The sequence below is a fragment of the Haematobia irritans genome, chromosome 4, assembly GCF_050003625.1.
Source record: "Haematobia irritans isolate KBUSLIRL chromosome 4, ASM5000362v1, whole genome shotgun sequence".
Taxonomy (NCBI): Eukaryota; Metazoa; Arthropoda; class Insecta; order Diptera; family Muscidae; genus Haematobia; species Haematobia irritans.
In genome coordinates this window covers 221,600,318-221,672,406 of record NC_134400.1, presented here as the reverse complement: position 1 = coordinate 221,672,406, position 72,089 = coordinate 221,600,318, and the positions used below count along the sequence as shown (strand labels likewise).

Genomic DNA, 72,089 nt, shown 5'->3' with positions numbered 1-72,089 from the left:
TTAAGAGAATCAAGGGTTCTTAATTTTCAAGAGTAAACCTTAACACAATCAGAAATGGTTAAAATCTTAAATCCAATATTTCGAGACAGCTTCAACATATAGAGCATTTCTGATAAATATATATAATTGAATGTAACTTTAATATATTTGGAACTAAGGCAGACGGTCGCTTGCCATTACACATACATTTTTCTTGTTTACTAAGATACTTTTGTAATGTCAAATTAATTAGATTTTATGAAATATCTTGTAAATAAAGAAGTTCATGCAGGCTCACTTACAGTATTCAGTCCATTGTGAAAGTACGTTATTCTTTTTGCGAGCAACTTCGAAAGAGCCTTGAAAACAAGGCTTATGATTTAAATTGTAAGACCTATTAAGTTCAAAACTTTCATTATGTCAATATACAATGGAATTTCACTTTCATTGAAGATCATTAACTAGCAAAATAGGTCAGGGAGTATTCCAACATTTGTTAATGATTCAAGCTCTTTTGTATCATTAGTCTTTTACTGCATCTGTAGATGTCCTGGAAATATTCTTCACAATTGTAATTATGCAATTTAATGCTTTTATAATTATCAACGCTCCGGTTAGGTGATGGTAATTTCATACAGTCAAGTGTAAAATGTAAAATTGCACTGGAGTCAGTTCGTTCGCTTGCTTGGTTAAGTAACCAAGAAAGAGAAGAATTTCATATAAAGTCTTGGTGGCCTTTCTTCGCATCTGGCATATTCATGCCTAAAGTAGTTGTCATCAAAGTCAGCCATCATTATGTGCAAAAGGTTTGTGTGTGAGTTGTATTCTTTGTGTCAGATTTCAGAGTCATCTTTCTGACCATACTGAAAGAAATGAGTAAAGAGCATTTACGGAGGGCCTCTGATGTAGAATTTATATGCATGAAATATTTGCTAGAAAAGTGATGTTAAATAGAGAATTTCCCAACAAAAACCTGATTACTAAATAACCTCTTCGTAAATTCGTAACCAATTACTATTAAACGGAAGTCTAGCTTACTTTCGTAAGGATAGGTCCTATGGGAAAGGTACTTCTTTGCAGTATTATCATGAGCTTAATTTGTGAGAAATAAACAACAAATCTATCTCCTACGTGGTAATTAATAATCATGATAATATGGTAAACGAAACCAACCGGTAATGGCAAGTGATTATTCCCAAGTATACGGTATTGCTTCGGGCATAGCGCAAATACTCTTGGTAACCAGCTTTTCACCTCAACTAGGTAACATTTTTTGCTAGTCTATCCCAGTAAAAACTGGGTAATAGTTGGTGAAAAAATTGAGCCAGCAATTCTGGAAGCTTCAGAGTATTGAATTGCCATCACCGGACGGTTACCATAAATCAGATTTTTATGATTATTACGAAGTATAACTTCTTTGTTTTGTCATAGTCCCTCCACGCCTAGAATATAGCTATTGGTAATGCTCTAGAGAAGCAATTTCCTTTTAGGACATTGGCTTGCGATAGTAAGGAAGATTTAATTTAAATTTTGAACCAAGTTACCTCCAAGATTTATTGGTAATGAGAGTTTTTACTGAGAGGATATCATCGACCGCGCAAAAAATGGCAAGAGGTGAAAACGTGTTTAGCAATAAAATTGATGCCATACCCATACTTAAAATTTAGCTCTGGGTAATGGGACATAGAAGTACTTTCCTCATAAGAAATGCCTTTGTGAAATTTAAAATTTTTACTAATTAAGATATATTAAGGAACTTCCGAAATATTTGGTACTGAGATTTTTGATGGGGAATTACTCAACAGCGTCTATTCATGTGCAACTCAAATGCTGTCTCATGTACATCTTCGATTCATATTAGCGAAAAAATCATCATGAGAGTTGACGATTTATGGCACATATGGATATTTATATGTGCCATAAATCGTCAACTCTCATGATATTCGATAGTGCTTCTTTTTAGTCTTAGAACAAATGAAAATTGTGGCTAGTTCATTAAACCTAATCTGGGAAAGGCTAAATATAGTGGCAGCCAGTTATTTCAAACTCATTTATAGTATTTAGTCTATTGTGATACGACATGAAAAGTGAAATGCATTTATGGATGCATACGCAACATGCATATGGTGTTAAACGGAGAACTAAAGGTGCCAATGCCAAAATAACAACCAGCGTTCATGATCTGAAAACGGAATGTTTGCGAATTTATAATCATTCGATTTAACTTCTAATGCGAAACAAGAAAAATGTTATTGTTTGTTTTGGATCATTAAATATCCAGAAAAATTTGCTAAAGTATTTTTTTACCAACCGATTCAGTTTTTAATAACGTCTAGCGATTATTTTAGGACTTTTTAAGGCCAAAGACAAACCGTGCATTTACTGATGATCGGCTTATATGGGGGCTCTATTTTCAATACCATCCGACCTATATTAATAAAAACTACTTGTTACAAGTTTAAAGACGATGGCTTATTTCGTTCGGAACGGATGAACGGATATCGCTCAAGAGTGTCAGAATTTCAACACACCCAGAGAAGGAATATGATCACCTCAAATATGTTTCAAGAGCACTATGTAGCATTGTTGTCGCAAAAATATTCTTTTCTCGTCAAATATAACATGCTTTCCGAAATCATATACATAACTTCCGAGAAAAGAACATTGTTTCGACAAACATGCTACATGTTTTCCGTGAAAATGTTGCTCTTGAAACATGGTTAGGGTGATCATATTCCTTCTCTGTGTGCACACTCAAAAAAAAAAGTTTACTTGGATCCAAAGAATTTGACCTTCCTTAAGGATTTTGGTATTGATTCCAAGCCAAAGATGCGGCTTCTTTAAAATAAAGACATTTTTACGGACCTCCCTGGCTTTAAATCTAGGATCAATAAAATTAAAATTGGATACAGATCTCATTCATCGAATTTTTATTCTCTGTTTGCCATGTTTTAATAAAGGTATTCATGCACAAATAAATTCCAGTTTCAAAATCCAAATTATGCCAAGTACTTCAAAGTAAAAACTATTTTCTTAATGCTAAAAAAACTTTAAACCAAAGAATCAAATCCTTAAAATAAATCTTAGCCTATAGTTGCAGCGTTTTTATCTTAAATTTAAAAATTCAATATGTCAGTTGAGTTAAAGACGATTTCTTTAAATTACAAATGTTTTTCTTTATTTTAAGGAACATTTGCCTTACTTCAAAGATCTACAACTTCAACAGAAGGACACAAAATATCAAGATTTGTGTCCTAAATTAATGAAAAAAAATTAAGCAAGGATTATAAACTTTCTTTTAATTAAAATGTCATTATTTTAAAGAATTTTGTCCTTAGCATTGCGTAAATTTCGAGTCCTAAAATTTAAGTTGCATAATCTTCCATATTAAGTCAATATTTTTTTCAGTGCATGATAATACTGATACCTTGAGTCTGAGACCAATATCTCATTGAGTTGCAAACGGAATGACTAAGTTAGTACGAGTATACCATCTCATATGGTTCATTGATGTTATTTTAGTGCTCATACCGGATGACCAGATTATTACATTGTTAACTAGTCATTAAGATTAATCTTATAACTTTGGAATACAAAAAGTGCCTTGTGTGTAAGGCCTAAACCTTTGTCCTTTACTGTATTTTTATCAACACCGCCTTGAATTTCAGTTATTCTTACTCCGAGTGTCCAGTCTCTTTCAATGAATTTCCAACTGCCTTTAATGTAGATGGCAAAGAAAAGAAAAGTTTCTTTTCTTTTTCCACGGTGCACAGTTGCAAATTGAGTGCAACAATAAGTTATCCGCTTGAAGGAGACTCCAAAGACATTTGCATGAGACAACAATTGTGTTAAATAGACACAAATTAATTTAAGGCAGCCTGGGTTGGTGTGAAATTTCTTCGGCACAAAAAAAGGTAAAGAAATGCGACTTGTAATGCAAACCAAAAAGAATGGGTTTCCTTTTATCCATCATGGTATAGGTACAGGTAGGGAAGGGGAATAAATGAAATAATTGAAATAAAGACTTCTGGTCTTACTGTCCTATACCCTGTTGCACAAAGAGAAGAACATTTAGTTTTCTCAACTATCGATTTTATTTTGTATCCATTTCATGTGAATTTACTTTTCTTTATCCGCTTCAGGCTTTTCCCATATTTGCCTATGCATTTTTCCAGTGTAGCTAAAAAATCAACGATCGAAAATATATAGCCAAAATAGAAGGTTACAGGAATGTTTATTATTATCAGATGAATACCCCTGAAGCCCATAGTCTTAGCGGTTAGTACTATTGATATTTTATTTTATACTAATTTGTGATTATAATAAAAAACTTTATTCAAATAAAATAAAATAACAAGTATATACGGCCGTAAGTTCGGCCAGGCCGAATCTTATGTACCCTCCACCATGGATTGCGCAGAAACTTCTACGAAAGACTGTCATCCACAAATTTCAACTCACATGGTTGTTAAATATCATATACTACCACGACGTACCAAATTTCAACCAGATCGGATTAATTTTGCTTCTCCAAAAATCACCGAAGGTCATATCTGGGGATCGGTTTATATGGGAGCTATATATTATTATGGACTGATAGGAACCAATTCCTGAATGGTTGTTGGATACCCTATACTAACATCACGTACCAAATTTCAACCGAATGGGAAGAATTTTGCCCTTCCAAGGTGCTCCGGAGGTCAAATCTGGGTATCGGTTTATATGGGGCCTCTATATAATTATGGACCGATGTCGACCAATTTTTGCATGGGTGTTTGAGGCCATATATTAACATCACGTACCAAATTTCATCTGAATCAGATGAATTTTGGTCTTCCAAGACGCTCCGGAGGTCGAATCTGGTGATCGGTTTATATGGGGGCTATATATAATTATGGACCGATATGGACCAATTTTTGCATGGTTGTTAGATACTATATACTAACACCATGTACCAAATTTCAGCCGGATCGGATGAAATTTGCTTCTCTTAGAGGCTCCGGAAGCCGGATCGAATGAAATTTGCTTCTCTTAGAGGCCTAGCAAGCCAAATTTGGGGGTCCATTTATATGGGGGCTATACGTAAAAGTGGACCGATATGGTCCATTTGCAATACCATCCGACCTACATCAATAAGAACTACTTGTGCCAAGTTTTTTTTTTATTATTAATATTATTTGTTATTTTATTAAACACTTTACAATAATGTTAAGGCCTTAGCGCCTTAAGGTATTTTTGAGGCAAGTTGGCAAATTTGTGACAAAGATAAATGTTTTTAATATATTATAATTTTAAAAATATAAGTACGAAATTAAAAAATCAAAAAGAAAGAGAAAAAAAATAATAAAAAGAAATTACAAAAATAAATCCATACCATAAACCATAAATTTTGAATGTAATTTAAGCTAGAAGTATCTCAACATTTTCAAGCAAATATTTCTTAAGTTTGTCTTAAACAGCGATATATTAGATGCATGCTTCACATCATGGGGTAAGGCATTAAGTTTCAAGTCGATAGTTTGTTTCGTTCCGAAGTTAGCGTGATTTCAACAGACGGACGGACGGACATGCTCAGATCGACTCAGAATTTCACCACGACCCAGAATATATATACTTTATGGGGTCTTAGAGCAATATTTCGATGTGTTACAAACGGAATGGCAAAGTTAATATACCCCCCATTCTATGGTGGAGGGTATAAAAATATATGTCACTTAATGGGGCTAAATTAGGCTTCAAAAATACGCTTGAGTGATAACCTTTTTCTAACGGAATTCAAGAAATGATAACCGTTCACCATTTCTGTTAAATGGTACTCACCTTAATGGGTGCACCATGTTACTTTTTCACGTGGAACATGCAATTTTTGACTTGGGAAATCATAATTTCTTCTTGTAGTCGAGTCCTAATTTGGAAATATAAGTTGTCATTAAGATGGTTTTGGAAGACTTTGATGAAAAGAGAACTTTGTCTTAAATTTGTCCTTACTTCAATTCTCCGCTTCTTTGGGCATGATGTTTTCAGTGCGCCGGCGAGTGTGGTACGATCAAGGTGAAGACTCTCTAATTATTTTCCATCATGAAGAAGCACTGCCCCACACCTACCAAAACGACTGATCTGTATACTCCTGATTTGGCTACCCCACATAATTCATGAGATTGTCTACACGTTCGATACACATAAAAGCTCATTTTAATACCGATTAATTTTATTATACGCTGACTAAGGTATACATGTTCATTGTTAAAGCAATTTTGGTCTAGCCAACATAAAATTTGTTCTATGGGTTTCAATTTAAAAGTATACAAATATTGTTTTTAATTTTCCATGTGAAAATACAGTAGACATTTTATTTTTATTATCGTATAATAGCTTTAATTGAAATCTTATAATGGCATCCCTACTCACTACCTGCTGCGGAAATTTAGTTTTTTGTTATTTTTTTCGGGAAAAATATTTAGAATCCATTCTGGGCATGATTTGAACTTTGCACATAAAAATACAATGGACCATTTGGAATCGGCAAGGGCATTTAAGTAAACCTAGCCATCCGAATGAAGATAAAACCTCTTAGACATTAAATGGAGGGTGTGTGTAATGTGTGGCCTCAAGCAAGGATTCCATATTGTGGATAAGAGTCCATAGTGAAGGGTAAGGGATTGCTAAAGTGCTAAAAGTGTCCATGTTTGAATTGTCCAAAAAACAAAATGGAAAGTGAGGTGGCCAAAGTGTGAGTAAGAGTAAGGCTTCAGACCTCATACCTTGAAAATTTGAAAATTTCCACACTTTCGGCTCGTTTAACTGTCTGGCTTAAGTGTGAAAAATGACAGCCAGACACATGAAAACATACAAATGCACACACCTAACACTCCGAGAGATAGACGAGATGGTTTTGGTCATTGTAAATGGAGTCTGTCGACAAGGCAACGAATACAATTTAAGCTGTCATTACCATATAGTACCAAAAAAAGGTGGAATTTCTCATGAATTTTGCTTTGAACCATAACCACACCAACAGATGTGAGAATTTCAATGGGGACAGAGAAAAGCACAATGGCTAGATGATTAGCTATCATAGATGTATTAGCTTTTATGCTGTGACAATAAAAGTGTTGCTTCTCAAGTCTTTAGTATTTTAATGGTATTTTCGTTAACCTGAACTTAAATTAATATATTGACTCATTTCGAAATGATATAAAATTCAAAAGTGTTAACCATAAGTTTTAACCATTTAAATGGGCTCATATTCCCTAGGTATTTACACAACATTTGCCTTCTTAAACAGAATAATCAAGCCGTTACCTAGCAGCATTTCAACAGATTCTGGTTCCCATGGAAAATTAAATGTAGTTATTAGCATTGCCAACATCTCCGCTTTGTAGTTCCCTTATGTGTCACCATGGCCATACACACATATAAGGTGCATACTGATCAGCAATATCGTTGAGAGATTTTCGACGAACAATTTCGTCCAAACATTTTGTTTCTGTATGACTAATGTAATATTTATGACGAAACCTCTTGGAACAATTCATCTTATGTTGTTTTCTTTTTCAGCAACCTAAAAAATGCTATCAGCGGGCGGAAAAAAATCAAATGAGCAAACAGGGCAATTGCGGTACTCTCGTTTGTCGACAGTGCTGACAATGCCTTCGTACTTTTTATGAAAAAGTTTCATACTTTTTATGAAATTGTTTCGTACTTTTAACGAAACAATTTCGTACTTTTTATCAATAACTTTCGTACTTTTTGTGAAAAATGTTCGAACTTTAGAAAAAAAAATTGTAGTCCAAAGTGCATTTGGTTGTAGTATGAAGTTTGAAATGTGTCATCACTACTTTACATCTTGAGTTTTTGAATAACCCCTACGGGAAATTTGTGCAAATTTCCACTAATGGACCCATTACAGGACTGGTACTAGTGCTCCAGTTTATCAACATTTTTAATTGTCATATAATTTATTGATTTTTATACTCACTTGATATTAAAATCTTTTTGAATCCACACTTTTACTACAATACAACGATCAGAAGTATTTATTGTTCAATCTCTCTGGTGCGATACGGATGGAAACATGGTCCTACAAGTTTGTCCCAGACTGTTTCATGAGCAGTTGTCTATGGGGTAGCCCTACGTGTCCTTTGGGATGAGTCCAAGTTGTGTCCTAAAGCGTAAATGTTCCCAGCCAATGACAAACCCATGTTAAAGTGACCGGTACATTCCATACGCTTGGACCTGAACTGTGACTGGACCATACCTACCAGGGACTAACCCTGTACTTGTCCTGGGGTTGATCCATTTCCCGTACGGACTTTTAGTTTGGTTACTTCACTTTTATTCATAGCATGCTCTCACCCAAATGAGAAGTAGCATAGATATGAATTGAAAAATTTAATAAATGAATACACTCAAGCAAATTATCAAAGACGCTTTTATGTCGCGAACGGACATAATTCTAACAATTCTTCAAAATTAATGTTGATATTTTGTGTCTTGAGTACAAAGTAAAGAAACCGTTCAAGAATAGGTGATGCTATTCAATACATTATTCTAAAGACGTTTTTACTTACATAGCATAATTTCTAACTGAGCTCGAGTCTGAATTTTGATATTTAACAGGTTGGCTGATAAGTCCCTGGTCTAACAAAGAAAAACAATTTTTTTTGTCAAAATTCGTTTTTATTATTCAGCATAGTTCCCTTCAAGAGCGATACAACGATTATAACGACCTTCCAATTTTTGATACCATTTTGGTAGTACTCCTTCGGTTCTGCCTCAAAATAGGTCTCAGTTTCGGCGATCACCTCTTCATTGCAGACAAATTTTTTCCCTGCGAGCATCCTTTTGAGGTCTGGGAACAAGAAAAAGTCGCTGGGGGCCAGATCTGGAGAATACGGTGGGTGGGGAAGCAATTCAAAGCCCATTTCATGAATTTTTGCCATCGTTCTCAATGACTTGTGGCACGGTGCGTTGTCTTGGTGGAACAACACTTTTTTCTTCTTCATATGGGGCCGTTTTGCCGCGATTTCGACCTTCAAACGCTCCAATAACGCCATATAATAGTCACTGTTGATGGTTTTTCCCTTCTCAAGATAATCGATAAAAATTATTCCATGCACATCCCAGAAAACAGAGGCCATTACTTTGCCAGCGGACTTTTGAGTCTTTCCATGCTTCGGAGACGGTTCACCGGTCGCTGTCCACACATGTTTCATCCATTGTCACTTAGCGACGGAAAAACTCGGGTGTATTACGTGTGAGCAGCTGCAAACACCGCTCAGAATCATCAACACGTTGTTGTTTTTGGTCAAATGTGAGCTCGCGCGGCACCCATTTTGCACAGAGCTTCCGCATATCCAAATATTGATGAATGATATGACCAACACGTTCCTTTGATATCTTTAAGGTCTCTGCTATCTCGATCAACTTCATTTTACGGTCATTCAAAATTATTTTGTGGATTTTTTGATGTTTCCGTCGGTAACCACCTCTTTCGGGCGTCCACTGCGTTCACCGTCCTCCGTGCTCATTTCACTACGCTTGAGTTTTGCATACCAATCAATTATTGTTGATTTCCCTGGAGCAGAGTCCGGAAACTCATTATCAAGCCAAGTTTTTGCTTCCACCGTATTTTTTCCCTTCAGAAAACAGTATTTCATCAAAACACGAAATTCCTTTTTTTCCATTTTTCCACAATAACAAAAGTTGCTTCACAAAAGACGCTCTATCTCACAAACTAAGTGACTTACAGACGTCAAATTTTGACACGAATCATTTGAAGGTTGATACTATATAAAAATAATATGCATTTAATACTAGCGACGCCAGCTATATGTCAGACCGGAGACTTTTCAGCCAACCTATTAAATTTTCGATTACACGTTTTTAAAGGTATTTAGCACATGCAGAAAAAACGAATAAATTCAAATTTGTCTTCTAGTATCAAGTACGCAAAATTAAAATTTAAAAGATAAGTGCACTCAAAAAAAGTTTACTTGGATTTTTAGATTTTGACCTTCTCTTAAGGATTTGGTATTGACTCCGAGCCAAAGATGTGGCTTCTTTCAAATAAAGAAATTTTTTAGCGACCTATCTGGCTTTAAATCTAGGATCTATACGAGTAAAATTCAAATTATGATACAGATCTCATTTATCAAATTTTCATTCTCTTTTCGCGGTTTATTAATAAAGGTACTCACATACAAAGAAATGCCAGTTTAAAAGTCCAAATTATAACGGATACTTCAAAGTAAAAAATGTTTTCTTAATTCCAAAAAACACTTTAAACCAAAGACGCTAAATGCTCAAAATAAGTCTTAGCCTATATTTGAAATGTTTTTATCTTAAATCTAAAGTTTCAATATTTCGGTTAATTTAGGGACAACTTCTTTAAATCAAACATGTGTTTCTTTACTTTAAGGAAAATTAGCCTTAGTTCAAAAGCGGGTGCCTTTAACGGAGGCGTATGCCTTGCGTCCCTCCGTGACTGACTTTAACGGAGGGACGCAAATTTACAAAATTTGTGTCCTAAATGTAATGGAAAAAATTTTTGAAACAAATATTATAAACTTTATTTTAATTAAAATTTCATTATTTTAAAGTAATTTGTCCTTAATATGTTGTATCCTAACATTTGGGTTGTGTAATCTTTAATATCACTTAAATATTTTTTTCAGTGCGTGTCTTTAATGTATTCTTTCTTCACTTCTCCTCTTCTTTGGCTCGGAATCAATACCAAACTCATTAGTGTAAAGTTTTTTTTTTTCAGTGTGGACACAATATTTGGAGAGGTACGATACGGTGGCTTTGATCGGAAATGGGCTAATTAAGCTTGACACTCACACTTGGAAAAATTTGTGAGAGACTTGTAACAGACTCATTTTTGATTTCATACCCACATTTAGTTCATAAAAAATTTCTCAAAAAATTATAAAAATAAAGTAAAACAAAATAATTATTTTGTACTAAAAATAAGTTAATTTTATCATCAGTTTAACGATGCACCTTTTTCTGTGGTAGTTTTGAGTGTTCAAAATTTGTTGTAGGACTCAAAGAGTATCAAAAAAAAAAAGTACAAAAGTCTCTACTTTATGAACCCTGCGATTAGGGTAACATGATTTTGCTTTTTCGCCATGTTAATTCATCATTACACAAGCACGAAATCTGAAGTAGATGAATCCTTATAAAACAAATGAAATCTCCACTATGTCTACTTAATGGTAAAGTTTTTATTAATTTTAATCTTCCCTGGCTTTTGTCATAGTACTTTACTTTTAAAAATTAAAGTTTGAAAATATCTCACTTGTCATTCTCTTTTGTTTTCTTCATCAAAACAGGCTACGTATGAATTACACGCACGCACGCTCCCATACCCAGAAGTCAATGTTCGAGTGTGGAAAATTTGAACCTCGCATGCTGTTGGCAACACATATGCACCACTAGAGTGGCAATAACATCAACACCATATTCTCGTATGCCATATGAACGCTCACGTTGTAGTGGTGGTAGTTGGAAAAGCAATACAAAATTCTGGAGTGTGTCATAAATGAAAAATCATACAGTGAAAAACTTTAGTTGGAGTTTTTCACATTTCCATTTTTTACGCTACAACAACTCTGTCAGGGATGCAGGTGATTGCATGAAAGCAAGCATCCAATTTTTCCCAGAAATATGGATGTTGCCATACATTCTGTGAGGCACTCTGTTCATGGCAACAACGATGCATGTAAATAATGGAAGCCCAAACAAAAAGGTCAGAAAAGTGCAGCAGGAAGTTGTGTCGCATTCGCATTCATAAATCATTTGGAAAATTGATGCAGTAGCAACCATAAAGACCAGGAGTTCCACACTCACACATTCAACTTTCACAATATTTACTTCCGACATTATAGCTGGGCCAGTGTAAGCTTGAGTATGTTTGGTGGCAGCAAACCCTTTTCTTTTTTGATACATCTATGATGAACAACATCAACAAAACCAAAAAGGACGTAAGACAACAAAAGTAACGGAAAAAAGGGACATTTAAATAAAATATTTAAATTCATCATCTCCGACCAAAAAACGAGGAAGAGCTTCACGTGAACCATTGCAAATGCTGACAAGCTATCAGCCTTATCCACGGGGTGTGGTTTGGTATGTGAAAAACGAAAGGATAACAAAGACAGCAACTTCAACCACATTGAGTGGTAGGAATGAATGTGCTATGAACTTTGCCTATACTTGCAGTGGAAGGATCTCAAAACCCTCGTACACATCCTCATATAAACGGATGACAGTTGCAAGGAGTTTCAATCAATCCACATCAACGACGAATAATTTTGGAAAAATCCTCCAAAAATATCCTTGTTATCCCTTTAGGTTGTTGTGAGACAGCCAGCAAATGAGAAGAGGCAGTAGCACTACTGCTCATCCCCCATAACCAATTTCCAACGTCGTAATCCACAAGCAAAGACAAAGTATAAAAGGCAATAAGAGATCTTCTGGGTACAAAAGACCGACCTACAGAAAAAAATCCACCAATTACCAGTGTTGTACAAGGACTTTTGAACTTTTTGGCCGGAGACAAAATCTCTTCTTAATCCCACCGCCATCCACCAACCACCACAATTGACAGTGAATCCAGTGAGTTCGCGACTTAAGTCCACGTAAAAATATCTTCATAAGTACTTGGAACAGCAAGTGAAACACCAGCAAAATGATATTCCTAATGACTGTTATTAAGGTGCTTCTGATAGCACTCAACATCTTCCCCAGTCGTTTCACAAATCGCAAGGTGATGTTTCTTATCTACCTGACCAATCTCGTCACACATGGTGAGTAGTGTTTTACCAAATTTGTGTAGTATTTGCTTTGTTTTATAAATAAAAGCCAAATGTAAGAAAGAGCTATAATGGGGTTGTTTCGACTTATGGCACCCTACTGAAGGCTTTATTTAAATATCTGCCGAAGTGGGATAACAAATATAGGGTATGTGCAGCAATCATAAAAATTTGGGCACGTAAAAAGGGATATACCATATTCGCTGCACTTGTGGTACACCATATTTATGAAAATTCAGTGGGGGTATATGTGATACTTCAAAATGTATCATACATTCAAAAAAAGTTTACTTGGATCCAAAGATTTTGACCTTCCTTTAAGGATTTGGGTATTGATTCCGAGCCAAAGATGTGGGTACCTTAAAATCTAGCTTTAAATCTAGGATCTATAAAATTAAAATTAGGATATAGATCTCATTTATCGATTTTTTTTCTATTTTCCGGTATATTAATAAAGCTATTCACGTACAAACAAATATCAGTTTAAAAATCCAAATTATGACGGATTCTTCGAAGTAAAAAATATTTTCTTAATTCCAAAAAAAAAAAAAAAACTTTCAACCAAAGATGTTAAATTCTCAAAATAAGTCTTAACCTATATTTGAAGCGTTTTTATCTTAAATCTAAAGATTCAATACTTCAGTTAATTTAAAGAAGATTTCTTTAAATCAAAAATATGTTTCTTTACTTGAAGGAAAATTTGCCTTAGTTTAAAGACATGCAACTTTAACGAAGGGACGCAAATTTTCAAAATATGTGTCCTAAATATAATGAAAAAAAAATTTGAAGCAAAGATTATAAACTTTCTTTTAATTAAAATTCCAATATTTTGAAGAAATTTGTTCTTAATACTGTGTACATTGCGCATCCTAAAATTGAGGCTGCATAATCTTTAATATCACGTAAATATATTTGTCAGTGTAAAAGATAAATTTATACCAAAAAAGGTGTCAATACAAGAGACCTTAATCTAAATTTGACCCGATATCATTAGCGTAGCTAGACAATTTTCCTAGGGGGGGGGGGCTATAGCCCCCCTAGCTAAAAATTTATAGACTTAACTTAAAGGTTCAATTATTGTTGTATTTCATAAAAAAGAATACAAAAATAGACATCAAAATAATATATAATAATGCAACTAAAAGTAGTTCCACACTTTTCCCAGCAAAAAAATTGGGATTTGTTTTAAAGGCACAACTTTAAAAGCACTTCCAAAAATATCTTCGCAAAGAAGTTAATTATATTAACTACACAGGAAGTTTTTTAACTTCAGTTTTTTTTCATATTTTAATGCGTAATTTTTGTTTTCTTTTTTCAAATAGTTAAAAAAAAGAGTAAAAATAAATAAAATGGAAAAAATTATTCAAATTTTGCCACAAAAATGCTAAATCCATTATAGAAAAATCGATAATTTTTGAAAATATTCAAACAAGCGTTAGAATGCATTAAAAATCATGAAAAATATAAAAATTATTATAAATTAATGTTTCTTGAAGCTCGAGGTCTTTATAAATATTTATAGAATTCTAACAAAAGGTCGACCAAAAATCAAATAAAAAACGAATAAATAAAAATTATTTATTTGGGAAAATATCACACAATTTTTTAATTCACATTCAAAACTCTGAATTCGGATCACACCGTAAGAAGTGATGCAAATTTATTGCAAGGGCTGTTGAAACGGTGGACATTCGTTCTATGACGAGTTCCTATTACATTCATCGCTTCTCCGCCAATTTTTCACCACTTCCGGACCCAAAAAGAACATTTTCAATTCTTTTTTGGCGAAGCTTTTTTGCAGCATTATTAAGATATTAATTTATGAAAGAATAGTTTTAATACCAATTACTATTTTTTAATTAGGATGACTAAACCAGACTAAACAATATAATAAAGGAGCTTTACAGCCTGTTTCTGTATGTCGAATGAGCTCTGTGGATCGACTAAAATGGAAACAAACAGCTGAATTTATAACCAAAAAACAGCTGTTTCTATGCATTTCAGTCGATCGATTGAACCCGTTCGACATACAGAAACAGGCTGTTAGTTATTCAACTAAATAATAAGTTCAATCACATCTCTATTTCATAAATATCAGACTTCAAACATTGCCATCGGCAACTGCTACCACAACCCAAGTAAGTCGATTGTGCATGAAAGTCTTTAGCGGAACTTTGTGCGGTTGTATATACTTGTTTAATTTTTATAAAAATGTAAAATCGTAAATAGGTTTTCAAATTCTGGGGGGGGGGCTAAATTTTTTCTTGGGGGGTCTAAGCCCCCTCCCCAGAGGCCTTCCTACGCTTATGCCCGATATATGCTACATTCGATTGCGGTGGTCGTTGTACCCAAAAAAACCTTAAGAGAGCCGTGGCAAGGAAGAGTTTTATCACCTTTACTTTGGAATAGAGCTATAAGTAGCTTTGGGTTTCATACAAAAGGAAAGGATCAAAACTGTTTCCCTTGGAAATGGTGTATTGCTGCAGCCTTGGGAATATAAAGTAATCTACTTGAACAAATGCGATGCGAGTGAGTTTTACATAACTTCAATAATGTGTAGGACTTGGCATATGTGAGTTAACGTTATGAGTGGTAACAAAAAACTGAACCATTGCACTCAAAACACAATATCCAGACTATATACAGCTTACTGTGATATAGTATTCCAAGTAACTAACGTCGCATTAATATATATTCACAAAGGTAAACTGCATCGAAATCCTGATATTCCTAATCCATCAACTGGCGGAAAATTTTAACTACAAATCTCTTAACGAGATACCGAAGCAGTTCAATATTTACCTCATATGGGATCTGGCCACTGGAAACTGCATAATATAAATTTTGACAATATAAACCGAGTTTATTCCCATTTTTATACCCATCACCATAGAATGGTGACGGGGGTATAATAAGTTTGTCATTCCGTTTGTAACACATCGAAATATCGATTTCCGACTATATAAAGTATATATATTCTTGATCAGGGAGAAATTCTAAGACGATATAACGTCTGTCCGTCTGTCTGTCTGTCTGTTGTAATCACGCTACAGTCTTCAATAATGAAGCAATCGTGCTGAAATTTTGCACAAGCTCGTCTTTTGTCTGCAGGCAGGTCAAGTTCGAAGATGGGCTATATCGGTCCAGGTTTTGATATAGTCCCCATATAAACCGACCTCCCGATTTGGGGTCTTGGGCTTATAGAAATCGTAGTTTTTATCCAATTTGCCTGAAATTTCAAATCTATTTTATGGCCATACAGAGGTGTGCCAAAAATGGTGAGTATCGGTCCATGTTTTGGTATAGCCCCCATATAGACCGATCTCCCGATTTTACTTCTTGGGCTTATAGAAACCGCAGTTTTTATTCAATTTACCTGAAATTGGAAATATAGAGGTATTGTAGGACCACAAATACGTGTGCCAGAAATTGTGAGTATCGGTCCATATTTTGGTATAGCCCCCATATAGACCGATCTCCCGATTTTACTTCTTGGGCTTATAGAAACCGCAGTTTTTATTAAATTTACCTGAAATTGGAAATATAGAGGTATTGTAGGACCACAAATACGTGTGCCAGAGATTGTGAGTATCGGTCCATATTTTGGTATAGCCCCCATATAGACCGATTTCACGATTTTACTTCTTGGGCTTCTAGAATACGAAGTTTTTATCCTATTTGCCTGAAATTGGAAATCTAGAGTTATTTTCGGGTCATAAAGAGGTGTGCCCAAAACGGTGAGTATCGGTCCATATTTTAGTATAGCCCCCATAAGAACGATCTCCCGATTTAACTCCTTGTGTTTCTATAAACCATAATTTTTATCTGATTTGCCTGAAATTGTAAATATTCTGGTATTTTAGGCTCACAAAAACGTGTATCGGTTTAAGTTTTTATCGGTCCATTTGGTAATGCCTCCATATAGACCGACTTCACTTCTTGAGGGTATAGAAGGCGCACTGATCATGAAAATTGAAACTCAATGTAAAATTTCCAGATTTTACTTCTACAGATTTAAGATTTCAAATCAAGACGTTATTTTATAATTTTCTTGCACACTTACAAGATATGTTAATGGTTCCTCTAAAACTCAAACAAAAATGGTTCTTATAAATCCAGAATCTTATAATTTTTTTTTTAATTTATCTCCGGGAAGTGTCCTCAAGTCCTCAGCCCTTCTGAAATTTCAAAGGAAACCCTAATATTTGGTTCATGGTGGTGGGTATTTAAGATTCGGCCCGGCCGAACTTAGTGTTGTATATACTTGTTATTTGTCAATTAGCCAAACTAATATTCTTTGCAGAATATGAGAGTAAAATACGATATTTACTTTATACACAAAAATACATGACTCAGAATTTATTATGCTCAGCATTATATAAAATTGGTATATGCTCTTCACCACAGAAGTTGTGAAAACCATAAAAAATTCCACCTAATCCTAATCCATTTATCATCGTTGAAATTATGAAATTGTGTAAATTATCGAACATTTCAAAAGTTTTGTTAAAATATTTTTAAATGCTTCTTTCAATGTTCACTTTTGGTTGGTCGTCATTTCGATTTGCTATGAATTTCCTCTCTCTTCAACTTGGGACCCGTAAAAGTTTATAATCGTTCTACATTTTTTTTTCGACCATACAAAAAAAAAAAGAAAGAATCCAAAATCCCCAATGAATGAGAAAAGTAGCTGGAGTTTAGCACAAGAATGGAAATTTACTGGTGTATATGTTCTCTGGAATTTGCTACAAATTTATGTACAAATATTTTCCACTAACTTTAGACTTAAGATATAATCTCCCTAGAGACTAAGTTTAGATGGTAATACGGAAACTGATGAATGCAAATGACTTCAAAGTGTATTCTGTCTGCTATGCTTTACAGTAAGATTGTAAATGGTCAGATATACTAAAGATAGGTTTAGGAAAACCTGCAAGAAGTGTATTCATACATAGGCGAAGATTGAGAATTTATAAAATTTAAATATGATCAACACCCAGAGCAAGAAGAACCCAAACATGTTTCAAGAGCATGTTATTATGCCCTCCACCATACACTCAAAAAAAAGTGAACCCTATATTTCACTAAAGCTGATTTTATTCTCTTTTAGTTCATGGAATTATTACGTTTTAAGAAAGTTTCCATGCCATTAACAATTTTTTGCGTATGTAAGTTAACTTAACTAAAGCAGAAGAAAAAATTATACACAATTGAAGTATAAAGATGAACTAAATTCGTGTCTCCCACCAAATAGTTCAGAATTCCTTAATATTTGTAAATTTTACCAATAATGCGTCCATCATGAACTTCGTATGGCACTAAAGAAATTTTTGCAATTTTGAACTCCAATTTTTTCCTTCAAACTACGAAATTTTCTTTAATAAGTGAAAAATAATAATTTTGTCTGATAAATCTTCTCAAATTTGTCGAAAATTTTTTACTTGTTTTTGCGAAATCGGAGCGACATCTGCGTTTATAATACTGTTTAGTTAAAATTTTTTACAATTAATCAAATTTTTCAACAATTAACTAAAATTTTCTTTCCTGGTGGGTTCACTGTTTTTTCAGTGTAGGATGGGGGTATATTAACATTGTCATTCCGTTTGTAACACATCGAAATATTGCTCTAAGACCCCATAAAATATATATATTCTGGGTCGTGGTGAAATTCTGAGTCGATCTGAGCATGTCCGTCCGTCCGTCCGTCTGTTGAAATCACGCTAACTTTCGAACGAAACAAGCTATCGACTTGAAACTTGGCACAAGTAGTTGTTATTGATGTAGGTCGGATGGTATTGCAAATGGGCCTTATCGGTCCACTTTTACGTATAGCCCCCATATAAACGGACCCCCAAATTTGGCTTGCGATTGCTCTAAGAGAAGCAAATTTCATCCGATCCGGCTAAAATTTAGTACATGGTGTTAGTATATGGTCTCTAACAACCATGCAAAAATTGGTCCATATCGGTCCACTTTTACGTATAGCCCGCATATAAACGGACCCCCAAATTTGGCTTGTGATCGCTCTAAGAGAAGCAAATTTCATCCGATCCGGCTGAAATTTGGTACATGGTGTTAGTATATGGTCTCTAACAACCATGCAAAAATTGGTCCATATCGGTTCATAATTATATATAGCCCCCATATATATCGATTCACAAATTTGTCCTCTGGAGCCTCTTGGAGGAGCAAAATTCATCCAATCCGGTTGAAATTTGGAACATGGTGTTAGAATGTCGTCTCTAACAAACACGCAAGAATTGGTCCATATCGGTCCATAATTATATATAGCCCCCATATAAACCGTTACCCAGATTTGATCTCCAGAGCCTCTTGGAGGAGCAAAATTCATCCGATCCGGTTAAAATTTGCAACGTGGTGTTAGTATAGGGCCGCTAATATCCCCAATCACACAAAAATTGGTCCATATCGGTTCATATTCATGGTTGCCACTCGAGCCAAAAATAATCTACCAAAATTTTATTTTTATGGAAAACATTGTCAAAATGTTAGTTCTAAAGAAAATTTTTTCCAAATTTTATTTCTATAGAAAATTTTGTAAAAATTTTATTTCTATAGAAAATTTTGTAAAAATTTTATTTTATAGAAAATTTTGTCAAAATTTTATTTCTATAGAAAATTTTGTCAAAATTTTATTTCTAGAGAAAAATTTTTCCAAATTTTATTTCTATAGAAAATTTTTTCCAAATTTTAATTTTATAGAAAATGTTGTCAAAATTTTATTTCTATAGAAACTTTAAACTTAATTATATACGTATTTAATCGGCCTTTTTTAGTTTAATATATACTACGTATGGACTACCTTGTAATTTAGAAGACGTTGTTAGGAAGTTTTAAGATACCTAGCCTTCGGCAAGTGTTACCGCAGCCCTTGTAATTCGATTGTGGATGACAGTCTTCAGTAGAAGTTTCTACGCAATCCATGGTGGAGGGTACATAAGCTTCGGCCTGGCCGAACTTACGGCCGTATATACTTGTTTATGGACTGGGACCATGTTGGTCGCAACGAAGTTGTTTTCCTGGAAATTTTGTAACTATTTTCGGTAAGCATGTAGGGTGAGTGCAGCAAATGTGGTATACCCATTTGTTTTTCGATAGCCAATTTTTTTGTTTTTCTCCAACGAGGCTAAGATTTTACCACATTCATTTTATTAGTGTTAGCGTGAATGCACACTGAAAAAAATATTGTCGTGAGTTCAAAGATTTCATGTCTTTGAAATACGAATGCCAATTTTGCTTAGCATAGAAGACGCATCTCTGTAATATAAAGTTTTTTCCTTGTCCAAAAGTCGATAAACTTTCCAATGAAGTCGCATTGTCCTTATAATTAAGTGATTTCCCTTAAAAATGGGTATCTTAACCCGAAAGAAAAAATGTTTGGGCTAATGTCAACTTGACTTTAATAACTCAGAAAAAATCTTTACGTTTAATGAAATTGTCTTTAAATTTGTTGTCCTTGACTACAAAGCAAAAAATCGTTCAAATAAAGGACATGAAACATAGCATAATTTCTATTGGAAGTCGAGTCTTAATTTTGAAAATAAAGTTGTTGTTAACTCATTTTTAAAGGACTTTGATAGCATATGAAGAAAAAAATTTGAAAAGGCGAAAAATTAAAATTTGCTTCCTAGAAGCAAGTATACAAAACCAAAATTTAAAAGAGAATTGTGTCTCAAAAGTGTCCTTATTTGTATTCTCCGCTTCTTTGGCTCGGAACCAATACCAATATTGTTAAAGTAAAAACAAAATCTTTGGAAGTGGGCATGGTTTTTTTTGAGTGTAACTATGAGCGAAAAATAAGAAACCCATAATTTCGGATATATTTGCGAATTTGTTAAAAAACGCGTTAAGCACGAATTCAAAAAATGCGCTGGTAATGTGGTACACCATAATGTAGGTTTTTTTTTTGTAAAAAAATAAATACAATATATGTATCGCAAGTGCATACATATATGCGTATTTAGTTCTCGTCAGTTATTTACATCCGAAAATTAATAAATTGAAAATATAGCTTCACACAAATCGAAATGATTAAGAACCACAAGAAAAAAACACTCGAGCACACACAGACGAAAAAGGCTGTTTTTCATATGTTTGGGTGTAAAAATTATATGTTTGGAACTCACATTTTTTAACACAATATTTTTCATCCGATGGTCCAAATTTTCGATGACGCTGAGGCATAATGGAGGTTCTATGCCGTTAATGTGCCGAATTACCTCATCCTTTAGCTCTTGAATTGTTGCTGGCTTATCGACGTACATCTTTTCTATCAAATAACCCCAAAGAAAAAGTCCAACGGTGTCAAATCACATGATCTTGATGGCCAATTGACATCGCCATTACGTGAGATAACACGGTCATTGAATTTGTTGCGCAAAAGGGCCATTGTTTAGTTAGCTGTGCGGCAAGTGGCACTGTCCTGCTGAAACCACATATCGTCCACATCCATATCTTCCAATTCGGGCCATAAAAAGTTCGTTATCAATTCACGTTAGCGAACACCATTCACAGTAACTGCCTGACCGGCCTCATTTTGGAAAAAATACGGCCCAATGATGCCGCCAGCCCGTAAACTGCACCAAACAGTCACTCTTTGTGGGTGCATTGGTTTTTCGACAATCACTTTTGGATTCTCATTCGCCCAAATGTGGCAATTCTGTTTATTGACGAATCCACTGAGGTGAAAATGTGCTTCATCACTGAAGATGATTTTCTTCGAAAATTGATCATCCACTGTTGCCATTTCTTGGAACCATTTTGTCCATTCACGACGTCCATGGTTCAAATTGAGTAAGTCTGAAATAGAGAAATGTCAAATAAAATTCGGAAAAAACTTGGCGTTTAGGTGTGGTTCACATTCAACATCGGCCCTTACAATTTAACCACCCTTTACTTTATATTGAACTGTTTTAATAAAGTAACCGCGACAATTTCAACGCGAATAGCGAACATAGTACTGACCTTTAGTCGAGAATCCAATAATAGTTGTTAATAATAATCGAAATATTTCCGCCAAATTACTTTTGTTTTGATTTTATATCAGTTTTGCACCTCTTTTGTTCGTTTTCGCATGCAAACGGTGTTGTAATTGCAAGGGGTTTCGGCAACACTGTGGTAACACCATAAAATGTTGCACCATTTGTATGCAACACTTTTTTCCCATAAGAGATTTCATGACCTGTTAATTGAAAGATATTACTCTATTTTATTTTTTCTTTGTATGTATATGTAAGATGATGGCTGACAACAATTATAAAAACATTCTATAAATCCATTAGCTGAGATAGGGCCCATATAAGTTGGTCTTTAGATTAAATTTCCCCGGAATCTGGTATTTGAAATCTTCATCCAATTCCTTTGAGCTTAAAATGATTAATTATCTTAAATAGGTCCCATGGAATCAAAGAATTTTATATTTTTCTATCAGCATAATACATCCCATTTCCCTTAACAGACGAAGCAGCAACGCAACTAAACAACTGTAGATATCCCATCACTGCATCCCTATTTGAACAATATGGGAATTTGAAGAGGACACATGTTTTAAGCCTGATCGTTGTAACTTGTGATTACTTTATAGCTACACGTTAGGTTTACAAACAAAAACGAAACCAAAATACCCCTCAATCGAAACGAAATGTATTGGGGTGTCATGCCATATATGCATGTATGTGTGGGTGTACAAGTGTTTGTATATTTGTGTGAGTTTTATTACAAATCCCTTAACATTCTCCATATTCGTTCGTTGAGAGTAGATTGAAGTATAAATATTTAATTGGTGATTTGTGGTTTTTGCCACAGACAAATTTTATCCACACACTGTGGGATTTGAGAGCTTCAGCAGAATGTTGTGGGACACATGAAAGCACTTGGCTTGAGTATTTCAAGAGTGAGACATAGCTCTCTTGAAACTTTAGGTGTCAGAACTTAGTGGATATTTTTAGTTGCTCAGTTTTGGGCTACATTTTTGGGGGCATTTTGAGAATTTTACATGAACTTTTGCGGTCTGTAAATTGATAAGCACTTTATTCAGACATTCGGGTAAAACTGCTGGGCTAAACCTTTAACACAGGAAATAAATTGTCGTCCTGTCTAAGAGGTAAAATCGATTTTAGCATTTGCCTTGACACCTTAAACACAAAGAAGTCAAGGATTTTCGATTATAACTCAACCACTAATCGGCCAAATGGAATTTTAAGAATACAGCAAACTAGATTTGTTGTTGAATATTCCGTTTGGACAAAAGGACATTTCAGTCCTTATCCTATAGACAAATTCTGTATCCAATTTCATTAACACAATTAGTTTATGCCTCATGGCAATCACGTTCATAGTACAAATGTTATGGCACTGATACCAAGAATACTCACTTACCGTCAACATGCATTGGAAACGGTTGTCGTATTTTACTTTAGGCTTTGCGACAATATCGAATTGTGATAAACGTCTTGGGAAACAAACATTCAATTAGGATGTATTTTATGAAATTGCTCATATAACATTATGGGACAGTTTGTATTTGATTCCCAAAAAAGAATTGGAGTAAAATATTTTTTTCTTATTTTTGTATGATTTATTTGTTGAACAAAACCAATGTAAACTAAAAAATAATATATCAACCAAAACAAAATGGAAATAGACTTTATGGGTTCAAATAAAACTTCCATATATATGCATCGGGCAACTTTCATCCTCTAATAGAATGTCCGGTATTTGATTCAGAATTGGAAATGATATGAAAGAAACAAAATAGACCCCCAGTGTTTAGGGTAAATATTCTTATTGCATTGGAAAAACAGTGAATCTACCAGGAAAAAATGGTTAATTTTAGAAAATTTAGATAATTTTTAGAAAATTTTAACTTCACAGTATTACAAACGCTGACATCACGCCGATATCACAAAAATAAGTAAATATTTTTCGACAAATTCAAGAAAATTTATTAGACATAATTAATTTTTTTCCATTTGTTAAAGAAAATTTTGTATTTTGAAGGAAAAAAAAATTAAGTTCAAAATTGCAAGAATGTTTTTAGTGCCATACGTAGTGTCAAGATGGGCGCATTTGTAGTAAAACTTACAAATTTAAAGAAATAATGCACTATTTTGTGAGAAGTACGAATTTAGTAAATCTTTATGCTTGATTTGCGTATAATTTTCCCCGTTTTTTAGTTCATTTAATTAACGTACGCTAAAAAATATTAGACTAAAGGAGACTTTCTCCAAATATAATAACTAAAATATAGTTAAATTGGGTTTTGTGAAATAGAGGGATCACTTGTTTTTTGAGTGTATTTTTTCAGATTACCTTAACCCTTTCACTACCGATGTCAACTTCGAAGGACATTCGAAAAAGACACCAAATTCTATTTTCCCACCTAGTTTCGATTTATTTCTCGATGGTGTTTTAAAGTAGAGGCTTTAATCTAAATAAGCTATAAATATTGTCCATATTGGTAAACATTTTTATAAACTTCTTTAACAATAGACGAGAAATACGAAAATTGGAGACAATATTTGTACTGTATGTTTCTAGCAAATTGACATTTATACAAAAACTATAGCCGATACTTGTACGGGTTCTTTTTTGTATTTTTTCTTACACCTTGAAAAATATTATAGGCCAAATGGCGCTAATATTCGTAAGGCCATTTGGTCACAATTCAAGAATAAAATTTTCAGAAGAAAAATAAAAGTTTTTATCATTAGGTTTATTTCGGTAGTGAAAGGGTTAATGCATTAATAGAGAATAGAGAAATATGTTTTTTAATAACTAAACAAGTATAGACGGCCGTAAGTTCGGCCAGGCCGAATCTTATGTACCCTCTACCATGGATTGCGTAGAAACTTCTACGAAAGGTATCTTAAAACTTCTCAACATCGTTCTCTAAATTGTGAGTTAGTTCATACGTGGTATATATTCGACAAAAAAGTTATGTATAGTTAAGTCTATAAATAATAACGAATCGATATGGACTTTTTGCACGGTACATAGAGAGCCAGAATTGAAATATGGGAGTCGCTTATATGGGGGCTATATACAATTATGAACTTGATATGGACCAATTTTTGTGTGATTGGGGATCGATTTATCTGAGGGCTATATATAACTATAGACCGATATGGACCTAGTAAGGCATGGTTGTTAACGGCCATATACTAGCACAATGTACCAAATTTCAACTGACTCGGATGAAATTTGCTCCTCCAAGTGGCTCCAAAACCAAATTTCGGGATCGGTTTATTTGGGGGCTATATATGATTATGGACTGATAGGAACCAATTCCTGCATGGTTGTTGGATACCATATACTTACATCACGTACCAAATTTCAACTAAATGGGAAGAATTTGCTCTTCCAAAGGGCTCCAGAGGTCAAATCTGGGGATCGGCCATTTTTGCATGGGTGTTTGAGGCCATATATTAACACTACGTACCAAATTTCAACTGAATCAGATGAATTTTGGTCTTTCATGAGGCTCCGGAGGTCAAATCTGCTGATCGGTTTATATGGGGGCTATATATAATTATGGACCGATGTGAAACAATTTTTGCATGGTCATTAGAGACCCTATATTAAAATCATGAACTAAATTTCAGCCGGATCGGATGAAATTTGCTTCTCTTAGAGGCTCCGCAAGCCAAATCGGGGGATCGGTTTATATGGGGGCTATATATAATTATGGACCGATGTTAACCAATTTTTGCATGGTTGTTAGAGACCATATATTAACACTATGTACCAAATTTCAGCCGGATCGGATGAAATTTGCTTCTCTTAGAGGGTCTGCAAGCCAAATTTGGGGGTCCGTTTATATGGGGGCTATACGTAAAAGTCAACCGATATGACCCATTTGCAATACCATCCGACCTACAACAATAACAACTACTTGTGCCAAGTTTCAAGTCGATAGCTTGTTTCGTTCGGAAGTTAGCGTGATTTCAACAGGCGGACGGACGGACGGACGTGCTCAGATCGACTCAGAATTTCACCACGACCCAGAATATATATACTTTATGGGGTCTTAGAGCAATATTTCGATGTGTTACAAACGGAATGACAAAGTTAGTATACCCCCCATCCTATGGATTCATTTAGTCCAGTATATGGTATGTAGTCCTGGGAATCATATTGGTTTGAAGTACTTTGAACGCCTCATATGTTTCCTTCGCCCCCCAAAAGAGACATGTACAAGCAACCTGTTTCAGAATTAATTATGTCTATTTTGGAAATATTTTCATTACATCCTATGTCCAGTTCAGCAACATCCTTAATACTTTTTTGTACATTTTTTCTCTCATCCTCTTTTTTGCAGTTATGATGAATGAACCTCGTTTTGCACAACCAATACCAAATGTTACAGTAGCTGTGGGACGTGATGCCAATTTACCGTGCGTGGTAGAACATTTGGGTAGCTACAAGGTAAGTTTCATCCTTCATTTTAAACGTTGTGAAGTATTCAGTACCATACCCAATGGGGTATTACATGGGGTGGCCAGTGTAATGACCTCTGCAATATGCTAGTCATCAAAATGAAATATCTTCTCATTTATTTTAGGAAAATACAAGCATTCCATACGCATAGCTTCAATCATTTAGGACTCAAGGATTGAAGACAAACGTAGGTTTACGACTATCACTATCTTGGGGCATAAGAGGTGAATACCTCATTAGGTGAATTTCTACGAAATAAATACAATAAACAGATGATTCGAAAGGATTGCAAAGTGCTTGAGGGGAGATGGACAGCCATTTGGTTAGGAAAATTAAATTTTGTTAATAGATTTGATAGCCAAGGAAAATCATAATACTCTATGTGATTTGATTCATTACTCCAAGTATTTTTCATATGATTCAATTGTGTATACAATGATGGACTCGAAATTAAAATACTTTTTGACCTCCTTTAAGAAGTCAGTTTTAAATTTTCTACCATATGAAAATGGTATTTTTCCATAGGGGGAAACTTGGTACGTATCTCTTTTTTTTTTTTTTTTGATATACAAGCACCTTGTAACTAAAACTATTCAATTTTGTACATTCAGTAAACCCTTGGGAGGAAGGAACACATGCAACATAAAACACCTGCATTACGTTGTGATCCTTGCCCAATACAAAAAGTAAAAGACAAAGGAAGTGTACAAAGGATAAAATGAGGATAGTTAACCTTACACAACTACTCCTCCTATCATGAGAAGAGGATTGATCTCCACTTTCCACAAGACACGAATCCCTTTGTGACTTATGACAGTTTATGATGAGAAGAATTGTAAAATACAATCGTATGTGGCTACTACCAAACACATGCTAAGTCGAAAATTTCAAATTGTCAGAAGAAGCAACTCGAAAAGGCTATATGATTTTGTGTTGGAGAAAAAAATGCGAATTGTCATATTAGAAGTGCAGGTCGTAAGACGATGGAAAGTTTGCTATTTAATTTTTTTTTTAATTGTATCGCTTAAGTTAGCAATATGCTAAAATTAAAAAAAAAAAAAACTTCAGGCTTGAATCTGGAAGTAACAATTTAATCAAAAAGGGAGATATTATTGCAATAGATTTGCATGGTATTTAACTGCATAAAATATCAATCACAATGACCTAATCCAACCTAAACCGAAATTAAAGATTTTTGTAGATATTGGCCTCTAGCGCTTTCGATTCTTATAAAAAGTGCAACATTTTTGAAATTGTATGCACAAAATAACCCTATTTGTCAAAGCTTTTGGATTTGGAATGCTTGACCATTTTAAGAATTAGTCACAACTTTAAAATAACTCTTTCTTCCTTCTCAATTAGGTAAGAAGTAGAGTAACACTGGGTTATTATTTCGATACTTCTGATTAATGATTTTAAGGTGGTCTTTTTGTTTTAAAGTTTTTCACAAGAAAAAGAGTAGAAATTCAAGATCGTTTGCTTCAATTTTAAAAAAGAAAAAGGATTCCACCAAACAATAACTATTTTAAAACTGTTGATAGAATTCTACCAAATGAGACAACCGTGACTGAATATCAACATTATTCTCTTCAAACATATTTGGGATAATGGTATACCTTCCTTGGGTATGCTTTTATTGATATAACATTTTTTATTACACTTCCCCTTTCTTATTATATAAATTTTAAATTTTCGCTACAAAAACAAAATCCAATTACAAAAATTGCTTGAAACAATTAAAATAGTAATAAAATTTTTTTTAATTAAAATGAAATTTCCATTAGATATTAATTGAATCAATGAATTTCGTAAATGAAATCAAATTGATCAACATTTTGTAAACTCTCCTGTAGATGAACCGTCGAACCGACGGACCACCGGACTGAGTCTGTCAGAGTATATTTCGGAGGATCTTGTGGAATATAGTAATTATTCCTATATTTCGATTTTGATCGGCTCTACCTCAAGCAGTTGTAATGTCCCTCTTATCACTAGGCAACGTTAAGGTATCACTAGAATATTTTGTTATATGTCCTGCCTTAGTTAACTTTTCTTGTGAAGCTTTGAGCTGTTTGCCCTACAGCTAAATGGAAGTGATGAGCAATTTAACCGATTTATGTTTGTCCATTCTAAACGTTTACTTGTTTGCCTTTCTTCTTTGGCTTTTGGTTTTATTGGTCTTTTTTCTTTGACACAGGTTGCCTGGATACATATTGACAGACAAATGATTTTGACAATACATCGACATGTAATCTCAAGGATACCACGCTACAGCATCACCTATGACAATGCCAACACATGGCTGCTGCATGTGAATCAGGCCCATCAGGATGATCGAGGCTACTACATGTGTCAGGTGAACACGAATCCTATGATAAGCCAAGTAGGCTATCTGCAGGTTGTGGGTAAGTACAGCGACACACACGCTGTATGGCCATGGCCTGGAATGAATTGATTTTATCCATGTCTCTGGTATTTTCTAGTTCCTCCCAATATATTGGACATAGAGAGTACACCTTCTTCGGTGGCGGTAAGGGAAAATCAAAATATCAATATGACTTGCCGAGCAGATGGTTTCCCAGCACCAAAAATAATATGGCGACGAGAAGATGGTGAGGAAATTGCTGTCGAAAAGAAGAAGAAAGGTAAGAAGATCCCACTTAAGCCCTTAAACAACCAGGAAAGTACTGGGACAAATATTGCTGGCATGGAAAACAAAAAAAAGCAAAAACACAAACTGAAACACAGGACTTGTTTCAATGAAATCCTTTCATGTTTTCTCTTTTCTTATGTCTTTTTTCTCATATTGCCATGTACTCAACAACTACCCGTGCCGACTTTTAAATTGTCTCTTTAATCTCTGTTGGAATTGATGACCTCACATCCGAAAATCCTTTCGACCCAACAAACAACACCACCCACCCTTCTAAAATTGCAAACTAAAAAAATCACGGTTATCTACTGGAATATGGAATTGGTGTGCTTCGAAAATACCTGGGACCGGGCAAAACAATACATGCATATTCCAAACCAATGCCATCATCAACAAATAACCTCCCTCACCATGGATGATGATGGCCCTGCCGTCTATCGGATACCAACAAAACAATATGCGGACAATTTTTATGTTGCTGTTCCTTGTTGGTGGATGCTCCGTTTCTTTTGTTGTTACTGGTGTTTCTTCCTCTGTTATCGTTTGGTAAAAAATACTGCTGCAACATCACAAAAATCCTGGGCAATGGAATGGAAATTCTATCCTGGCAAACTATCATCAATGAATGTCCGGAATATTGTTGGTGTTTTGTTGGGGGCCACTGCTGTTGCTGCTGCTGCTGCTGGTGGATCCATATCCTTGATGTTTTATTCCCATTCCCTTGCCATTCCTGTTGACATTGTCATTGCATGCAAATGGATTTTCATACACCGTCTGATACTGCACTGGCCACACTTTCGCCCAAAAACAGTTTTGGTCTATGATGGTGAAGTTCTGCCACTGACCAAAGTTAGTCGCAATGAAATGGGCGCCTATCTGTGCATTGCCACCAATGGAGTACCACCTTCGGTATCAAAGCGTATAATACTGGATGTCGAGTGTAAGTAATAGATGAATGACTTTTAACTTGTGGTCGGTTGGTTGGTTCCTTTGCTTTCTCTGCCCCCCCTTAGTCCGACCCTTCGTCCGATTTATCCATCCATCAGTGCATCCATTTATTCATTCTTCCACCCACCCATCCATTATGGGTGAGGCAATGCATCTAAAAGCTGATGTCGCTTTTGGCCATTCCGAAGACGAATTGTCTGCCAGATATTTTCAAACATTCAACACAATTTTGCTCTTCAGCGTCCCGGCCCCGTTTGCGTTTCATATAAATTACCATCAATGGCCAACGAATGGGCTTTGTAGCCGACAATATTTTATGTGACATCTCTGAAATGTTCTCTTAGAGATCATTTGTTTGCTTTATTATTTTTTTTTTATTTAATGCCGGCAAAAAAGTGTTGGTCAGGTTCGCTTGAGCTCTCTATGGTATTTTGTTGCTGTTAGCTGATGAATTTATCCATTTGCTTAAGCTTTAATCTGGTGATGGTTTCGTACAGTGGGAGAAAAGTGAATTAAAAAAAATCCTTAATGTGTTTAAATCGAGCAGAACTGAAAAAGGTAGGACAATATTATCAAATGGCGATGTTAGATTGTGGTATATGTACTTAGGAATAGTTTTTCCATTTATGTGTCCGTTAAAGAAACCTTTGGAGTATCATTATGTAAATTAAATAATCCCCCATGCTTTGGTTGACATATTCACAAAAAAAATATATTAGCAAATATTCGTAGTCCTTTGAACGATTTTAAAAGTCTAGTCCAGTTTTTTTTCAATTTGAATTTCTTTTCCATTAGAATATCCACCTAAAATTTAGCATTTTTCTTTGTTAATGGACGAATATTTTGCGTTTTGGGAATGTTTAAACCAGACCACTGGGGGGAACATTCTCACTTTGACCATTCTTTTCATGGGCATATTGCTTGGTTATGCCTTAATGTATGCACTTAAAATTCTAAGTTAGTTAAGAAAGTAATTGAAAGCCGATAGTCTTTGTAGCTAGTGCTTCAATGTTTATTATAGGTTTTAGAATTTTAATAAATAATAAATAAAATAAGTAAGTAATTGAAAATAGTTACGTTTTTAATTAAAAAATTAATTGAGTTTGTAATCAATAGCAATTAAATTTTTAATTAAATCAACTAAAAAATTAATTGAAATTTACTATTGAAATCAATTAATATTTTAATCAAGGATTTTTATGCCCAATTAAATATTAAAAAGTTGATTGAATTTCAAAATAAATTAATTGATACAATTAAATTTTTAATCAATCTTGGAAGACTAAGTCAATTGACAAAACAAAAACATTGGAAATTTTTTAATTTTTACTTAATACTTTGATGATATTTTTTTTGTTTACCTTAATGGAATTTGTGAGCTAAAAGCAACACTAAAGATCGAATTTGAGACCAATCATAAAAGATGCGGTTTCTATGTTTGTTGTTGTTTCCACTTCATAACAAATTACAGTGACATGGGCAGATGAGGCTGTCGAATGTGACCCCGAGAATCGTGGTTAGTTTGTTGTCGGAATTCTTACGCATAGACTCCAACATTCAACTATCTCATAGAGGTGTGCACGTGACACGAAATTGTCGTGACTTACAAAAATTTTCGTGACTCACTCATGAGTCGTGTGTCATGCTGATGGCATCGGCGTGAATGTGGCGTGAGCGTGATTAACAAATCAAATGCCGTGCGTGAGCGTAAGTCACGAAAATGATTTCTTCGTGAGTGTGCATGAGTAACGAATTTCGGATATACGCTTATGACGGATATAAAACGATTACGAGTTGAATTCATTTTCAATTTTATTGACAGCTGGGATATTAAGACTTTAATAATGCTCTCGATTTTAATCATGCTCAGGTTTACAGACTCGTTCCTAAGGTAAATTAATCATAAAATTATTCGTGAGTCACGACATTGCGTGAGTACAAATTTTCTTTTCGTGAAACAATATCGTGCATGAGTAAGATTTTTCCGTCGTGAGTGTGCGTGAGTAAAATATTACTCCCGTGCACACCTCTACTCTCTACATACTTCAGCTGTCCATGTAGTGAATAGTGCGGCTGAGTGAAACAAGTGAATGAGGGGTATGATCAGCAAAGTATCGCGGATGTCCAATGGGTCTGCCATGTTTCCTGTGATGTCATCATTGTACAGTTGTACGGATATGATATATGATAGAGATTGAACAGTGACAGAGATCTCACGCCTCGTTGGGGAACTCCATGTTTCACTCTATGAGTCCATGACTTGTAATACCCACCATAAATTTGTCATTCCATTTGTAAAAGATCGAAATGTTGGTTTCAGATTCCATAAAATATAAATATTCAGGGTCGTAGTGAAGTTCTGAATCGATCGAACAAAGTCCGTATGTCTATTCTATGTCTATGGAAAGCACACTAACTTGCGAAGGAAACACGCTATCGACTTGAAACTTGACAAAAGTACTTGTTACTGATGTAAGTTGGGTGGTATTGAACTACTGCCATATTGGACTACTGTTAGGTATGGTCCTCATATAAACCGATCCAAAGATTTATCTTGTGGATTCTCTTAGATGAACAAATTGAAAATATTATTTGTTTCCTGGCGGGTTCACTTGGTTTTTTGTGTGTATGGTGGTGGCTATACAAATGTAGGTCAAACATTTTCTTCCACTGTGTATCATATCTTTCCAAGAACCAAAAGCAAGCTTCTCAATTACAAAAAGTCTCCATGAAAGAAACTCTCCAATTGCCAAAGGCATGCATTAGAACAAGAGTCACGTACAAAGTGTCATTTGAGAAATTACACTTCACTCTCATCAAGGTGCTGGACATTCAGTCACTCCACTCGGATTCACGTCCAGCCAAAGTTAAACAAATCACCTAGGAGGGGGGGCAGCAACAAAACGAAAACATTACATTGATGTTTACTCTCGTTTTGGAAAGTATTAAAGTCTTTGTGTTGATCCGGCCCCAAGAGATGCAACATGTCGAGTTAATTTTTTTAAATTTATGAAGAAAAAAATCTAATTCACAATTCACTACACGTTGTCGTCTTCGTCATGATGTTCTTCTTGATGTTGTCATCCTACGTTTTTTTTTTTAAGTTCAGTTCTGTTTTTGAGTCCTTTTGTTTGAGTTTAGAGAAGGATTTTTTTTTTCTTTTTAGGTTCTCAGACAAAGCCGTTTTAAGCTTAGCACGTAAATGTTGGGGGTTTGTGGTTTCGCATTTTTTCTTCATAAAACCTTCAAGGTATCCGATGGGATTTTTTTTTCTATTTTCCAAACGAACCAACCAACTGCATTGGATGTAGAGAAGAAAATACGGACTGTATGGAAAGATGTTAATAATGGTTTTCTTGTTCTTGTTGTTGTGGTGGGTTTATTACTTTTTCCCAATTCTCCTTACTCCTTCCCCGTTTTTTATATACACCCTAAAAAAATAGTTTCGCCGATGATATGGGTTCCCAATCAACTTGTTGGAGCACCAGCTGGCACTGATGTCACCATTGACTGTCATACGGAAGCTCATCCCAAGTAAGTTGACATTCATATTGAGTCTATATTTAAAAGCGTTCTGTTGCTTTTTTTCTATTTTCCAGCAAAGGAAAACTTTTTAATTATTTAAATAAAATTTATGTGTTTTTATTTAATTTCTTCTCCACCTCTCTCTCTCTCTTTCACATTGAAAAACACTGAAAATCCATCTAGAGCCATAATCTATTGGGTTTACAATTCAGTTATGGTATTGCCTAGCAAGAAGTACAAAACCGACTATACGGAAAATTCCTATAGGTAAGTTAGTTGACAATAATAATGATGATGATGAATAACTTTTGACACTGAAAACCAAACTATATTTTACATATTCATGCATTTTGTTGTGCCTTTATGGCACACATTGTTCTATGAAGGATACGTTATTGTTGTTATTCATGTGTGACACTCAGGCATTATTATTTAAAGATAAATATAAAGTTAGACTAAAGTCAACTACATCAAGCACACACTAATATTCTCCAATGTATTTTAAACTAATAAACAAAAGTCATTTTATCAAAAGTTAACTAAACTTGTCCCAAGAGTACTGACATTCTATAAGAGATGCTTCTCTACGTTACATATACAGCATTGGGCCGCTGAATAATGGCTGAAATATGGAATAAATTATTGCGAAAAAATAAGGAAAGTCTAAAGTCAGACACACAGACAAAAATTGACTCAGAATTTGGTTCTGATCTTATATTGGTGATCCAGTGAGTAGTTTGCTTGTTCATTTGAGAGCCTACAAAACATTCTCGTTAATCTGTCCATATTATCGACTGTTCCTTAATTAAAATAGGTTAGGGTAGGTACAGTTCCAACCCGATATTTCAGACTCACTATAGACTAATCAGTCCATTGTAATACCACAGTGGTGAACTTTCTTATCACTGAGTGCTGTCCAGTTTTATGTTTAGCTGAATGACAAGGAACCTTCATTTTAAGCCGAGTCCGTATGGCGTTCCACATTGCGGTGAAACCACCTAGAGAAGCTTTGAACCACTCAGAAATGTTACCAGCATTACTGAGGGGGGATAATCCATCACTGAAAAACTTTGGTCGACTCTGACGGGTATCCTTTCGACCCTGTGGGCAACTTTTGGCTACTTTTTGTATTTTGAGACTGTAGCAGTATCGAAAGCTACAAGTGTTTTCTTCAAGTTGAATAAAAAATAGTTCATTTGGTTGTCATTTAGCAATTTTTTTTATACCCACCACCATAGAATGGTGATGGGGGTATAATAAGTTTGTCATTCCGTTTGTAACACATCGAAATATCGATTTCCGACTATATAAAGTATATATATTCTTGATCAGGGAGAAATTCTAACACGATATAACGATGTCCGTCTGTCTGTCTGTCTGTCTGCTGTAATCACGCTACAGTCTTCAATAATGAAGCAATCGTACTGACTCGTACAAATTCGTCTTTTGTCTGCAGGCAGGTCAAGTTCGAAGATGGGCTATATCGGTCCAGGTTTTGATATAGTCCCCATATAAACCGACCTCCCGATTTTGGGTCTTGGGCTTATAGAAATCGTCGTTTTTATCCAATTTGCCTGAAATTTGAAGTCTAAAGGTATTTTGTGACCATAAAGAGGTGTGCCAAAAATGGTTAGTATCGGTCCATGTTTTGGTATAGCCCCCATATAGACCGATCTCCCGATTTTACTTCTTTGGCTTATAGAAACCGCAGTTTTTATTCAATTTACCTGAAATTGGAAATCTAGAGGTATTTTCGGGTCATAAAGAGGTGTGCCGAAAACGGTGAGTATCGGTCCATATTTTAGTATAGCCCCCATAAGAACGATCTCCCGATTTATCTCCTTGGGTTTCTAGAAACCGTAGTTTTTATCTGATTTGCCTGAATTTGTAAATATTCTTATATTTTAGGCTCACAAAAACGTGTATCGGATTAAGTTTTTATCGGTCCATTTGATAATGCCTCCATATAGACCGACTTCACTTCTTGACGGTGTAGAAGGCGCACTGATCATGAAAATTGCTTGAAACTCAATGTAAAATTTTCAGATTTTACTTCCACAGATTTAAGATTTCAAATTAAGATGTTATTTTATAATTTTCTTGCACACTTACAAGAGATGTTAATGATTCCTCTAAAACTCAAACAAAAATGGTTCTTATAAATCCAGAATCTGATATAGTCCTCATAGGTAAAATCTTTAAATTTATCTTCGGGAAGTGTCCTCAAGTCCTCAAGCCCTCCTGAAATTTCAAAGGAAACCCTAATATTTGGTTCATGGTGGTGGGTATTTAAAATTCGGCCCGGCCGAACTTAGTGCTGTATATACTTGTTTTTAGTACGCATGTGACTTTTTTAAAAAATTACAACAAAAATGTTAAAAGTTTTTATTAAATCGGTCGTTGTACATAGCAAATAAAATATTTGTGGAAGTCAAATCTTAGAATTGCGATAAACCAACATGTGAGAAATTTTTAAAGTTGTAAAGTTGCCTGTGGGCAACTTTGGGCCATTGTGGTAGTAAAATTACATATTTTTGGACATAAGACCTAGAGAAAAAAGGTTTGAAAACCAATGATTTTGGTTTTGGTTCATCCGGATCGGATGAATTTTGCTCCTCTAAGAGGCTCCGTAGGTCAAATCTGGGGATCGGCTTATATGGGGACTACATATAATTATGGACCTATATGAACCAATTTTTGCATGGTTGTTAGAGACCATATACTAACACCACGTATCAAATTTCAACCGGATCGGATGAATTTTGCTCCTCTAAGAGGCTCCGGAGGTCAAATCTGGGGATCGGTTTATATGGGGGCTATATATAATTATGGACCTATATAGACCAATTTTTACTTGGTATTTAGAGACCATATACTGACACCACGTACCAAATTTCAACCAGATCGGATAAATTTTGCTCCTCTAAGAGGCTCCGTAGGTCAAATCTGGGGATGGGTTTATATGGGGACTACATATAATTATGGACCTATATGAACCAATTTTTGCATGGTTGTTAGAGACCATATACTGACACCACATACAAAATTTCAACCGGATCGGATGAATTTTGCTCCTCTACGAGGCTCCGTAGGTCAAATCTGGGGATCGGTTTATATGGGGCTATATATAATTATGGACCTATATGGACCAATTTTTACTTGGTATTTAGAGACCTTATACTGACACCACGTACCAAATTTCAACTGAATCGGATGAATTTTGCTCCTCTAAGATGCTCCGGAGGTCAAATCTGGGGATCGGTTTTTATGGGAGCTATACGTAAAAGTGGTCCGATACGGCCCATTATCAATACCATCCGACCTATATCAATAACAACTACTTGTGCCAAGTTTCAAGTCGATAGCTTGTTTCGTTCGTTCGAAGTTAGCGTGATTTCAACAGACGGACGGACGGACATGTTAAATCGACTCCGACTTTCACCACGACCCAGAATATATATACTTTATGGGATCTTAGAGCAATATTTCGATGTGTTACAAACGGTGGAGGGTATAACAAGCTTTAAAAAATACAATAAAACGTAATACGTCTATCATTACAAAACAAACTATTTTATAGTCATAATTGCCCAAAGTTGCCCACAGGCAACATTCTATACTGCCCAAACGAATGGGTGTGGCGACCCGAAATTTTGCATAGACGCTTCTTAAATGACTTCAACATGATTACCGATAAAAATTTGGGGTCGAAAAGGTAAACCATTTGGTTTCCGCTATCAACTATACATAAGCCGAACATTGACTTTTTGTCTTCTGGAAAAAAAAACGAAAATCTACTTTTCGCCTAATCGAAAAATTTCGAGTATACGAAATGGAGGCTATAAACTCCAACTTTTCAATGGACTTTTAAATTTTTTTGATTGTCAGTTCAATTTACCAATCGACTTTTGACGTTGGTCACAATCAACTTATCGTATTTTGTAGACGGATCAATATCGAAAAATCTAACTTTGACAAAATAGTTCAATTTTAATTGACGGCGAAATGTTATATATTTATTTTTTTTTGTGTTAAAAATTCCCAAAAAAGTCCACAGTGGAAAATTCAAAATCTGACTTGAATTTGTCATATGTTTTTAATTCAAATTGAATTATTTCGGTACAGTTCGATTAGTCGTTTTGGTCACTATAAAACTTCGATTAATCGATTGTACACTCAAATCAAAGTGAACCCTCCATTTTACTAAAGCCAATTTAACTTTATTTAAGTTCATGGAATTATTATGTTTCATTTACTCTAATAATATTTTGCGTACGAATTAAAAAAAGACACAAATGAAGCATAAAGATTTGCTAAATTCGTACTTCTCACAAAATAGTTCATTATATCTTTAAATTTGTAAATTTTACTAAAACTAAAGACATTTTTGCAATTTTGAACTCTAATTCTTTCCTTCAAACGACAAAAATGTTCTTTAAAAATTTAATTATGTCTAAAAATTAATTATGTCTAATAAACTTTCTTGAATTTGTCGAAAACTAACTAACTTATTTTTGTGATATCGGCGTGAAGTCAGCTTTTGTAATACTGTTTAGTTAAAATTTTCTAAAAATATTCAAATTTTCTAAAATTAACCTAAATTATTCTTGCTGGTGCGTTCACTGTTTTTTTTTAGTGTAACCAAGAAAAATCGGTTAACTAATTTAATTGATGAACAAAAAATACTAGAGTCGATTTCTAACAAACCCTAACAAAGGTAACATTTCAAAATATCTAATATATTTTTCGACTAGGTATCTTTCACAGCTTTACTACATTACAGATGGATTTAGTGGTTATACCAGGTACGGTTCGTGAAAATATACGAACCACTGTTATCATTCACCAGCCAATAGTTGAGAATTAAATTTTATTCAATGTGAGAATGTGAAAATTTTTAAAACACAACGAAACTAACAAACATCCTCTTTGGTTATATGAATTGAAAACTTTGCTTTCATATGTTAAAGTAGACTTAGACTATGCATCCTTGTATTTGAGTGTGTGTGTGTTTGTTTTTATGTGTATAGGACTTCAGGCCATTCAGGTCTGTCTACATTCAAACTAATCATATTCTTGGAAACTTTTGATATACTCCTAGTCGATTCCATAGACACACATGCAACAAATTCCATGTGCCTTTATTGTATGCTAAAAACATCCCTAAGATGTCTTAAGAGACTTTTAAAAGTTTTATTTCCTTCCTCGAATGAATATAAAAAGCCTCCGACGCAAGAAATGAAGAATGCATAAAATATTTCAAACGAGGGACATGAAAACTGACATAACTTACACTTTCCATCGTTTTTGAGAAATACTTGGAAAAATTAAAACGAAAAATATATGCAGAAGAAATATTTTACATTAATTTTTTTAAAAACAAAACTGATATTTCTTAGAAAACTACAAACAGTGAGCATCAAAAGAAAGTTTACAACACTGGAAGAAAGTCCGTAATTAAAATAATAATAAATTTAACTTATTTTTGTAGGAAATTTTCCACAGCCCAATGAAATTTTCCTTTTTAGTAAATAACGGTTGGCTGATAAGTCCCCGGTCTAGCAAAGAAAAACACATTTTGTTTTGTCGAAATTCGTTTTTATTATTCAATATAGTTCCCTTCAAGAGCGATACAACGATTATAACGACCTTCCAATTTTTTGATACCATTTTGGTATCGGTTTTGCCTCAAAATAGGCCTCAGATTCGGCGATCACCTCTTCATTGCAGCCAAATTTTTTCCCTGCGAGCATCCTTTTGAGATCTGAGAACACGAAAAAGTCGTTGGGGGCCAGATCTGGAGAATACGGTGGGTGGGGAAGCAATTTGAAGCCCAATTCATGAATTTTTGCCATCGCCGTTTTGCCGCGATTTCGACCTTCAAACGATCCAATAACGCCATATAATAGTCACTGTTGATGGTTTTTCCCTTCTCAAGATAATCGATACAAATTATTCCATGCGCATCCCAAAAAACAGAGGCCATTACTTTGCCAGCGGACTTTTGAGTCTTTCCACGCTTCGCTGTCCGCTCAGCCGACTGTCGATTGGACTCAGGAGTGCAGTGATGGAGCCATGTTTCATCCATTGTCACATATCGACGGAAAAACTCGGGTGTATTACGAATTAACAGCTGCAAACACCGCTCAGAATCATCAACACGTTGTTGTTTTTGGTCAAATGTGAGCTCGCGCGGCACCCATTTTGCACAGAGCTTCCGAATATCCAAATATTGATGAATGATATGACCAACACGTTCCTTTGATATCTTTAAGGCCTCTGCTATCTCGATCAACTTCATTTTACGGTCATACAAAAATATTTTGTGCATTTTTTTGATGTTTTCGTCGGTAACCACCTCTTTCGGGCGTCCACTGCGTTCACCGTCCTCCGTGCTCATTTCAGTGCTACTCAAATTAAAGAAAATTTAGCCGTCTACAACTCATTCTCAGAAAATTTTCAAATCGGGTAAATAGTTTGGATGTTGGCGGCTTCAAAAGGTTAAAAAGCGGAGTTTTTTAGTAAAAATGTGGCAGAAAAAATCATATAAAAATTCATATAAAATATTAAACACGATGCCAACAGCAATTTTGGTTTTTTTACGTATAGCTGAAATTTTTACAAAGAGGCCTTACTTAACAAAATCTTACAACAAATAGCGGACTTATATTTTTTTTTTTTGGCAAAAGACCGAAAAGACCAAATCAAATTTCAGCTATACGTAAAATTGCTGTTAGCATCGTGTTTTATATTTTATATGAATTTTTATATGGTTTTTTTTCTGCCACATTTTTACTAAAAAAACGCCGTTTTTTAACCGTTTTAAGCCGCCAACATCCAAACTACTTACCCGATTTGAGAATGAGCTGTGAATGAGCTGTAGACGGCTCAATTTTCTTTAATTGGAGTAGCACTAGGATCAAATAGGTCAAAGAAGACGAAAGATATGCTCAAAATTGTAAGTGTACCTCCAAAAATTAAAAAAAAAATTTCAAAGATTTGTATCTCGAAAACCAATCGACAGAAAATTTTTTAAAACTCATTTTCGTGTTTAGTAGGTCAAAATCAATGAGAAAAATTATGCTAGAACCAATTCACAAAACGACTGTTGGCACATAAGTTCAGTATGAACTAAAATAAAACAAAATTTCATATGATTCCTGCACTCACAGAAAAAATCATGAACGGCGTGATCATTTCAAAACGATCTGTTCATGTAAGTGAATCAACAGACATGTGGTGTCAAACAATCTGAAAACCATTAAATGACACCATCCGTTGCCAAAACAACAACAACCAGCGTTCATGATCTGAAAACGTAATGGTTACGAATTTATAAACAAAATAAAAAAAGATTTCTTCTACCGTGACTCGAACCTGTGTTGTCTGCACCACACGCAATAACAGTCGCCTTAGCCCATTGTACCACCGACGGAGATGCCATAACAACGTCTAACGATTATTTTAAGACGTTTCATGCCCAAAGAAAAACAAATGCCGTTCATGAAATCGTGAACGCCCGTGGACGAAATCGTGGACATTCCGTTTTGATTTTTTGTGAACGTTTCTGTTTCATTTTGTATACGTCCTTTCACGATTGTGGAACGTATTTTTTCTATTAGTGCAAAAATAGTAGGAACTACTGTGTGGTTAAAATGGTTACGATTTGCCGCCAATGATTTTTATTTCATTTTTCGATCATCCTTTCTTTCTATGAGAGAGTGTAATTTCGTGAAGTGCAGTTAAAATAAACAAAAATTCTTGGTTTAATGAAAATCTCTAAAGGTGGAGAACAATTTAGTTCAATTTTCGCACTAGGTAGTTCATGCAAACAATTTACTATTTTTCTGTGAATAAAAAGTTTTGCAGTAGAGACTTACTTATATAGTAAACCAAATAATGTTTAACAAAGTCGTAGATATAAAGGCTGTAATAAAAGTTAGTGTGAAACAAATTCGTAAGTACACTTTATTATGAAGTTCACTGTATACCCAGAAAAAAGGGGCTCTAATGCCAACTGAACTTTATTCTAGTTCATGAAGATTAGTTGATTTCAGTTAAATTTTGCACAATATGAGTAAATGTTCCTTATTTGAATAATTTTTTGCTATCTTTAACCCTCCGTCATACACATGTTTCGATAGTCACATTCGTAACACATGAGGCCTGGCCAGACCCACTGTGTATTTTAATGTATTTATATGGAATATATGCTATTTTGTTGATATTATTACATTATTACTGTAGTATTTTCCGTCCTGTTTTTTTCACACATCGATAGGTAATAACATTTTAGGAGGGTACCTGAAGTTTCTCTAGCTATATTATGAATGTATTTTAATTACAATTAGAATCGAAAAAGGTCTGGCCAGACTCATGTGTCCGTCCGAGGGTTAATGACGTAAACAAAAAATAAGAAAAAAAGTTGTATATAAATACAGTGCACAATTTTACTAAAAATAAAATAGTTCTTATTTTCCAAAAATGGCAGAAGTTTGCTTAAATTGAGTTCATAAGTCTCTCAAATGAGTAAATTTTACTAAAATTGAACCTGTCTCGAACTTCGTACAGCGCTAAAGACATTTTAACAATTTTTAAATCCAATTTTTTCTTCCAACATATGCAATTTTCTTAAACAACAGAAAAATTAATTATTTTTATAAAATTTTCTTCAATTTGACCAAAAGTATTAACTTATTTGTAACATGTTGCAATTAGAAAACTATTTTAGTTTAAAATTCTTTCTAAAATAAACCTACATTTTCTTCCACGGCGGGGTCACTTTTTTTTTGGGTGTACATTTTAAAATTTATTTTATTTGAATAGAGTAGCTAAAAACTAACACATTCATCACGGAATTTTCATTCAAATATTAATCACATATTTTACAAACCCTAAAGCAATGTAATATTTTTCTCATAACTAAAATATTTTACTCACACTGAAAAAAATATTGTCGTGAGGCCAAAGATTTCATGTCCTTAAAACACGAATGCAAATTTTGCTTCGCATAAAAGACGCATTTCTCTAATATAAAGTTTTTTTCCTTGTCTAAAAGTCGATAAACTTTTTAATGAAGTCGTATTGTCCTTATAATTAGGTGACTTGATGGGTATCATAACATGAAAGACATTTTTTTTGGGGTAAGGTCAACTTGACTTTCAGAAAAATTCATTAAAATAATGAAATTGTCTTTAAATTTGTTGTCATTTTGCATCTTGACTACAAAGCAAAAATTCGTTCAAATTTAGGACGTGCTTTTCAACACTTTATTTTAAAGACGTTTTTTGTACATAATTTCATAATTGCATAATTTCTACTTGAAACATAGCATAATTTCTACTGGAAGACGAGTCTTAATTTGGAAAATAAAGTTGTTGTTAACTCGTTTTTTAAGGACTTTGATAGCATATGAAAAAAAAAGCTGAAAAACGAAAAATTAAAATTTGCTAGAACACAATACCTAAATTTAAAAGAGAATTGTGTCTTAAAGTATCCATACTTGTATTCTCCGCTTCTTTGGCTCGGAATCAAAACCAAAATTTTTAAAGTAAAGACAAAATCTTTGGAACCGGGCATGCTTTCTTTCAGTGCAATGTTTTTTTTTCGGTGTGAATGAATTTTCCATATCAGTTTGGCACTCATTGCCACAACACATCTCATATACTTGTCTCTAGCAATTCACTTCACAGACTATATTTTAAAGTTTTAAATGAATATTAATTTCATTTAATTTAATTGGATGCCAAAGTAAAAACATTCAACTATGAAATTACTGTAAAAGTTGGTGTGAATTCCTACTCTGCTCGAACATCATCAAGGCAACCACATGACAACCGCTCTCCCTCCCTATATTTCTCTCACCACTCTCAAACACATACACACACCGACACGTTTACTTTGACAATTAGAGGTTTGCCTTAAAGTGTTGCAAATTAATTACATAATTTGTTACAAACCCACTTATGTGTATGTGTAAGTATTCTCAAGAGAGGGTGTTTGTGTCTCTATGTGTGTATGTGTGAAGATGGCAAATTAAAATAAATTCCTGAAATTTTGTTTTATTTTTCGAACACTTCAATGTTAATTATATTTTTTACCTTTTATTTTTTGTAGAGCACACATGAAGCTGACAATTCGAAATCTACAGTATGGAGATTTTGGAAATTATCGCTGTATCTCAAAGAACTCCTTAGGGGAAACTGAAGGATCAATACGTGTCTATGGTATGTGTAATAATTTATTGATTAAATTAATTTGGAAAATTACAAAAGCACCTACACTAAGGAATTTTTTGAAGTATTTTGTGTAGCATCAATACGATGAAAAAGAGTCACAATCGCCAAAATGGTTTTGATGAATTTTTTAAGAACCAAACGCTAAACGAAATTTTAGACAAACATAAGCTTTACATGAAGTTTGTTTGGAAGAAAAATATAGGTTTTTTTTAATAAACATTGAGCCTTATACAAGATGTGAAAATAATTTAATAAAGAGAAACTCAAAATTGTTTTTTTAATTTGTGGCTACACTCAAAAAAAAGTTTACTTGGATCTAAAGATTTTGACCTTCCCTTAAGGATTGTTGTATTGATTCTGATCCAAATATGCGGCTTCTTTAAAATAAGGACATTTATAGGGGCCTAAATAGCTTTAAATCTAGGATCAATGAAATTAAAATTAGTATACAGACCACAGTTGTCTTAGTTCAAAGACATACAACTTTAACAGAGGAATGCAAGTTTCCAAAATGTATGCCCTACATTTAGTACAACTGTTTCCTTTTTTGAAGCAAAAATTAGAAACATTCTTTTAAGTAAAATTTCATTATTTTAAACATATTTATCTTTAACATTGTGTAAATAGAGTGTCCTAAAATTTAAGTTGCGTAATATTTAATGCCATGCAAATATTTTTTTCAGTGTAGTTGCATTAGACCTCATTTTTTCACATTATCTTCTTAGCACTGTTTCTGTAATACAAGCAATGTAGAAGATATTTATCAAATTTTAACTCTCGAACAGACTTAGAATCGCACCGGGGACTACATACATTGTAAACAAAGACACTATCAACTGGGCCATGTAGTTTTTGTTGTCACCAACACAAAGTAATCGCTATAGCCATCAACACAAAAGCACCAGCATACAGTCAAGCAGTTCTATTTATAGACTAAATTGTTAGGCACACACAAATCGATGTAAATAATCTTGATTTGAAGAAAACAAACCACTTTGATTTTGGGATAAAAAGATGTTTTTATTACAAAAATAAAAACTTTCTAATAAAACATATTTTTGGTGATAAAGATTTGAATTTTTCACAGAAATTCAAAAAACTGAAACAAATTTTCCACAATATAATTTTCTTATTGCATGTAAGTCTGAAAAACGAAATAAAAATGGGCCATACAAATATGTTCAACGTAAAATAAAATAGAAGAAAATTGTAAGATAGAACAAGTATATACAGCAGTAAGTTCGGCCGGGCCAAATACCCACCACCATGAACCAAATATTAGGGTTTCCTTTGAAATTTCAGGAGGGCATGAGGACGTGACGACACTTCCCGAAGATAAATTTAAAGATTTCACCTATGAGGACTATATCAGATTCTGGATTTATAAGAACCATTTTTGTTTGAGTTTTAGAGGAATCATTAACATCTCTTGTAAGCACAGAAAAAAATATAACCAAAATATTTCCAATTAAAAAGTTAATTGAAGTTGAAATTTTTTTCAATTAATAAATTAATTGATACAATTAACTTTTTAATCATGATAGAAACATTAAGTTAATTAAGCCAATGATTGAAAATTTTAAAATTTTTAATTAAAAAACTAATTGATACAATTAACTTTTTAATCAAATTCGGAAGACTAATTCAGTTAAAAAAAAGTGCTGATTTTTTTTAATTTGTAATTAAAAATGTATTTCAAACAACCATTTGTTAATCCAAATAACAACTCTAAGCCAATTCAGAAAGTAATTAAAAATAGTTACCTTTTTTAATTAATAAATTAACTGAGTTTTGCAGTCAACATCAATTAAAATTTTGATTGAATCAATTAAAAAATTAATTTAAATTTGCTGAAAAAAATCAATTAATTTTTTAATCAAGAATTTTTTCTATGCCCAATTAAAACTGTGATTGATACTATCATTTTCGTGATTGAAGACATTTCAATTAAAAATTTAATTGGATCAATTAATTTGGTGATTGAATCAGAAAAATTTTTTTTTGTGTGAGTGTGCAAGAAAATTATAAAATAACGTCTTGATTTGAAATCTTAAATCTGTAGAAGTAAAATCCTGAAATTTTACATTGAGTTTCAAGCAATTTTCATGATCAGTGCGCCTTCTACATCCTCAAGAAATGAAGTCGGTCTATATGGAGGCATTACCAAATGGACCGATAAAAACTTAATCCCATGCACGTTTTTGTGAGCCTAAAATACCAGAATATTTTCAATTTCAGGCAAATCAGATAAAATCTACGGTTTCTAGAAACCCAAGGAGTTAAATCGGGAGATCGTTCTTATGGGGGCTATACTAAAATATGGACCGATACTCACCGTTTTCGGCACACCTCTTTATGGTCTTAAATTACCTCTAGATTTCCAATTTCAGACAAATTGGATAAAAGCTACGGTTTCTATAAGCACAAGAAGTAAAATCGGGAAATCGGTCTATATGGGGGCTATACCAAAATATGGACAGATACTCACCATTTTCGGCACACCTCTTTATGGTCTTAAATTACCTCTAGATTTCCAATTTCAGATAAATTGGATAAAAACTACGGTTTCTATAAGCCCAAGAAGTAAAATCGGAAGATCGGTCTATATGGGCGCCATACCAAAACATGGACCGATACTCACCATTTTTGGGACACGTATTTGTGGTCCTACAATACCTTTAGATTTCCAATTTCAGTTAAATTGAATAAAAACTGCGGTTTCTATAAGCCCAAGAAGTAAAATCGGGAGATCGGTCTATATGGGGGCTATACCAAAACATGGGCTGATACTCACCATTTGTGGCACACCTCTTTATGGTCATAAAATACCTCTAGATTTCAAATTTCTGGCAAATTGGATAAAAACTACGATTTCCCCAAGACCCCAAATCGGGAGGTCGGTTTATATGGGGACTATATCAAAACCTGGACCGATATAGCCCATCTTCGAACTTGACCTGCCTGCAGACAAAAGACGAGTTTGTGCAAAATTTCAGCACGATTGCTTCATTATTGAAGACTGTAGCGTGATTACAACAGACAGACAGACGGACATCGTTATATCGTCTTAGAATTTCTGCCTGATCAAGAATATATATACTTTATATAGTCGGAAATCGATATTTCGATGTGTTACAAACGGAATGACAAATTTATTATAACCCCGTCACCATTCTATGGTGGTGGGTATAAAAATAAAAGAAAATTCTAAAATAACAAAAATGAGCAACTGTATGCGAATGGTGTTTTCTGTACTTTCAATTAATATTTTTAATTTCATAAGAATTAGTTAAAAACCTACCAGGTTATTGTATTTTAACAACGCTTTATGGAAATCTCAAAAAAGTGGAATACAATTTAGGTACATTTTCACCAAAGACGTAGGCTTCAAGAAAATGGTGGTGGGATCGGTGGTCACGTGCTCATTTTAGGAGTTTAGGAATTATTCACTTGGAAAATGTTGTTTATTATGCTGTAAAACTCCTTTGAGATGTACTCAAAAGCATATTGCTTTTGGTGACTTGTAAGTATATAATAAGCTGTCAGCAAGCAAATATTGGATAACTATCGTAGTTTTGGCACCGCTACTATATAGTGATTTTGTAGTTATCCCCGAAAATGAATTTTCATTTCATATCGATATCAATACCACAAAATATGTATTAACTTAAGGATGTAGAACTCTTTAAAATGTTGCGGCATCATTAAATAATAAATGAATGCCATCATTACCACAATACAAGCAAATGCATTGACAATCGTGTTCTATTTAATCAACAGCAAAAGCGTCACGGCCAATCGACCATGTTCACGGCATAAACCACAAATTAATGAAAATTAATTAATTGTTCACACAATTATTTGAAATGCAAACAGGGTAATCAATTTCGATGATTTAATAGAAACCAAAGTTCATGTTCAAAAAGCAATCCATAAATCCATAGAGATTTTAAAGAGAAGGGGAAGTCCCCAAAATGGGATGTAGATACAAATGAATTTTTAATATTTAAAATTAATATGGCAATACCTTAGCAAATTTATGAATGTTATCTTTAAAAAATTAATTTTGAATTGTTTAATTGTAATTGATATTGTATTATTATCTATTAACAGAGATACCTTTACCATCAACGCCCTCAAAACAAGTGACGCATTCCACCATTGACACAAGAGAAAGTAAGTAAATGTATTTAATTAAATTTTCAACAAAATGAATTCGTTGATATTCATACATAATAACCAGTATATGTAGTTTATTTAACTTTTTCGATGAATATAAAATCCTAAATTCCAAAAAAAAGTTTACTTGGATCCAAAGATTTTGACCTTCCTTTAAGGATTTTGGTATTGACTGCGAGCCAAAGATGTGGGTTCTTTAAAATAAGGACATTTTTGTGCGACCTATCTGGCTTTAAATCTGGGATCTATAAAATTAAAATTAGGATACAGATCTCATTTATCGAATTTTCATTCTCTTTTCGCGGTATATCAATAAAGCTATTAAAACAAATGCCAGTTTAAAAATCCAAATTATAACGGATACTTCGAAGTAAAAAATATTTTCTTAATTCCAAAAAAAATTTAATCCAAGGATGCTACACACTCAAAATAAGTCTTATCCTACATTTGAAACGTTTTTATTGAGGTTGCGTAATCTTTAATATCACGTAAATATTTTTTTTTCAGTGTACCAATGCTAAAGAGTCAAATTTGGTGTAGATTTTATTTGCTTATTTTAAATGATTTTGTTTTATTGACAAACCTTTATATATAATTTATACTTCAATTATTTGAATTATTATTCTTTGTCTCTTTATTCTTTAGACAATATAATTCCTGTTCGAAATGATTCATTGAAGTCAATGCACACAGATGGCAATTCATTGAAAAATGATTTGCTCGGCACAAGTGTGTCCTCATCTCCAGCATCACAAGGTGCAACAGCGTTGGTGCCGTCAATGGCTGGCAATAACCTACAAAGTTTCGGCTCTGCCAGCAGTTCGATAGAACGTAAAGGTTCACTGGCGATAGGAAAGAGTATGTTCTATACTGAACATCCACAAATTTATTTAGAGGACGGATCAGGTAATTTTCGAAAAAATAATAAAGAAAATATTTATTTAATTTTAGTTTATTATTTTTATAAGAATTTGTAATATAAATTTTAATAATTGATTTTAATTTTTTCCAATTTAAAATTGCAGCTTTTACAGCAAGACCTAGGAATATTTTAATATATGGCAGCAGTGCATTAGTTTTTATATTTTTGAGATGGTCAGCGTAAAACTATATTAAGTCTATCTATAAGATACCTCCAATAATAATAGAAGATTATTAGTTAAATTCATATCATTTTGATGGAATGATGGATTAGCTCGTAATGATCATCCTCAAAAGTAGGCGACAATATGTGAAGTTTTAATTTGTATTAATTAGTATAATTTAATTTAACACATGAAAGTGACAATAATAATCCACATATCATTAACACCAACACTGCATATCTCCAACAAGAGCTTGAACCATACAATGCTTACACTGCAAACCTATCTTGTCAATCTTCTATTATAGAGAATCCATTTCTCTCACTGTAATGAAAAAACCTATAGAGTGTTCGACATAGGTTAATTTGCAGCAAATGTTTTAAGAATTTTCTAATTGATCAAGAAATCTATTTTGTCCAGAAATTCAAAATGCTTTCGTATTGACTGAAAACCATTGTTGCAATGTCATTATTTTGTAGTTTTAAATGACATTACATTGGTAGCAAAATCAAATTTTGGTAAGGCTGTCCTGTGTTTGTTTCGGTAATATTGTCATATAACTCTCGTTCAGTAAATGGTCATATTCAAATTCGCCTTATGGCGAGGAGGAATACATGGACATGTACTCCTAACAGACATTTGTGTCCATCGAGTCATTCGGGTACGCTTGAATTTCAGTACAAACTAGCAGAAATGTTCGAATATTGGTCAGATGAAACTAAAATTAATCATTTTCCAAACCAAATAAAGCAAACAAGGTAGAAGCTTGATGCTTTGGATTTCTTTCACTTCCCAGCAAAAAAATCAATGCAAATGTTTTTTTTCTGGATCCAGAAGTAGTGCAAATTTGGCTCCAAAGCAATGAATTTCACATGGGCTTGTCATAGATCATAATCATCAATTTTAATCTGCTGCATTGCTTTCGCTTTAGTTTTTCAGATGTGATTCAAATTCAGCATATCGGATTTTGTTTAAAATAATAAGAAAAAACATTAAAAAATATTGTTTCTTCGACTTTTATCTCCACATAGAGACGTTTTGAATAATACTAGCAAATATTTTGTCGAAAATTCCACGCCTGCCAAGAAATGAATCGGCACATTTTTCACATATATTTTGGAAATTGCCATTATATTACTTATCCTTACTTTACACGCTAAAATGTAAGTCCATCTCTAAAAGAGCATTTTTGGAGGTACATTGCAAGTAATGACTTAGAAAGAACTTCCAGTTTTCTTTTGCTGGGTAGGTGATCATGAACCATTGGTAAAAATCGATGGTATTGAATATAATGGAAGAATGCCTCTGAATTCTAGAGAAAAATTTACCCGATTTTGAATGGACTGGGAGCCAAAGGATACATCAAAATTAGTGAAGAATAACAAATAAGCTCGCAGGACACATTTTAATAATAAGCAAATGAAAATGGTTAGACTATAGAAAGACTAATATTCGCAGAAAGAACACCTTTCTCTTCTCACAAATGAAAGTTTACAAACGCAAATTTTTATTTTGTCTCTAAAAACATTTCTTTTAGAACAACTAAAACAGATTAGAGGCAAACATTACATCTTTTGTCCTAAACACAGGACTAATTTTCCTGCAGAATAATAAAACAAAACGAATTTCGTTCGTGTAAAAATATGAGTACTTTTTTTTTCTTTGGGTACAAAGCCCACATTAACATCCGATCGAAAACTTGTGGGATTTTTTAAATGGCGCCTGTGTACCGGTCCATGTTTTGGTATAGCCTCTACTAAAACTGAAGGGGAGCCACCGTGGTGCAATGGTTAGCATGCCCGCCTTGCACACACAAGGTCGTGGGTTCGATTCCTGCTTCGACCGAACACCAAAAAGTTTTTCAGCGGTGGATTATCCCACCTCAGTAATGCTAGTGACATTTCTGAGGGTTTCAAAGCTTTTCTAAGTGGTTTCACTGCAATGTGGGACGCCGTTCGGACTCGGCTATAAAAAGGAGGTCCCTTGTCATTGAGCTTAACATGGAATCGGGCAGCACTCAGTGATAAGAGAGAAGTTCAGCAATGTGGTATCACAATGGACTGAATAGTCTAAGTGAGCCTGATACATCGGGCTGCCACCTAACCTAACCTAACCTACTAAAACTGAAACCAAAATATTTTGCATAAATCCAGAATCGAATGTAACTTCCTTATGTACTCCTCAAAACAGGAAAGTGATCACCCATGTTTTTGACAGGAAATGTGTAACATTTTTGTGGCAAAGATATCCCTACGGGAAATGGGTCATTTCCATGATCGGTACAGGACTAGTCCTTGGTGTGTATGGATCAAACACAGTTCTGACCCAGAGCTATGGAAGGGACCGATCACTTTAACATTAGTTTGGTCATTGACAGGGTAAATTTACTCTTTAAGATACGACTTGAACTCATTCCACAAGAGACGTCCTGGGTCATCTCAGTAGGACTAGACCGTAGGCAGGTCCTCATGAACAGGTCTGGGACAAACTCTTAGGCATCTGGTTCATTTTGACCATACGAATCGCACCAAAAGGGAAAAAAATACCTTGATTATTCTGATAATTGTATTTGAGTAAGTGTGTAGATCCAAAGAACAAACCGGAACACGGGTCAAGTCCTGTGATAGGTCTGTTTGTGGAAATTTATACGAATTTCTCTTAGGGAAAATAACATGCTAGTATTGTCAAATTGTGGATGGAACAGATCCAAGGCATTGATTGCGATGAATATTTCTAAATTATTTTATTAAACAAGGAATCCGTGAAAAAAGCTGGTTTTCAGCTTGAAAACAGAACATAGTACATACCTTATTGCGCTAAAATATCCATTTCAGGTTAGGATGGGTAAAAGAGGATGACACCAATCCGTAGAAAAGAACTTGGTTTCTACTTAGACCATATTGTTCGATTGTGATTCCTCATAGTTGTTTCTCCTCTTCATCCATCAATCTTCCTGCGTCAGGAGTGATCTCATCATATTTGCGTTTCAGAACGAGATTTCTAGGTCTTCCATCCAGAAACCTTGATGAAGACAAGTATATGCTTCAGATTACAGTCAAATACAACGGTATTATTCTGAATGAAACAATAGCCCTGTTTCTTGTTTCTTTTAAATGATGATGCTGGGCACTGGCACAAAGAATGGCAGGAGTCTTCCGTTGCCTCCGGGTCCCGACACCATCTACAAATATCATCAGTAATAAAGCCAATCCTTACCTTGTATTTTCCAAGTGTTTTATTTCCTGTTATGATGTCTATTAGTGGTCTCAAATCCTCTCTATGTATTGTCATCAGAAATCCAGATGTCTTACTGCTCCTGCTTGGAAATTCTCAATGCTAATATAGTTTACATTTGAAAAATTGGCGATTGCAGAACATCACATCGGATGGTAAACGTTTCTCAGAAGTGACTGCCAAATAAACAATTTCGTTACATTTTGCTAGCCAGTGTAATTGGTTTTGTTTATTAACAAGGACAAAATCATTGGCCTGATTTTATTACAATCTTCAAAATATTTAAACACGAAGGCACTAATATAATAATATCAACCAATAATAAAACTCTTTAATTTTATCCCAAAGGAAATGCAACCAAAATACATATCCTTTTAATCCTGTTATAGACATAACAAAGTACTAAACAGAACCAAACACATACACACACACACTCTAACACACAGATTGACTGACACACTTGTACTAAGGCCATAGACCATTACCATCATCATTCGGGTAGTAGGAGTATTATTATTATTATTTATAATTTATTATAAATAATTTTTATTGTATAATCATGAAATATTAGTTAATCATCAGTTCAGTGATAAATAATTTATGTATTAAACAATGACAGTAGTGGCAAGAAAGATGACACCACATATCTAACAAAGCTGACAAAGTGTTGACATGATAATTGTACAGACAGAGAGAGAGAGAGTTGAGCATTATACTAAGAAGATATACATAGAGAGGCATATGTTGTGTATTTATTGTTGACCAAATAAATGGGGCTAAAACCATTGTGAATTATACTCGTAGCAGAGACATGTATTGTACATAGTAGTTAATCAAAAATATACTAAATAGAGGCCAAACTATCAAAGTACTTTTCCATTGGACTAAACAGAAAACTTGTATTCATTAGTCATTAACCAAACCATCCAACCATATCCCAAACCAAACCATATCCCTTAGAGTGAATTATGACCATATGAGGAGACGAATTAAATCGTATGAAAATTATAGTGTACAAGAAGGAAAGGATGAACATATGGCCAAATTATTAAACACTTGTTAAACTCATTTAAATGACTTTACTCACCTTGAGAATATGAGAATAAGTAGAAAAAATTAAATTGAGCATATTGCGATGTAAATACCTGCAACTAGGACAAAACAATAAAATATCCACAAGGACAGTAATAATGCCAAAATGGGTCAGCAGAATGGGGCAAAAAGAATATACGAAAGGTTAAACAACAGCAAATAGTAATCGCAACGCATGTAAATTAATGAAAGCACTATAAAGTTAAATAGCATAACATACGTATAGCAAACTAGCCTAGCATATCTAAAATGACCTAAGAAAAAAAAAGAAAGAAAATTATTGTTATTATATCACATACACATAGATCTATCATATTCACGTAAGATATGTTTGTATCATACCGTAAAGTAATTAGCATAAACAATAAAATTTCGATAAGCAACCTTTGTACATATATCCCGAAAGTAACTCATTCAACCACATCTCCATACTTCTCAGCATTAGTGATAGTGATCCAAGACCATTCTCATTCATATTTGCATAAAGTAATAGACTCCACTGATATTATGTTGAGAATGGAGTCATTTATTAACATCATATCCGTCGTCATCATCATCATCATCGTTAGACCCTTTTTTGTGGTCCATCCAAAGGGAGAAATAAATGGTTAAGGGTCTCATCACCCCACTAAAGCTTGGCAGCATGTGTTATGTGGTCGACCGTTGAGAAACCCTGTAAATAGAATCATTAAATATCTATTAAGTCTTTAATTTATAAAAGAGATATCCAATGAAAACTTATGAAAAATGTTTTCTCTACAAAATAATACTCACTTTAATTAAAAGTCAAGAAAAATATTAACAATAAGCGTGGTGGAATTTCCTCGCACTAAGTGTCTGAATGAATAATGCTTTTGGTGCGTAGAAGAAACTTTAATTTAACTCTTCAAGATTTTGGGGAATATTTCATTCTGTTTGCAGATCTATGACGTTACACACTAACACTAGGCACGAAATGGCGATTTTTAACACCAAAAACTCTATACGAGTGAGATTTGATACACAGGACCATTATTTTTAGTTTGCACTCATACCAATAAAAAACTGAGTAACCACTAGTCATTCCCCCAACATTACCGGTAATTAATAGCTTACCACTGTGATAAAAAAATAATAACTTACCTGCACGAACGAAAAAGACTGTTTTTCATATGTTTGGGTGTAAAAATTATATGTTTGGAATTAAAATTGTTTAACACAATATTTTTAAGTGCAAGCATATAATGTTCATAAACTAGCATTACATGTTTGGGACATATACAGTGAGTCACAGTGAAAATGGCCCACCCACACAAATTTAGTTGTTAGAATGAAAACCTCATTTTCTTGCAAATATATATTTCAATTTCTTTTATTTTCTTAAAATATAGAATACAAACTAAATATAATATTAGAAAGATCTTACAATTCTATCAATTCATAAAACAAAAATGTTTTTAAGGAAAACAAAAAAACTCACGTTTAATGACTGATTTTAGGCGTCATGGCATGGATTCTACCAATTTTGTTGTGTAAGAACGGCTTATTTTTTGCCATTCTTCCACTAATGCTCTCTTCAAGTCTTCCTTGCAGGATATATGATATTTTCGAATTTCCACTTCAAGTTTATGCCACAAATTTTCTATTATATTTAAGTCCGGAGACTGGGGTGGAGTTTTTATGACACGTGTACAATTATAAAGCAGCCACTCTTTTACAACATGAGCTGTATATTTTGGGTCGTTGTCTTGGTAAAAATGAAATCAGCTACCAATGCCCAGCTTTTCCGCACTTTGCTTCAAATTATCTTTCAAAATAGACAGATATTGCATCTTGTCCATGTTGCCTTCAATAAAAATGAGATTTCCAACATCCGCAGCAGAGCAAGAACCCAAAACCATCACATGCCCTCCGCCGTGTTTAACAGTTGGCCTTAAATGCTTTGGGTGCAGTTCTTCGTTTGCTTTTCTCCACACATTTCATCTACCATCTGACCCAAAAAGGTTGAATTTCGACTAATCTACGAATAGAACATCTTTCCAAAACGAAAATTCCTTTGCTGTATACGCATGGGCAAATAGTAATCGGTCTCTCTAATTCTTAGCACTTTCTTTCTTGCAATTCGTCCATGTAATCCTGATCTGTGGAGAACTATTCTGATGGTTTCTGCATGGCAATTCACTTGGAGATGTTTGGCCAGCAAATCTCGAATATTTGGAGCACTTAGTTTGGGGTTAGATCGACATTTATTTACTATCCATCGTTCATCTCTGTCAGAAAACAGTTTTTTTGAACTGAATCTCGGCTTATCAATGATCCGATTTTCATCGGTATACCTTTTAATTATATTTTTAATGGTTCCACGAGGGATTTGAGCCATTTCTGCAATTGCCTTTGAATTAAGCCGTTTTTAAAATGATTTTTTATTAAATTTCGCATCTCAAACGAAGTGTGAGGTCGCATTTTTCGATTGTTTTATCTTTTTTTAAGAAAATTTTAATCGACCACTTTGTTGCGTGTTTGCACTTTTAATATTCTAAGAACATTGTAATGTAACAGGTAAACGCAAATGTGATGAAATGCTGGAAGAAAACCGTTATATTTTTGCCATTTCTTTTGGTGGGCCATTTTCACTGTTGCATGATATTTCTCTTAAATGTCTGATTCCAATAATTTATAGCTGAAACCTGCACTTTATACTCACCAAATATTGTTATTAATTAGATTTACGTAAGAGAAAACTAACATTTGGATCTCTGATTGGCCAAATATGAGATAAAATTTCAAAATATTTACATTTACTCTGGTGGGCCATTTTCACTGTGACTCACTGTATGTTAATATGTTAGAACATATTATATTTGGGACATAACATTTTTGTAAATATAATATGCTGGGATGCAAACATATATTAATTTAGAAATATCCTATAAACATATATGCGTTTAGAAAGAGAGACCTAGAGAGTATGCTGCAAGAAAAATAATGGAAGTATCCAATTAGCGCCTTAGAAATATATCACCACACAAAGAAAATTTCATTAAAACTTTTTACTACCAGTGTATGCCCTAAGGTGAAATATAATATGTTTGAACCACACAAACAATGTTTTGTTTGGACCAATCCAATGTTTGAGGTATATGTTACAGAAGCGATTTTTTTCGAGGGTGTGTATAGAACAAAGTCATTCCTATTATCATAACCACACGGATGAAAAAGACTGTTTTTCATATGTTTGGGTATAAACATTATATGTTTGGAACACAAATTTTTAAACACAATATTTTTGAGTGCAAGCATATAATGTTCATAAACTAGAATAACATGTTTGAGACATATATGTTAATATGTTAGAACATATTATGTTTGGGACATAAAATGTTTGTAAATATAATATGCTTGGATGCAAATATATATTAATTTAGAAATAGCCTATAAACATATATGTGTTTAGTAGCTTGGAGCGCTATTTAACAGGCAGCGATATTGAATTAAGTTGGTGGTTGTTGCTTGTTATTACAAAATTAACATTTTATTTTTCCTTGGGCAATTGATCAGCTACTTCTTTTATCCTTACAAACTGTGTGGTCCGCTGTTCGAATCCCCGTCCGGCAAAAGGTAAAATTAAAATAAAAAAAATCATACAATTGAATAATTTCTTCTACAATGTTTGTATTACTGAAAAAGGTGCTAAGAACTAAAAAATCTCGTGGAAGTGAGAAAGATGTGGGGGAATATACAATTGGGCAGAAACAAAATTTTGAGCATTTAGGTCGAAAACCTATGTTGTTAGCACCTATATTACCTTTTTATTTTCATAATTCATTATGATTGTAAATATATAAATAAATAAATAAAATTTTGAGCACAATATTGTTTGGGAGAATTTTTTTTAAGCATATAATACTTTTGGGTGCAAAATGCTTCCAAACATATTATATGTTCAAATAATAACATATTGTTTTTTGGAAGACAACATTATTGAATTTGGATGCAAAAATACAAAATGTTTGGAACTTAGACTACCCAAACATATATTGTTTAGACCAATATGCTTTCAAACATATTATATATTGGAAGAGATCAAACATATAAATGTTTGGGCAATACCCAAAAATATATATGCTTGAAGCAAAATATGTTTGGGAGTATATATTACAGAAGCGATTTTTTGTGAGCGTGCAGTAATCAAAATCGTTCTGCCCTCATCATTACCAAAGTTTTAAAAAGTAATGTGTTACTACACTGAAAACAAAACATGCCCGGTTCCTAAGATTTTGTCTTTACACTATTGATTTTGTTATTGATTCTGAGCAAAGGAGCGGAGAAGACACAATTATCTTTTAAATTTGAGTTTTGCGTACTTGGAAACAAGGAAACAAATTTTCATTTATTCTTTTTTAGGGTTTTTCTTCATGGGATGCTAATGTCACTTAAAAGCGTATTAACAACAACTTAAATTTCCAAATTCAGACTCGACTTCCAGTTGAAATTGTGCTACGTTTCAATTAAAAAAAAAAAAACATATTTTATATAAAGTATGAAAAAACATCTTTTATTTCATAAGATTCGAGCTGATCAGAAAAGTAATTTCCAAATTGCGTTTCAGAAAAAAATACTATATAGATCCATGAATAGATCCATACCGTGAAGAGGGGAGATTACAACAACAAATCTGAATTCGATCCCTCCTGGCGTCATAGTGATATTCAAAGTACAAATTGTACAATAAGTATAAACAGTGAGGAAGAGAGAGAGGCAGAAAAACGCCGAGAACTCGAAACTAACTTATAAGAGAGAATAACATATTTTAAATAGAAATGAGAACAACATGCCTTTTGAGAATATTCATGGTAAAACTATAATTTTTGAAGAGCTTGTATACTTGCGACGAAGTAATTATTTGTAGGCTGCTGGTATGCTTGCACCGAAATACTTTTCTCCGGTAACATGTCCATCTAAAAGTATTATTAATGACGAAGTGGTTACTGATTTTTACATTGGTTTATTTATACTCATACGTGGTAATAGCAATTTTTGCTGGGTTAGTGAATTTTGAAAGAGATTTAGTTGAAATTAACAAGGATACATCTGATATATTCCCATGGCATTATAATGATATCCATTTGAAGAGATCTCCAGTATAGTGTGAACGTAGTATACGACTCCATATTATCGTGAAAGTATTAGTCAATTTACATAGGAAAAAGTCCATTGTTAAACTGATGCACTAAATAAACTTTTGATTGCAACATAAAATATAGCATTTCAGTCCAATTTTAATATTTTTTCGAAATTTTCCACAGCGCTGTGCAGTTTTCCTTATCAAGAAAAATATATTCACCTAAACACGTGAATAAAATTCAGTGATCATATACATAAGTGCAATGTAAACTAAAGTAGCAGAACATTTTCGTACTAGTGCACTGAAAAAAACAGTGAACCCACCAGGAAGAAAACTTTCGGTTAATTTTAGAAAATGTTAACGAAACAGTATTACAAACGTTGGCATCATGCCGATGTCATAAAAATAAGTAAATATTTTTCGACAATTTCAAGAAAATTTATTAGACATTACTAAATATTTTCACTTATTAAAGAAAATTTTGTAGTTTGAAGTAAAAACTTGAAGTTCAAAATTGCAAGAAAGTCTTTAGTGACATATGAAGTTCATGATGGACACATTTTTGGTAAAGTTTACAAATTTAAAGAAATTTTGAACTATTTTGTGGAAAACACGAATGAATTTGACTATAGGTTTTTTCCTCGGTTTTAGTTAATTTAACTAACGTACACTAAAAGTTATTAGAGTAAAGGAAACTTTCTCCAAACATAATAATTCCATGAACTAAAATAAAGTTAAATTGGCTTTAGTGAAATAGAGAGTTTACTTTTTTTGAGTGTGTTCGGTTGACATGGTCATAGGTTTGGTTAAGTATAGTGGATGCTCGCTATTTATACCCTAAACCACATAGTGGTCAGGTTATAATAAGCTTGATCCGCCAAAAAATGTGCCTACCAGAAATATTGATTTTAGACCCCATAAAATATATACCGATCGACTCAGAATCACCTCCTGAGTCGATCTAGCGCTTGGTGTCCGTCCGTCCGTCTGTCCATGTATTTGTTGTTCAAAGGATTCCGGTCGCAATTATTAACCGATTTTGATGAAATTTGGTACAGGGAGTTTTTTGGACACAAGGACGAACGCTATTGAATTTGGGAGAAATCGGATAAAATTTAGATATAGCTCCCATATATATGTTTCGCCCGATTTCCATATATGTGGTCAAATTAAGCACAAAATAATCTTCTTCTTCATCCTTTAAGTCTGCAAAATTTCATCGATTTAGATTTATATATAGCTCCCATATATAAGTATCGCCCGATTTTGTCAAATTAGGTCATAAAACCCTTACTTATCACCCGATCTTGCTCAAAGTTGGCTAAATGTAATCTTCTATAGCACTAACTCTATGTGCAAAAAATCATCGAAATCGGATCAGATTTAGCTATAGCTCCCATATATATGTACCGTCCGATTTTTCTAAATTTGGCCATAAAACCCTTATTTATCAACCGATCTTACTCAAATTTGGCTAAATGTAGTCCTTTATAGCACTAACTATATGTGCAAAAAATCATCGAAATCGGATCAGATTTAGCTATAGCTCCCATATATATGTACCGCCCGACTTTTCTAAATTTGGCCCTAAAACCCTTATTTATCAACCGATCTTACTCAAATTTGGCTAAATGTAGTCCTTTATAGCACTAACTCTATGTGCAAAAAATCATCGAAATCGGATCAGATTTAGCTATAGCTCCCATATATATGTACCGCCCGATTTTTCTAAATTTGGCCATAAAACCCTTATTTATCAACCGATCGTACTCAAATTTGGCTAAATGTAGTCCTTTATAGCACTAACTATATAAAAAATCATCGAAATTGGTTCAGATTTAGATATAGCACCCATATATATGTATAGCCCGTTTTTCCCAAATTTGACCATAGACCCTTATTTATTAACCGATCTTACTCAAAGTTGGCTAGATCCAGTCCTCTATAGTACTCGGTACTCGGTTCAGATGTAGATATAGCTCCCATATATGTATCGCCCGATTTTGAAAAATTCGCACCGAATAACCCTTTGTTTGACCACACAGGCCTCATTTCTTAACTGATCTTACTCAAATCTTGCACAAGGTAACCTTTTGTGGTATTAATCAAACCCGCAAAATATTATGCAAATTGGTTCAGATTTAGATATAGCTTCCATATATATGAATCGCTCAATTTTCCCACATTTGGTCATAGTACTCTCATTTATTAACCAATGTTACTCAAAATTCAAATTTTGATGTACTGGCCGATCGTATTTATACGTACTTGTAGCTCTTACAAAAGAATATTGCTAAATTTTTACAAATTTGGATGTATTACCCACACTAATTGAACGATTTTCTCTTTTTTAATAATGGGCTCAATATTAGTGGCATACTAACCCCGTAGGTGCAATATCAACTACAGCCAGTATATTGGAAATTTCCTATATGTAGGTTTTTTCTAATACTTAGCGTCTTGTAGGGACGTAGGGCTACAAAGTAGGGACATTTTCACCCAACACAATTTGTAATATTTTTTACACTTTGGTGGCTCTAGAGGAGGAAATTTGAAGCCGGCAAGGCTTGATCTTTAACAATGTGTGGTAACAACAGTTACCACTCGTGCCAAAAAAAATCTAACAAAATTTGAAGATTACCACAAATTACCACAAATCTACCAAACAAAGATTTCTATAGAAATTTTTGTCAACATTTTATTTGTATAGAATATTTTGCCAAAATTGTACTTCTATAGAATTTTTTTCAAAATATTTTTTCTACAAAAAATTTTCTCAAAATTTTATTTCTATGGAATTTTTTCTCAAAATTTTATTTCTATAGAATTTATTATCAAAATAATTATTTCTATAGAAAAATTTCCCAAAAAAATTGTTTATAGAAACTTTTTCCAAAATTTTATTTCTACAGGGATTTAACAAAAAAATTACTATTTTTGGTAGAATTCTACCAACTGGGGCAACCGTGGTGGTAATACAAATTTATTTTCTAGATTATATACGGTGCATTTGCATGTTTTAAGATAATAAAGCACTTAGAACCATTTTGTTTTGTAAAATTTGTTTAAATTTATCGAAAATATTGTAGGGAAAATTGTTTGGGAATGTATGGGAAAGTAGGAAACTTTTTTTTGTCCTTGTAGGGTAAACCAAACATTTTGCCTGGCAAAACTGGCACCCATAAACATGTAACCCACAATTTTCTTAAATATGCAACTGCGGTTTATCTCCCAGACCTATATCAATGATACACCACAAATGCTTATGATAACTAATTCAGTAAGGGTGGTTTAGGGTATGATATAGTCGGCCCCGCCCGACTTTCTACTTTACTTACTTGTTTTAGGTTCGGTTTGACTATTAAGTCCATTGCAATTCCACAGCGATGAACTTCTTTCTTATCACAGAGTGCTGGGAGCCACCGCCGAGCATAGAAAGGATCCCGAGTTCAATAACGTTGTTTTTTTCAGCGGTGGATTATTCCCTTCCAGTAATGCTGAGTGTTTCAAAGCATCACTATGTGGTTAGACCTTAATATGAAATGCCGTTCGGACTCGGCTAGCTTAATTACAACGGTTTTCATCCACGAATTAACTAAAAGTAAAGCAATAGTCGTGGGTGCAAAATCATTACTATATTAACCACGGCGTAAGTTGTTCCTATTTTTTTAGAATAATACAAAAAACTTCTTACCCTTTAGTCTGCATTGAGCATATTTGTAGGGTCATTGAATTGTATAGTTGATAAGATTTGTATGTACATACATATTTAACCAAAAGTTCATTCCGACACTTTAATCGTAAAGTAAATAAAAAACAGACATTAAAAATGTTCAAAATTCTTTTAAATGAATAGAATCAAAATAACATGAAAAGGAAATCTTAAAAAAAAGTTGTTATAACATAATCAATTATTTTAGTTTTCATTCTAATAATTGATTTTTTTTTATTTCTTCCAAAAAGAAAACTGCAAATTTACGCTTATTAATTAAAGCTTAATTATATTAATAGTGTTTGTACAAAAATAATTATCCAATTAAATTTCTTAGTTATGTTATTAAAATAAAGTCTAACAACTAAGCCTATTATAAATCTATTCATAAAACGAGATAAATCATCCATACAGAGATAGATCTAACTGAAAACTTTGTTTGAATCTCATTTCCTTTCTGCAGCTTAATAATCCATAAACTCTACTGCAATTAAAAACTGGATCATTACATTTTCCCTTCCCAAAACAAAACAATATAAGCCTTGTATATGAACAAATATTTATTATTACAACAATTAAAATATTATATAAAAATTGCATATAAACTTCATAATAAAGAGTCAGTTAAAACCGCATATATGTATAACAATTACATACGAACAAATTGTACACACATTCCCACAAACATACAAATATTAAGTAAGCCATGTATAACTGAAAAATATTTATAAAAAAATGTGAACATTTAAAGGATACAAATTAAAGAATGAAATAAATTATAAAACAAACAAAAAACGAAGAAGAATAAGAAAAATACTTATAATCGTTTAATTTATTACCCTGTCATCTAGCAAACCACCGTGGATTATGGCTATGGGGCCATGGGGTTGGAGAGCTGACAGGAGGATATCCTGGGGTACTGAAGGCTTGTGGTAAGTATTTCGCACCGCATGGATCCCCACCACACTCACAACCGTGCTGGTCGTGGCAATGGTGTTGCCGGCTGTCATTGTTGGCATTGCCGTGTTCTTTTTAGCAAAACATTAACTGTTTGTGTCACGCAAACATTTCACCTTGTGTCAATACTCTGGTAGTGAACGTGGATACCATTGATGATATTCGAAGAAAAAAATCCATGTAAAAAAAGGGTTGCCTTGTAGTGGATTTCGTTAGGGCTTTTTATTTTTATGGCTGAATTCTTTGCAAATTGGAAAAATATTTTTTTAAAAAAGTGAATGCTTACTTATTTTAAAAAACATTATAATATCATGACATATCGTCCCCTCAATAAAACAATAGTGTATAATTTTTTTGTCGTTTCGAGAAAATCGAGTTTGAAGTTTTTGTAAAAATAGACTTTTGGGAAAAGCGTCATATTTCAGAAAATTATCGGTGTTTTCAACTTCTTGTAACTTAACTATGTGGTGGAATAACCAGACCATTGGTAGATGATATTCTACTAAGCAATAAGAGCATTAATTGCAATTAAATAACATTCAAAATACCATGATGTCATATAGGCTACTTTATTTATTTTAGAATCTATATGAAAATCAGTATACACTATTTTATTTTGTATGGTATACACTATTTTATTTAAATTTTTTGCGCCATTTATCATGAAGTATTTTAATTTGCCGGACGAATGTTCATACAATAAAACAAAGTATTCGTACTAAATAATCCATTTTATTTATAATTCAGTCATTTTTGCAAATTCAATAACACGTAGACTAGAGACGTAGACAGAGCAATTCAATTTAAATTAAAAAAATACACGAATGAAAGACAATATTAATTAATATTCACCTTCGGAAATATATTCCTCCGCATCAGGCTCATCCAAGCAATATCGATTTCCCCCAGGCTGAAGACTAAGATAAAAGGAATGAAATTCTTTGGGAATTATATTTTTGGTGCACAGCCCCTTGAGATCGTTGTACTTTAAAGACGATATGGTAGGCAATTATTATGGAAAATTAGAGCCCTTGCCTCCCCATCTCCCGTCTCTGGAATGGTTTAATCGGATAAATCTGTAGATAAAGTTATATTGGTTTTTATTTCGCTTTCTAGAACAATTTCGTGATTATCTGGATATTCCGGACCGCAATCTGTCGAAATTCAATTTACTTAGTCATATACGAGCCACCGTCGTGCAATGGCTAGCATGCCCGCCTTGCATACACAAGGTCGTGGGTTCGATTCCTGCTACGACCGAACACCAAAAAGTTTTTCAGCGGTGGATTATCCCACCTCAGTAATGCTGGTGACATTTCTGAGGGTTTCAAAGCTTCTCTAAGTGGTTTCACTGCAATGTGGAACGCCGTTCGGACTCGGCAATAAAAAGGAGGTCCATTGTCATTGAGCTTAACATGGAATCGGGCAGCACTCAGTGATAAGAGAGAAAGAAGTTCACCAATGTGGTATCACAATGGACTGAATAGTCTAAGTGAGCCTGATACATCGGGCTGCCACCTAACCTAACCTAACCTAATACATATATATCGAGCGATAAATCATAAATAAACTTTTGCGAAGTTTCCTTAAAATTGCTTCAGATTTAAATGTTTCCCATATTTTTTTTTTACAAAAATTGTGTTCCACCCTAGTGCATTAGCTATCTTAAATTTTGAGTCTATAGATTTTGTAGAAGTCTATCAAATTCTGTCCAAATCGAGTGATATTTAATTGTATGTATTTGGGACAAACCTTTATATATAGCCCCCAACACATTTGGCGGATGTGATATGGTATCGAAAATTTAGATCTACAAAGTGGTGCAGGGTATAATATAGTCGGCCCCGCCCGACTTTAGACTTTCCTTACTTGTTTCTTCTTCATATGGGGCCGTTTTGCCGCAATTTCGGCCTTGAAACGCTCCAATGTCGCCATATAATAGTCACTGTTGATGGTTTTTCCCTTCTCAAGACAATCGATAAAAGTTATTCCATGCGCATCCCAAAAAACAGAGACAATTACTTTGCCAGCGGACTTGTAAGTCTTTCCACGCTTCGGAGACGGTTCAGCGGTCGCTGTCCACTCAGCCGACTGTCGTTTGGACTCAGGAGTGTAGTGATGGAGCCATGTTTCATCCATTGTCACATATCGACGGAAAAACTCGGGTGTATTACGAATTAACAGCTGCAAACACCGCTCAGAATCATCAACACGTTGTTGTTTTTGGTCAAATGTGAGCTCGCGCGGCACCCATTTTGCACAGAGTTTCCGCATATCCAAATATTGATGAATGATATGATCAAAACGTTCCTTTGATATCTTTAAGGCCTCTGCTATCTCGATCAACTTCATTTTACGGTCATACAAAAATATTTTGTGCATTTTTTTGATGTTTTCGTCGGTAACCACGTCTTTCGGACGTCCACAGCCTTCACCGTCCTCCGTGCTCATTTCACCACGCTTGAATTTTGCATACCAATCAATTATTGTTGATTTCCCTGGGGTAGAGTCCGGAAACTCATTATCAAGCCAAGTTTTTACTTCCACCGTATTTTTCCCCTTCAGAAAACAGTATTTTATCAAAACAAGAAATTCCTTTTTTCCATTTTTTTTTTCACAATAACAAAAGTTGCTTCACAAAAGTTGCTATCTCACAAACTAATTGACTTACAGACGTCAAATTTTGACACAAATAATTTGAAGGTTGGTACTATATAAAAATAATATGCATTTAATACCAGCGACGTCATCTATGCGTCAGACCGGGGACTTATCAGCCAACCTGTTACTTTTTATGAAACAATTTCTTTCGTTTTATGAAAATGTTTCGTACTTTTTTTCAAAAATGTTCAAACTTTTAGAAAAAAAAAATTATAGTCGAAAGTGCATTTGGTTGTAATTCGTTGTCATCACTACTTGACATCTTAAGTTTTTGTAAAATTTTTAGTTTTATTGCTTCACTTTTATTCATAGCGCGCTATCAACCAAATGAGAAGTAGCATAGACATGAATAAAAATATTGAATAAAGGAATACACTCAAGCACATTATCAAAGGCAATTTTATGTCGCGAACGGAAATTTTACAACTTCAATGAAACTTCTTTGTTATTTTAAAGAAAATGTTTCGTACCTTTTATGAAGAAATTTTAACGCAGAATGATTCGAAGTACACAGAAAAAATTTCCGTAGTTAAACTAACGCTAAATTAAACTTATTTTTATTGCAAAAAAATTATTTTTTTGTAGTTAAATTTTATAATTTTTTTGCGAAATTATCCACAAGCCAATGAAATTTTCGTTTTTTTAATTATGTCTCAAACATTTTAAGAACTTAACGTGAGTATAAAGTTCAATGACCATACACATAAGTTCAATATGAACTAAACCTAAGTTCAATATGAACAAAATTTTCATACGATTCCCAAAAACAGTAAGAATGAATTACTATATGGTTAAAATGGTCATGATTTGGCGCCAATGATTTTCTTCTTTAATTTTATTTAATTTCTTCTATGAGAGGGCGTAATTTCCAGAACTGCAGTTAAAAAGTACAACGGGGTATTCAATTTTCCTGGTTTTAACCCTAGGGTAGGCGATAAGCTTTCGATCACTAAGCGCTCAAAGTCAAATTTGGTCTGGCCAGACCAAGTAGTCTATCCTAAGGTTAACAACGCCTTGTGGAAATCTCAAAATGTGGAGTAAAATTTAGTTCAATTTTCGTACGAGTTAGTTTATTCTTCCTATAAAACAGTTTACTTTTTTTCGGTGTATATTCATAAATTCGTAAAAACTTCTTCACAAAAATCATGAAATTTGAAGAATGTCTTGTACGAAAGTACGACACTTTTACGAAGAAAAATTAATGTAGAATATTTCGTAGACGTTTCGTATATTCGTAAAATGTTCTTCGTAAAATGAACGAAAATTAATGAAAATTTCGTTGTTTTATTGAAGAATTCACGAAGAATAGTTAATGAAGAATTCTTCGTCAAATTAAAGAAAAGAATTCTTTCGGTGTATGGTGCAATGGTTAGCATGCCCGTCTTACATACAAAGGGTCACAAGCTCAATCCCAGTTTCGACCGAACATCAAAAAGCTTTCTGAGTACTTCAAAGCTTCGATAAGTGGTTTAGCCCTACGGTGAAACCCCGTTCGGACTGGGTTTTAGGTTAAGGTCCCTTGTCAGTGAGCTAAATATGGTCCCGGCAGTACTCAGTGATAAGAGAAAAGTTCACCACTCTAATCTTAATAACGAGCTGTCCTTATACCTAACCTAATGTAAATATTTGTACCAGACTACATAAAGTATATACATACATACATTACAGATGTTGGTGGAATTCTGAGTCGATTTAGCGATGTCCGTTTATCTGTTGAAGTCACCACCATGCTACCATGCTCTCGATTAGAAACTGGGTACAAGTAGTTGTTGTTGATGTAGATCGGATGGCATTGTAAATGGGCCGTATCGAGCCACTTCTGGTCTGACACCGTTGAAATTTGGTCCTCTAATTACCATACGAAAATTAGTTAATATCGCTATATAATTATCTATAGATTCCTCTATATAAACCGATGAAGAAGTTCAGAAAGACGCTATCGTCTGGAAACTTTGCGCCATCAGCTAATATTGGTGTAGGACGGTTGGTATTGCAAATGGACCATATCGGATAACTTTTAATTATACGCCATATTAACAGGTCCTCTGAGAAGACAAATTTCATCCTATCCGGTTGTGGATGGCAGTCCTTATTTTTCGGCCGTACAAGTAAACAAGTATATGTTTGAATTATAATAAAGTCTAGGTTACAGTTTGAAAATATTTGAAATAAATTTTATAGCCTTAGAGCATAAAAGCAAATATCGAGCAGCAATAACCAGTCGAGAATACTGGTAGTGTAGAAGACTGCCAAAAAAGTCCGTAGTTAAATTTAACTTATTTTTATTGTAAAACAAAAAAAAATGTTTGTAGCTATCTTCTATCTTTTTTTTTTTTTTTAATTCTCCACATCTCAATTAAATTTTCTCTTGGAAATTATCATACGATTTCCAAAAATAGTAAGAACGAACTATTGTTTGGTTAAAATGGTTATCAGTAATTAATACTGATTTTATATGAAGATTTTCCTAAATAATGGCAACTCTGGAACATTTTTGTTTCCGCATGTACATACCCACCCGACCAAAGTGCCGAGAAATGGCGAAGGTTCGCTAAAGCGAACATTTTTCGAAATAAATTAACGCGCACATTATTCGAGAAAAGTTCGATAATAGAAAAATTTCGAACGTTCGTTGTTTCGAAGTAATAACGAATATTTTTCGGCTTATTTGTTGGTGTTCCGCCATGTTTGTTTTTGACAAAGACAGAGATTAAAAAGTCATTTCAGTTTAAGAAATTGTTAAGTGCGGGTGAAGTGTCTTAGCGAATATAAAAGAGGTAAGTAATTTATTTATATATCTTTTAAAAAACTACCAATTTTCTTTCTTGTTTAATTTGCAGATGTATCCAGGAAAATGTTACTGATTGGTTAATATCCTTTTCAATGGCATAGCCACGACCGGTTTAATAAGAAATTCCGCGCAATGAAGTCAATGCAGTGCCTTAAATCACTTTAAATATATATTCCTAAATGTAAATATTTTAAGTATTTTGTTTGCAACACTAATATCTATATTATTTTGTATTATAATTATCTATATTGTGTTGTAATAAAATAAAAACAAACTTGAAAATTTTCTTTTACGACACAACTTATAATGGGAACAAAATGGGAATAAAACAGTATAGAAAACCTTCGAAAGCGGAATGATATCGAATACGAAAACGAATTCGAAATAGATTCGTTAACGATCAATTATAGATATCGCGAAACCTTCTTTAACGAATCACTAGCAAGCCTTCGAAAACGAAGAGTTTGCTGGCAGTAACAGCACGACAGATGAACGTTTTTCGAAATTTTTTCGAACCATTCTCGATATCGTTCTCGATAGTTTTCTTCGAGAAAAAACCGAGAATATTTCTATATCGAATACGATAACGAACGTTGTGGTCAGGTGGGTATGTATGTAGATGGACACACAAACATGCATCCATGTTTCCTTATATTTACATATAAGCCTTAGTACACACATATATTGGTGTGTATACACATGTATGTAGATGAGAGCTCTTTCACGCCGAGTATTACGAGTATCATCATCATCATGGAGTACAACTACAGCGTGTTCCGGGATATATCTGTTGACACTTGCTGTCTTGTCACTTAGGCATATCGGCATACGGTGTATCGGCCTCCTCCACATCGCTGCCACCATCATCATCCACATCAGCATTGATGTGTGACATGCACCTGGCTGAACGCCAAAGTAAAATGTGTTGGTGTCTGACTACTATGGTAGGATAAACAGCAATCTTGAACGCGCATCACTGACACTTATTCTCATAGACGACGACCACGAGTCTGGCCGTGTGTATGTGTCTAAGATGGGTATATATTTGATGAGTCCTAATAACAGAAAGTGTTACACAGCAGCAACATGTTAATCATTTAATGACGACAACAAATTACACTAGTTTACACTGAAAATGTACATTTGATGAGAGGCGACTTTTCTTATGTATTTTTATCTGCTGAATTCGACAATAAAAAAAAAAAACAAGTAAGTAAAGTCTAAAGTCGGACGGGGCCGACTATATTATACCCTACACCACTATGTAGACAAACATTTGAGTTACCATCTCAACTACTTCAAATTTGCTGGGAGCTATATAAAGGTTTGCATTTTCAGATACAAATACATATAATGGAGACAATTTTTTGTACTTCTATAAAATCTCTAGAATTAAAATTTAAATTGACTAACGCTATCCAGTTAATTGGAGGAAAATCCCATAGAAAATGTGTATAAAATATGAAACAGTCTACCATATTTCCCCAACTCTGGTGTACGTAAATATGGGAGCTATATATAATCTGAACCGATTTTGACTAAATTTGACATGCATAGTTAGAATAATAATTCTGCTATCTCTGCAAAATTTCACGAAAATGGGAGTATAACTTTGGCCTCCGTGGTCATATGAGTCGGGCGAAATATATATAAGGGAGCTATATCTAAATCTGAACCGATTTCAACCAAATTTGGCAAACTTACCGATACTATTAAACGTACTCCATGTGCAAAATTTGAAGCAAGTCACGGCAAAACTCTGGCTTTTGAGGGCATATAAGTTCAAATCGGACGAAAGATATAAAGGGTGATTTGTTAAGAGCTTGATAACTTTTTTTTTAAAAAAAAACGCATAAAATTTGCAAAATCTCATCGGTTCTTTATTTGAAACGTTAGATTGGTCCATGACATTTACTTTTTGAAGATAATTTCATTTAAATGTTGACCGCGGCTGCGTCTTAGGTGGTCCATTCGGAAAGTCCAATTTTGGGCAACTTTTTCGAGCATTTCGGCCGGAATAGCCCGAATTTCTTCGGAAATGTTGTCTTCCAAAGCTGGAATAGTTGCTGGCTTATTTCTGTAGACTTTAGACTTGACGTAGCCCCACAAAAAATAGTCTAAAGGCGTCAAATCGCATGATCTTGGTGGCCAACTTACCGGTCCATTTCTTGAGATGAATTGTTCTCCGAAGTTTTCCCTCAAAATGGCCATAGAATCGCGAGCTGTGTGGCATGTAGCGCCATCTTGTTGAAACCACATGTCAACCAAGTTCAGTTCTTCCATTTTTGGCAACAAAAAGTTTGTTAGCATCGAACGATAGCGATCGCCATTCACCGTAACGTTGCGTCCAACAGCATCTTTGAAAAAATACGGTCCAATGATTCCACCAGCGTACAAACCACACCATACAGTGCATTTTTCGGGATGCATGGGCAGTTCTTGAACGGCTTCTGGTTGCTCTTCACTCCAAATGCGGCAATTTTGCTTATTTACGTAGCCATTCAACCAGAAATGAGCCTCATCGCTGAACAAAATTTGTCGATAAAAAAGCGGATTTTCTGCCACTGATTTTGGTAATAAAATTCAATGATTTGCAAGCGTTGCTCGTTAGTAAGTCTATTCATGATGAAATGTCAAAGCATACTGAGCATCTTTCTCTTTGACACCATGTCTGAAATCCCACGTGATCTGTCAAATACTAATGCATGAAAATCCTAACCTCAAAAGAATCACCCTTTATATGGGAGCTATATGTAAATCTGAACCGATTTTAAACAAATTTGGCACACATAACAGTATCATTAAACGTACCGTTTTTGCAAAATTTGAAGCAATTCACAGTAAAACTCTAGCTTTTGAGGCCATATAAGTCTAAATCGCGCGAAAGATATATATGGGAGCTATATGTAAATCTGAACCGATGTCAACCAAATTTGGTACGCTTACTGATACTATTAAACGTACTCCTTGTGCAAAATTTGAAGCAATTCACAATAAAACTCTGGCATTTGAGGCCATATAAGTTCATACTGAACGAAAAATATATAGGGGAGCTATATCTAAATCTGAACCGATTTTAACAAAATTTGGCACATATAACCGTACCATTGAACGTACCCTTTGTGCAAAATTTGAAGCAAATCACTGCAAAACTATGGCTTCTGAGCCCATATAACTCCAAATCGGACGAAAAATATATATGGGAGCTATATCTTAATCTGAACCGATTTGCCTGATATTTTGCAAGTTTTGCGAGACTAATAAAATATTCGGATGTACTGAATTTGAAGAACATCGGTTGATAAACACGCCAATTATGACCAGATCGGTGATAAATATATATGGCAGCTATATCTAAATCTGAACCGATTTTTTTCCAAAATCAACAACGATTGTCTTTGTCCCAAAAAACGACGTTATGCCAAATTTGAGGACGATCGGACTTAAACTGCGAGCTGTACTTTGCACACAAAATTACATATACAGACAGACGGGCATCGCTAAATCGACTCAAAATTTAATTCTAAGACGATCGGTATACTAAACGATGGGTCTCAGACTTTTCCTTCTTGGCGTTACATACAAATGCACAAACTTATTATACCCTGTACCACAGTAGTGGTGAAGGGTATAAGAATTTATGCAACAGTTTTTG

General features: G+C 33.9%; 1 protein-coding gene across 1 annotated transcript; it reads left to right on the top strand.

The window, feature by feature from the left end:
- The first annotated feature begins 11,598 nt into the window (after positions 1-11,598).
- On the top strand, positions 11,599-69,527 carry DIP-delta (Dpr-interacting protein delta). The gene is made up of 13 exons (XM_075307258.1): positions 11,599-12,791; positions 26,137-26,243; positions 28,453-28,660; positions 28,739-28,900; positions 29,720-29,848; positions 33,300-33,390; positions 33,565-33,648; positions 43,498-43,607; positions 47,733-47,795; positions 48,444-48,704; positions 62,877-62,957; positions 69,251-69,349; positions 69,430-69,527. The coding sequence occupies exons 1-13, from the start codon at positions 12,674-12,676 to the stop codon at positions 69,525-69,527; spliced, it is 1,611 nt and encodes a 536-aa protein (XP_075163373.1). The 5' UTR covers positions 11,599-12,673.
- The last annotated feature ends 2,562 nt before the right edge of the window (positions 69,528-72,089 follow it).

What these genes read in the sequence shown, in the direction of transcription:
- DIP-delta (XM_075307258.1), top strand. Translation starts at nt 12,674, where the DNA reads ATGATATTCCTAATGACTGTTATTAAGGTGCTTCTGATAGCACTCAAC. An exon ending in AGGCTATCTGCAGGTTGTGG is followed by an intron (nt 28,661 to 28,738) that starts GTAAGTACAGCG and finishes GGTATTTTCTAG; the next exon opens with TTCCTCCCAATATATTGGAC. An exon ending in TATAATACTGGATGTCGAGT is followed by an intron (nt 29,849 to 33,299) that starts GTAAGTAATAGA and finishes CTAAAAAAATAG; the next exon opens with TTTCGCCGATGATATGGGTT.